The 71765-nt window shown below is 46.3% G+C and overlaps 1 protein-coding gene across 2 annotated transcripts; it reads right to left on the bottom strand.

The window, feature by feature from the left end:
- Positions 1–34796: 34796 nt before the first annotated feature.
- Positions 34797–67061, bottom strand: RASGEF1C (RasGEF domain family member 1C). Of its 2 annotated transcripts, XM_029217972.1 has the most exons (13): positions 66723–67061; positions 66429–66551; positions 65100–65237; positions 58065–58265; positions 56910–56984; positions 51740–51829; positions 49956–50058; positions 49361–49440; positions 49183–49278; positions 44022–44117; positions 41871–41994; positions 35319–35391; positions 34797–34821 (listed from the first exon to the last, which is right to left on the bottom strand). In XM_029217972.1, the coding sequence occupies exons 1-13, from the start codon at positions 67059–67061 to the stop codon at positions 34797–34799; spliced, it is 1563 nt and encodes a 520-aa protein (XP_029073805.1). The 2 variants fall into 2 exon arrangements, with proteins under 2 accessions (XP_029073805.1, XP_029073806.1); XM_029217973.1 differs by lacking the exon at positions 66429–66551 and having other exon boundaries at positions 66723–66770.
- Positions 67062–71765: the final 4704 nt, after the last annotated feature.

Here is a 71765-nt window from a genome sequence, read left to right as displayed (position 1 = left end):
TTGGCTTGTACATGGCCTTCATATATTTTCATGTGGTCTTCCCTTCATGTGTGTCTGTGTCCTAATCTAATCTTCTTATATGGACACCAGTCATATTGAATTGCAGTCCACCAATATGACCTCATTTTACCTTAATTGTTTCTATAAATGTCCTATCTCCAAATATAGTCACATTCTGAGTTACTTGGGGTTAGGACTTCAACATGTGAATTTGGGGACAGGGACATACAATTCAGTCCATAACAACTGCTATATTGGTTGGCAGCAGGATAGCTGGGTCAAAGGATAAATGTAATGTAATTTTGATAGCCATTACCAAATTGCTCTTCATGGGATGCTATAATGGACCAAATGTTTGTGTCCCCTTGAATGTCATGGTATTTTGAGATGGGGCTTTGGAGTAGTAGTTAGGGTTAGATAAGGTCTTGAGGGTGGGGCCCTGGTCTGATGTGATTAGCACCCTTTCATTTATTTATTTATTTTTTAAAAATAAATGTATTTATTTATTTTTGGCTGCATTGGGTCTTCACTGCTGTGTGCAGGCTTTCTCTACTTGTGTCGAGCAGGGGCTACTCTTCATTGTGGTGCATGGGCTTCTCATTGTGGTGGCTTCTCTTGTTGTGGAACACGGGCTCTAGGAGCATGGGCTTCAGTAGTTGTGGCATGCAGGCTCAGTAGTTGTGGCTTGTGGGCTCTAGAGCGCAAGATCAGTTGTTGTGGCACACAGGCTTAGTTGCTCTGCAGCATGTGGGATCTTCCCGGACCAGGGCTCAAACCCGTGTCCCCTGCTTTGACAGGGGGATTCCTAACCACTGTGCCACAAGGAAAGTCCCACAGCACCCTTTTAAGAAGGGACACCAGAGAGCTTTCTTTCTGTCTCTCTTTCCACATGTGCACAAAGAAGAGGTCATGTGAGCACATAGCGAGATGACAGGTATGTGCCGACAAGCCAAGAACAGAGCTCCCACCAGGAACTAAATCAAGTGGCACCTTGATCTTGGACTTCCCATCTTCCAGAACTGTAAGAAAATGAATTCTATTACTTAACCCACCCAGTCTATGGTATTTTGTTATGGAAGCCTGAGCAGACCCATTTTCCCACAAACTTGACAAGTTGTCAAGAGTGTGTTGTCAATATTATGTGTGAAAAAAAAAAAGCTGGTGTGATTTTAATTTGCAGTTCTTCTGTTATTGGTGAGAACATGCACTGTTTCATATATTTAAGGACCTCTCATTTCTTTGTGTGTGTGTGTGTGTGTGTGTGTGTGTATGTGTGTGTGTATGAATTGTTTGTTCATTCTTTACCTATCTTTCTATTAGGTTGTTTGGTTTTATTCTTTTCTATTTCTAGGAACTCTTTATTTGGCCAAGTAATAAGGGGATGGTATACCTTAGCAGCAAAATGTAAGAAGGCAGTCATCTAAGTGTTGGGTAAGAGTGACTTCTCTTACTTTCTTGCAAGTTTATATATGTATTTGTCAACTGTTGGGAGAGGTATGTTAAAGTCTCCCTCTACAACTTTGGATTTCTCTTTTCAGTTCTTTTAAGTTTTGTTTTATGTATTTGAAACTATGTTGTTGGGTCCATACAGATTTAGAATTGTGTTGTCTTACTCCTGATTTGAGTTATTTATCATTATATACTATGGTTTGAATGTTTGTATTCCCTCAAAATTCATGTGTTGAAATCCTAATACCCAAAGATGATGGCATTAAGAGGTGGGGCCTTTGAGAGGTATGTAGGTCAGGAGGGTGGAGCCCTCTGCCCCTTCCACTATGTGGGGACATAGTGAGAAGGTACCAATTATGAACCAGGAAGAGGGGTATCACCAGAAGGAGACCACACTGGTACCTTGATCTAGGACTTCCCAGCCTCCAGAACTGTAAGCAATAAATTTCTGCTGTTTACAAGCTACCTAGTCAATGATATTTTGTTATAGCTACCTGAATGGACCAAGACATTATATGATGTCTCTTTTTACCTTTACTAATTCTTCTTGCCTCTAATTCTCCTATATCTGACATTCGTATAGCCAGACCAAATTTCTTTTGGTTAATATTTGCCTAGTATATCTTTTCCCATCATTTAAATTCCAACCTTTTGGTGTCCTTATATTTAAGGTTTATTTCTTTTAAGTACTGTGCGGTTGATTTTTAAAAATCTAGTCTGACAATTGTGATCTTTTACTTGCAATATTTAGCTTGTTCCTATTTAATGTATAATTGTGTTGATATCTACTATCTTATTAATCTTTTCTCTTTGACCAATTTTACTTTTTCTCTTCTCTGTTGAATTCTTTGGACTAATCAAATCTTCTGGATTATTTCATTTTATAGTTAACTACACTTCTTTTGTTAGTCTTTTCATAGTTAACCTAAAGAGTGCAACAAACATTCTTGTTATGCTAACACATATATATGGAATCTAAAAAAAAACCAAAATGGTTCTGAAGAACCTAAGGGGCAGGACAGGAATAAAGATGCAGATGTAGAGAATGGGTTTGAGGACACAGGGAGGGGAAAGGGTAAGCTGGGACGAAGTGAGAGAGTGGCGTGGACATATATACACTACCAAATGTAAAATAGATAGCTAGTGGGAAGCAGCCACATAGCACAGGAAGATCAGCTCAGTGCTTTGTGACCACCTAGAGGGGTGGGATAGAGAGGGTGGGAGGGAGACGCAAGAGGGAGGAGATTTGGGGATATATGGATATGTATAGCTGAATCACTTTGTTATAATGCAGAAACTAACACACCATTGTAAAGCAATTATACTCCAATAAAGATGTTAAAAAAAAGAATGTAACAAATTATTACTTTTTACCATTTCTTAATACAAATTATTCCCTTTACCTTTTCCCTATTAATGTTAGGTGCTCAAAACAGTTCAATTCCATAGACTCTTCCTGAGTTTTGCATTACTTTGGTATGTGTTTATTTCTACATGTATTTTAACTCCCACATGATATTACTTTTATTGTTTTGTATTCATTTATTTTAACCCATATATTTACCCTTTCTGTGCTTTTCATTTCTTTTTTCAATTCTGTAATTCTCTCTGGGATTACTTTTCTTCTGTCTTAAGAACTTTATTGAGATTTTAGGTTTTATAATAAGTTTGCTAAGAATGAATTTCTCTTGGTTTTTTAATGCTTGAAAAGCCCTTATATCCCTCCATTTTTGATGGACATTTTCTTTGGCTATAAAATTTTAGTAATTATTTTGTTTCAGTATTTTAAAGATGTTTCATTGTATTCTGGTTTGTGTCATTTCTGATGAGAAGTCTGCCATCGATCTTATTTTTGCTTCTTTGAACGTAATGTACAGGCATACCATGGAGATATTGTAGGTTTGGTTCCAGACCACCACAGTAAGGTGAATATTGCAATAAGGTGAGTCACACAAATTTTTTTTGTTTCCTAGTGCATATGAAAGTTATGTTAGGGCTTCCCTGATGGCGCAGTGGTTAAGAATCCGCCTGCCAATGCAGGGGACACGCGTTCGAGCCCTGGTCTGGGAAGATCCCACATGCTGCGGAGCAACAAAGCCCGTGTGCCACAACTACTGAGCCTGTGCTCTAGAGCCCGTGAGCCACAACTACTGAAACTCACATGCCTAGAACCCGTGCTCCTCAACAAGAGAAGCCACCACAATGAGAAGCCTGCGCACCACAACGAAGAGTAGACCCCGCTCGCTGCACCTGGAGAAAGCCTGCACACAGCAACGAAGACCCAACACAGCCAAAGATAAATAAATAAAATAAATAAATTTTAAAAAAGGTTACGTTACTGTTGTCTGTTGTGTGACATAGCATTATGTCTAAAAAAACAATTGCCTTGTGACTGGTGTCTGAAGTCCAAGGAGCGGGTCATGAGAACCTCCAATCTATAGCTGGTGGTCAGAAGCACCTTGGCTTGTGACTGGCATCTGAAAAGTTGGTTGCGGGCAGTCTTGAAGGATTGAACTCTTAACCTGTGGAATCTGATGCTATCTCCTGGTATATAGTGTCAGAACTGAGTTGAATTGAATTCTTGGATACTCCTCTGGTGTACAATAATTACTTGGTTGTATGTGTGGGAAACTGCCCCCCTGCGCTGCATTGGAAGTGGCTTCAGAATATCTGTTTAGGTGCTTTTAAGATTTCCTCTTTTTTTCCTTTGGTTTTCAGCATTCTTACTATAATGTGCTTAAGTGTGGTTTTCTTTGTACTTATCTTTCTGGGGTTTGCAGTGCAACTTGAATCTGTGCTTTGATGTCTTTAATTAATTTTGGAAAATTCTCCTCAAATATTGCTTCTTCTCCATTTCTCTCTCCTCACTATATGGGGCCCCAATTTCCATGTTTTCTCTCTCACTCATGTGATCCACATGTCTCTAACACTGTTTTCTGTATTTTCTTTTATTTTTAAAAAAATCTCTGTGCTTCAATTTGGATATGTTCTATTTATAATAACTTGTCTCCATGATATTTGTCATCAACTACTTCCCACCCTGAATGCTAAGGCAATTTTCCCATCAAGAGGTAAAATCTATTCCGTTATTTTCCTTGTATCTAGGCTGGGCTTAGGATCCACTTAAACAACAGAATGCAGTGGAAGTAATATACTTGGACTTTTCAGGCTAAATCATAAGAAATCATTCACTTTCCATTTATCCTATTAGAATGCCAATTCTGGAGCAATCTGGTGACCATGTAGGAAACCTGATTACCCTGAGGCTGCCGTGCTGTGAGGCATCCTAAGCTAATCATACATACAGAACAACCACAGGTGCTCCAGTTGATAGTCTCCACTGAGCTCAACCTTATGGTTATCCCCCAGTGTGCTAGTCATACCAGTGAGTGTGAGATTACAGAAAATATATATTGGTCTCTGCCCCCAGTTCTTGGTACAGAGCTCCTGGTACCCTTATAATTTCCTAAGTGATTAAAACATTAGGAAACATCTCTTATTCTAATATTTGTTTTTGATCCCATCCCTGACACAGGACTCCTAAAACCCTTGTGAGTTTCTCTTTTTTAAAAAATAAATTTACTTATTTATTTATTTTCGGCTGCGTTGGATCTTCGTTGCTGCACGTGGGCTTCCTCTAGTTGCAGCGAGCGGGGACTACTCTTTGTGACAGTGCACGGGCTTCAGTAGTTGTGGCTTGCAGGCTCTAGGGTGCAGGCTCAGTAGTTGTAGCACACAGGCTTAGTTGCTCCGTGGCATGTGGGATCTTCTTAGATCAGGGCTCGAACCCATGTCCCTGCATTGGCAGGCAGATTCTTAACCACTGCGCTACCAGGGAAGTCCCAACCCTTCTGAGTTTCTAAGTGATAAAAGCACTATGATCATCTTTTGTTCTATTGAGGTAACTGTGAGTGAGCTCCTGGATGGCTCCTGGATGGGGCTTGTCACTAGCAAGACCAAGTTATGATGAGAAGTTTGAAACTTTCAGCCCCAATTCCCCACCCCATTCTCCAGAGAAGGGAGAAGGGCTAGAAACAGCTTTAATAATTGATCATGCCTATGTGAGGAAGCCTTCATAAAATCCCAGTAGTAGGAGGTTTGGAGAGCTTCTAGGTTGGTGAATACATACACACTGGGAAGGTGATGCACCCCAACTCCATGGGGACAGAAACTCCTGCACTTGGGACCCTCTCAGACCTTGCCCAATGTATCTCTTCATCTGGCTGTTTATCTGTACAAAAGTCATACCCTTTAATAAACTGGTAAATGTAAGTAAGTGTTTCCCTGAGTTCTGTGAGCTCTAGCAAATTAATTGAACCCAAGGAGGGGGTTGTTGGAACCTCTGATCTGTAACTGGTTGGTCAGAAGCAAAGGTGACAACCTGGTTTTATGACTGGCATCTGAAGTTGGGAGGACTGTCTTATGGGACTGGGCCCTTACCCTGTGGGACCTGACAGTAGCTATCTCCAGGTAGATAGTGTTAGAATTGAGTTAAATTTTAGAACACACAGCTGATGTCACAGAGAATTGCTTGTTGTGACCAGATGTGTCAGAAGTAAAATGCTCTGTGTGAGTTAATAAAGGAGACTCATAGGGAAGAAAGTCATAGTAAGGAAGAAAGGGGTTTTTCTCTACATAGGATGGGAAAATCTGGGGTTTTCCTTTACGGTGAGATTCTCTTGGACCAACCTATCTGTTAGTTAAATATCACCAAACAACCTCAGTTGATGTTACATGGAGCAGAAGAATCTGCAGCTAAACCCTCCTTGAATACATGACCAACAAAACTGTGAGATAAAATAAAATGATTGTGGAAGCCACCAAGTTTTGGGGTAATTTTTTATGCAGCAATAGCTAACTGGGACATATTTCAGTACTTGGCAGTGGGGTGCTGTCTTAATGGAAACCTGAAACATGGGGCATTGGCATAGGGACTGGTTGGTGGGTGGGCACTTAAGGAGCCTTGAGGAGACTGTTGATGAACACCTGAAGGACAGTGAAGAAAATGCTATTTGGAGGCGGGAGAAAAGGAGACTGGGACCCTTGTTATGTAGTTTGGCAACACTGTCACCTGTAGTATTGTGGAAAATAGAAACTGTACTTACTGAACCTGTGAACCTGGTTGGGGAGAATTCTGGGGAGATTTTAGAAAAGGCCAACTGCCCTTTTCTGACTGCCTGTAAGAAAATATGAGAAGAAATGAAGTAAAAAATTTGCAGTTCAACTTTGAAGCAGATCTTAGATAAAATAGTTAAAAGCCAGGACTACATAGGTTTGAAAAATAAAAATTTTCATCCCTAGTCTTTACCAGCAAAAGATTCTCAAAGTTAGGGCAAAGATCTGAAACACTAAGAAAGATTTAACAGTGTGCTCAGTAGGGTTCCTACGAATCCCTGCAAAACAAGTGGGCCTCTAAGAATTTTAAGAATGTATCTCCCAAACTCTTTCAACTAGATAAGCAGGCTTCCAAGAATCCTGAGGGCCTTGTCCCATAGCACCCTGATTCTCAGCCCAAGCTGTGAAAAAGGCTTATTCCGGAAAGAAATGAAGATGTGGCTTTTACCCAATGGAGTGGCTTACAATTGGATACACAGTAAGTGTACAACATTTTAAAAGGAATTACAAGACAATAAAGATTCATTGAAGCCTTTTGGACCCCCAACTTTCTGTGAGTAGGAAGCAAGTGAAAACACAGGGTATTTTTTTTTTTTTTTTTTTTAAAGAATGACTCAGAAGGCAAACCCAATGATTCTCATGGAGACTCATTCCCAGGGAGAAGAACCCAAGTCAGGGAATTGGCAACAAATTCCCAAGTGGAATTCAGAATTGTTATGGAGCAGGAACTGCTGTGTACCTTCCTTTTAAGAGAGTCTGTCTGGTCCAGTTTCGTTCACAATTTCTCTCCTTGGCCTGAGAGGAAAGACTCTCATTTAAAGTTCCACTGAAAGTGGATACAATGGGGCAGATTTCATATCCCAAAAGGAAGTGGGGTGCTGTTACCAAAAGAAGGATCAGGGATGCTAAGAGGTACAAAATTTCCATAATGATATAGAAATCTGTCCATGACATAAAGTTAAATGGAAAATAGCTAGTTTTAAAACAGCTTCTATGTTATGGTGCCATTTAATGTATGTGTGTGTCCCAAACGAAATGTCTGAAAATTGAAAAGAGCTAAATCTTCCATTGTTGGTAAAAATATGGGGAAGAACTTATTCTCATACATGGCTGGTTGAGAGAAATCTGGCAACATCAATTAAAATTTGAAAGATATAGTATTCAACCCAGCAATCTCACTCCTGGAAATTTATCTCACAGGAATAAAATCAGTGGTATGTAATTACTGTGTATAAGTATGGCTATTACAGCATTGATTTTTTGGGCGCAAAAAAATCCAAAAGCAAAATGAATACTCATCAATAAGAGAATGGCTGGAGAGGTGGAGTCAAGATGGCAGCCTGGGAAGATGCAGAGTTCGCATCTCCCACAACTACGGTGCTTGTCAGATGCTGGTGTGTGACCTCAATCCCCAAGGAGATGGAAGGAACCCCCAAGTGAACTGCTGGGGGTTGGGCTGAAGTTCCTGCAGTGGGAGCTCTGAGTCCAAACCACTGGACTAACAGAGAACCTCAGACCCCAGTGAATATTCATAGGAGTGAGGTCTCCCGGAGGTCCTCATCTCAGCACCAAGACCCAGCTCTACCCAACAGCCTAAAAACTCCAGTGTTGGAAGCCTCAGGCCAAACAACCATTAAGACAGAAACACAATCCCAACCATCAAAAAAAATAAAAAGAAAATGAGACGGCCAAAAAATATGTCACAGACGAAGAAGCAAGGCAAAAATCTACAAAACCAAATAAATGAAGAGGAAATAGGCAATCTACCTGAAAAAGAATTCAGAGTAATGATAGTAAAGATGATCCAGAATCTTGGAAATAGAATGGAGGCATGGATTGAGAAAATACAAGAAATTTTTAACAAAGATCTAGAAGAACTAAAGAACAAACAAACAGAGATGAACAACACAATAACTGAAATGAAAAATACATTAGAAGGTATCAAGCAGGATAACTGAGGCAGAAGGATGAATAAGTGAGCTGGAAGACAGAATGGTGGAAATAACTGCTGAGGAGCAGAATAAAGAAAAAAGAATGAAAAGAACTGAAGACAACCTCAGAGACCTCTGGGACAACACTAAATGCACCAGCATTTGAATTATAGGGGTCCCAGAAGAAGAAGAGAAAAAGAAAGGGTCTGAGAAAATATTTGAAGGATTATAGTAGATAACTTCCCTAACATGGGAAAGGAAATAGCCACCAAGTCCAGGAAGTACAGAGAGTCCCATACAGGATAAACCCTAGGAGAAACACACCAAGACACATATTAATCAAATTAACAAAAATTAAATTCAAAGAAAAAAGGTCAAAATCAGCAAGGGAAAAACAAAAAATAACATATAAAGGAATTCCCATAAGGTTATCAGCTGATTTTTCAGCAGAAACTCTGCAGGCCAGAAGGGAGTGGCAGGATATACTTAAAGTGATGAAAGAAAAAAACTTACAACCAAGATTATTCTACCCAGAAAGGATCTCATTCAGATTCAGTGGAGAAATCAAAAGCTTTTCAGACAAGCAAAAGCTAAGAGAATTCAGTACCACCAAACCAACTCTACAACAAATGCTAAAGGTACTTCTCTAGGCAGGAAAAACAAGAAAAGAAAAAGACCCACAAAACAAACCCAGAACAATTAAGAAAATGGTGATAGGAACATACATACTGATAATCACTTTGAATGTAAATGGATTAAATGCTCCAACCAAAAGACACAGACTGGCTGAATAGATACAAAAACAAGACCTGTATATATGCTGTCTACAAGAGACCCACTTCAGACCTAATGACACATACAGACTGAAAGTGAAGGGATGGAAAAAGATATTCCATGCAAATAGAAATCAAAAGAAACCTGGAGTAGCAATACTCGTATCAGATAAAATAAACTTTAAAATAAAGAATGTTACGAGAGACAAGGAAGGACACTACATAATGATCAAAGGATCAATCCAAGAAGATAAAACAATTATAAATATCTATGCACCCAACATAGCAGCACCTCAATACATAAGACAAATGTTAACAGCCATAAAAGAGGAAATCAACAGTAACACAGTATTAGTAGGGGACTTTAACACCCCACTTACACCAATGGACAGATCAGTCAAACAGAAAATAAATAAGGAAACACAAGCTTTAAATTACACAATAGACCAGATAGATTTAATTGATATTTATAGAACATTCCACCCAAAAGTGGCACAATACACTTTCTTTTCAAGTGCACACAGAACAGTCTCCAGAATAGATCACATCTTGGGTCAAAAATCAAGCCTTGGAAAATTTAAGAAGATTGAAATTGTATCAGGTATCTTTTCTGACCACAATGCTATGAGATTGGAAATCAATTACAGGAAAAAAACTGTAAAAAAACACAAATACATGGAGGCTAAACAGTGCACTAGTAAATAACAAAGAGATCACTGAAAAAATAAAAAAATACGCAGAAACAAACGCCAACAAAAACATGACAACCCAAAACCTTTGGGATGCAGCAAAAGCACTTCTAAGAGGGAAGTTTATAGCAATTCAATCTCACCTCAAGAAACAAGAAAAATCTCAAATAAACAATCTAACCCTACACCTAAAGCAACTAGAGAAAGAAGAACAATGAAAACCCAAAGTCAGTAGAAGGAAAGAAGTCATAAAGAACACGGCAGAAATAAATGAAATAGTAATGAAGAAAACAACAGCAAAGATCAATGAAACTAAAAGCTGGTTCTTTGAGAAAATAAACAAAATTTATAAACCCTTAGCCAGACTCATCAAGAAAAAAGGGAGAGGACACAAACCAATAAAATTAGAAATGAAAAAGGAGAAATGACAACTGACACCACAGAAATACAAAGGATCATAAGAGACTACTACAAACAACTATATGCCAATAAAATGCACAACCATGAAGAAATGGACAAATTCTCGGAAAAGTACAATTTAAGACTGAACCAGGAAGAATTAGAAAATATAAACAGACCTCTCACAAGTAATGAAATTGAAACTGTAATTAAAAATCTTCCAACAAACAAAAGTCCAGGACCAGATGGCTTCACAGGTGAATTCTATCAAATATTTAGAGAAGAGCTAAAACTGATCTTTCTCAAACTCTTCCAAAATATTGCAGAGGGAGGAACATTCCCAAATTCATTCTACAAAGCCACCATCACCCTGATACCAAAACCAGAAAAAGATATCACACAAAAAGAAAATTATAGACCAATATCACTGATGAACATGGATGCAAAAATCCTCAACAAAATGCCAGCAAACAGAATCCAACAACATATTAAAAGGATCATACACCATGATCAAGTGGGATTTATCCCAGGGATGCAAGGAATCTTCAATATATGCAAATCACTCAATGTGATACACCATATTAACAAATTAAGAAATAAAAACCATATGAAAAAGCTTTTGACAAAATTCAACACCCATTTATGATAAAAACTCTCCAGAAAATGGGCATAGAGGGAACCTACCTCAACGTAATAAAGGCCATATATGACAAACCCACAGCAAACATCATACTCAATGGTGAAAAACTGAAAACATTTCCACTAAGATCAGGAACAAGACAAGGATGTCCACTCTTGCCATTCTTATTCAACATAGTTTTGGAAGTCCTAGCCAAGGCAATCAGAAAAGAAAAAGAAATAAAAGGAATGCAAATTGGAAAAGAAGAAGTAAAACTGTCACTGTCTGCAGATGACATGATACTGTACATAGAAAATCCTAAAGATGCCACCAAAAAACTACTAGAACTAATCAATGAATTTGGTAAGATTGCAGGATACAAAGTTAATGCACAGAAATCTCTGGCATTCCTATACACTAACAATGAAAAATCAGAAAGAGAAATTAAGGAAACAATCCCATTTACCATCGCAACAAAAAGAATAAAATACCTATGAATAAATCTACCTAAGGAGGCAAAAGACCTGTATGCAGAAAACTATAAGACACTGATGAAAGAAATCAAAGATGACATAAACAGTTGGAGAAATATACCATGTTCTTGGATTGGAAGAATCAATACTGTGAAAATGACTATACTACCCAAAGCAATCTACAGATTCAGTGCAATCCCTATCAAACTACCAATGCCATTCTTCACAGAATTAAATTAAAAAATTTTACAATTCTTATGGAAACACAAAAGACCTCGAATAGCCAAAGCAATCTAGAGAGGGAAAAACTGAGCTGGAGGAATCAGGCTCCCTGACTTCAAACTATACTACAAAGCTACAGTAACCAAGACAGTATGGTACTGGCACAAAAACAGAAATATAGATCAATTGTACAGGATAGAAAGCCCAGAGATAAACCGACGCATATATAGTCACCTAATTTATGACAAAGGAGGCAAGAACATACAATGGAGAAAAGACAACCTCTTCAATAAGTGGTGCTGGGAGAACTGGACAGCTACATGTTACAGAATGAAATTAGAACACTCCCTAAGACCATACACAAAAATAAACTCCAAATGGATTAAAGACATAAATGTAAGACCAGACACTATAAAACTCTTAGAAGAAAACATAGGAAAAACACTCTTTGACATAAACCACAGCAAGATCCACCTCCTAGAGTAACGAAAATAAAAAGAAAAATAAACAAATGGGACCAAATTAAGCTTCAAAGCTGTTGTACAGCAAAGGAAACCATAAACAAGACAAAAAGACAACGCTCAGAATGGGAGAAAATATTTTCAAATGAAACAACGGACAAAGGATTAATCTCCAAAATATACAAAGAGCTCGTGGAGCTCAATATCATAAAAACAAACAACCCAATTAAAAAATGAGCAGAAGACTTAAATAGACATTTCACCAAAGAAGACATACAGATGGCCAAGAGGCACATGAAAAGATGCTCAACAACACAAATCATTAGAGAAATGCAAATCAAAACTACATTGAGGTATCACCTCACACCGGTCCGAATGGCCATTATCAAAAAATCTAGAAACAATAAATGCTGGAAAGGGTGTGGTGAAAAGGGTACCCTCCTGCACTGTTGGTGGGAATGTAAACTGATACAACCACTATGGAGAACAGTATGGAAGTTCCTTTAAAAACTAAAAATAGAACTACCATATGACCCAGCAATCCCACTACTGGGAGTATACCCTGAGAAAACCATAATTCAAAAAGAGACGTACCACAATGTTCATTGCTGCACTATTTACAATAACCAGGACATGGAAGCAACCTAAATGTCCATTGATAGATGAATGGATAAAGAAGATGTGGCACATATATACAATGGAATATTACTCAGCCATAAAAAGAAATGAAATTGAGTTATTTGTAGTGAGGTGGATGGACTTAGAGTCTGTCATACAGAGTGAAGTAAGTCAGAAAGAGAAAAACAAATACCGTATGCTAATGCATATATATGGAATCTAAAAAATAAAAATGGTACTGATGAACATAGTGGCAGGGAAGGAATAAAGACGTAGACATAGAGAATGGACTTGAGGTCACAGAGAGGGGAGGGGGAAGCTAGGGCAAAGTGAGAGTAACATCGACATATGTACACTACCAAATGTAAAATAGATAGCTAGTGGGAAGCAGCAGCATAGCACAGGGAGACCAGCTCGGTGCTTTGCAATGACCTAGAGGGGTGGGATAGGGAGGGTGGGAGGGAGGCTGAAGAGGGAGGGGATATGGAGATATATGTATGTATATGGCTGATTCACTTTGTTGTACAACAGAAACTAACACAGCATTGTGAAGCAATTATACTCCAATAAAGAGGCATTAAAAAAAAAGAGAATGGCTGAATCAATAATGGTGCATCTATATAGAGGGATATTATAAAGCCGTTAAAAATAATGAATTAAAGCTTTTCTGTGGACTGGGAGGGATTTCCAGGAGTATTGGTGGGTGAGAAAATCAAGATGCAGGAAAGCATCTGTAATAGAACCCAATTTTAAAAATGACCCAAACCCCTTGTGATTAAAATTATATAAAATATGGAAGGGTGCATATTAGGCTACCTCTGGAGCATGGAGATTGGGTGGAGGGGGAAGGAGAAGGGGAAAGGCCAAGCAAAAAAGAAAGTTGAAAAATCACACTGGAAATGTAATCCTAATTACATGAATGCATACACATAAACCTATTTATGTGGAGGCAGATATGTAAAGACAAATTTTAACCATTTCTGGAAATATATTTATTAAAAGGTTAACAGTGGTTATCACTGGAAAATAGACTTCTGTTTATATTTACTTTTCCTTTATGTTTTTAAGTATTATTAAATTTAAATTAATAATAATAATATAGTAAGTTATTATTAATTTGATTAGGGAAAATTATTTGAATTTGGAGCATCTCAGGCCATGTGGGCTGCTGTAACAAAAATACCATAGACTGGGTAGCTTATAAATAACAAATTTATTTCTCACATTTCTTGGTCCTGGAAGTCCAAGATCAAGGTGCCAGCAGATTGAGTGTCTTGTGAGAGCCTGCTTCCTAGATATCTTTTTGCTGTAACCTCATACGGTGAAAGGGGCAAGAGAGCTTCCTTGAGCTACTTTTATAAGGGCAGTAATCCTATTCATGTGGGCTTCAACATGTGCACTTGGAGAGGCACAAACATTCAATTTGTAGCATGGAGGAAAGAAAAGAAAAAAGGAAAGGAAGAAGGAAGGGAGGGAGGGAGGGAGGAAGGAAGGGAGGGAAGGAGGGATTCCCTCTGAGCCCAGGCTTCTCCTGGCAGAGAGCACATCAGTGAGGGAGCACACAGCCCTGAGCCCAGTAGGTCTCACAGTGCAGGACCAACTTCTCCTTTACCTGCAGTGGTTACACAGATGCCCCAGGCTCTGGTTCCTGGAATCAGAGGAAGCTGAGGGAGCAGATTTGCCTTCCTGTCCCCAGGAGCCAGGGTATGGGCATGCAGCCTCGTGGTGGCCCTCCTGGAGCCTGAGGTCAGCAGAGGTCCTTCATGGGACAGCAGTGCCGAGGAGTGCCCTGGGGCACGATGCCACTGTATGTCGCAGAGTTCAGAGACATGGCTTTGAGGCCCCAGAGTGGATGGTTCCCCATCAATTCCTGTCTCAGCTCTCCTTGGCTCCTTGGTTCCTGCCCAAGCCTGGCTCTCCCACCTTCCTCTTGGCCTTGTTAGCTGCCTGGTAGGCTTCCAATAAATCCCTTCTCTGCTGAGTCAAAAAGAGTTCGCTTCTGTTGTTTGCAGGCACCGCTGTTCATAATCAGCCCCGTGGAGAGATGGGGAGCTAGGCCTGTCAGTTCTGTGCATGGGGTCCCTGGGCCCACAGCCCCTCCCACCCTGCTTTCTCCCTTCTGAACTGTTACCCAGGCAAGGCTCACACAAATGTCACCTCCTTGGCAAAGCCTCCCCAACACCTGCCCTGGCCAAGAGGTTTACGACATTTTCTTGCCAAAGGCCTCGAGTCAGCATCCCCAGGTAGGGCAGGCTGGGGTGTATTGGAGATGTGACCCCCAGCTGGGTCCTCAGGAGCTGACACTGAGGGAGTGAGCTTTGCTTTCCTGGTGATGGCAGGGGTACGGGGGTTGGGTGAGCCTGGGACTGTTAGTTTCAGGTCCCACACCAGCAAAGCTGTGGTAATTTTTTTCTCTGGGGCCCTAGAGTCAAATACACTCACCCAATGACCACAAGCAAGGTCTGCAGACCACTGAAGCTGTTCCACACATTCTTCTTGCTCATGGAATTGGACCCCACTACTTGGGCGAGAGTCACTGTATTCCCTTCCTGGTGCTGTGGTACAAATCACCACAAACTTGGTGGCTTAAAATCACACACTTCTATCCTCTCACAGTTCTAGAGGTCAGAAGTCCTAAATCAGCCTCACTGGGCTAAAGTGAAGGTGGCGAGAGGGCTGGTTCCTTCTGGAGGCTTCAGGGGAGAATCCATTTCCCAGACTTTTTCACTTTCTAGTGGTCACCTGTGTTCCTGGGCTTATGGCCCCTTCCTCCGTCCTCAAAGCTCATCACTCCAATCTCTGCTTCCACCATCACATCACCTTCTTCTGCAGTCGAGTCTCCTTCTGTAAGTACACTTATAAGTATACTTGTGATTTCATTTAGGGCCCACTTGGATAATTCAGGATAATCTCCCATCTCAAGATCCTTAACTTAATCACATCTGCAGTCCCTTTTGCCATGCAAGGTAACAGTCACAGGTTCCCGGGATTAGGATTGGACATCTTTGGGAGCCATTATTCAGCCTCATGCAGTCACCCTGGCCTGATTATGCTTACAGTGCCTGTGCCTCCTTCTGGCCTTTTTCTCTTCAGAGGGGCCATTGTAAATACTTCCTCTTGAGTGTCTGCATGAGCAATGCTATGCTCTCACCACTTCTGCAAGCCCCAGTGAGCTTCCCAGTGGCCAGGGCAAAAGTTTCAATTCATTTTGTCATGCATGCCTATCTTTCCAGCTAGGGTTAGAGGCCACTGCTAAATGTCTTTGCCTGTCTCAGCACCTACACCATGCTCGGCATGGGATGGGCTTCCACAGCATCTGCTGGCCAGTCACAGAGGAAGAGGCTGTTCCCCTAGGCCCACATTGAGGCTACAGCCCACAACAAGTCCTCTGTCCTCTTGGAGGTCTGGATAGGAACCTCTGCCCTTCTCCCTGGTCCCTAACCAGAGTGCCCTCAATGCCTCCTTCACTGCTCAGCTGCTCCTCTGAGATTCGTAGGTGAGTTCCATTCTGGTGACAGAGGGGACATATGCCTTGCCTGGGAGCCAACCTGACTTACTCCCCCAGCTTGACCAATCCTGACTCCATCACTCAGAACCCACCTATGAGGAAGGGCCACCAGGCATATCTGACAGGTTCTGGAACCTTCTCTTTTGGGTGTAAAAAAGGAAAAAAAGAATAGTGTAATTTTCAAGTGAATGGGAAATTAAGCCCAGACCAGATGACAGAGGGCTGTGGATAGATTTCATTTGAATGGATGCCAGCCTCACAGCCTCCTCAGGGTCCTGAACACAACTGACTACAGCCCAGGCAAGCCACAGGAAGAGACGAGAAGGCCATTGGGATTGTACAGAATTGCTGTGGCCCAGAGCTGGCAGAGGTGCAGCAGCTTCTCAAGAGAAGCCTGAGACCCAGATTGGTATATACAATCTCCAGTTCTAAATGTTTGCTTCCAAGTAACTAAACTGCAGCCACCACGCAGGCCTGGCCCAAGGGGTCTGGACCAGAATGTGGGTCTCCGACTGTGCCTCTGCCTGGTTAGTGTCTTTGATACCACGCTCTGTGGTGCCCAGGCCACTGTTTTCTCAACATGGGGATTGTGGACCACCTGTGTCAGCATCACCTGGGGACCCAGGTTACCAGTGGGACTCCTGGGCCTGAGCCCTATGGGTAGTGCTTAGGACCCTGCACCTGCCACAAGTGCCACAGCAATAGTTCCTTTAAAACTTCTGGATTTGAGAACCCTGGCTAAAGTTCATCATGGAGCCCTGAGGAATCCAGACATCCAGAGCTGTTTAGCTCCAGTCAGTGTCATATTTGGGACTTATGTGACATATGAGTTCCTTTAAAAAACAATCCCACCTGCTAAATAAAGTTGCTATCAAGCTTTGCTGATGTGGGCAGTGGGAGCATGGAATCTAAGGCAGGCAGAGCAAGCTTGAGTATTTGAAAATGAGTCCAGCCATGCCACTTGTCTGCTCACACCCTCCAGCGGCTCCCCATACATTCATAGTCCAGTCCTTGGCCAGCTCATGGCCTCAGGCCCTGGATGCCTCCACCTCTCTGCTTTCATTCTCCACCATTGCGCTTGCCCCTTTGCTCAAATGTCACTTTCTCAGTAAGACTTCCTCTGATCTCCCTATATAATGTAGTCTTTCCCACCCCAAACTCTCTCCCTTCCAAACAATTTTTCTTCCTAGTCCACAGCTGCTTCCACATTCTGACATCACATTATAGGATGTTTTGTTCCCAGCTGTATCCTCAGAGAGCAGTGCCTAACACACAGTGGGTTCTAAATAACTACTTGTGGAACGAATGAATGAAGGACCACACTACAAGTTGTTTCCGCCTAAGGGCCTTGGCGTGGGCTGGTGCCTTTGTCGGGAAACTTCTTCCTCCTCAACACACAGTTGGCTCCTTCTTGTTACTCAGGTCCCATTAAGTGTCCTCACCTCAGAGAGGACTTCCCTGACTCTCTAATATCCTACCTCTCAGTCTTTATTTGTCATCCTGCTTTATTTAATTTTTCTTTAACTTGAGATATAATTAACATAATATAAAATTTCATGTAACATAAAACTCACCATTTAAAAGTATACAGTCAGTGCTTTTGAGTATATTCGCAAGATTGTGCAACCGCCATCACTGTCCAATTCCAATTCCATAACACCCATTACTCCAAAAGGAAACCCCATGCTCATTAGCATTCTCTCCTCATCCCCCTCCCCCAACCCTGCAACCACTAATCTACTTTCTCTATGGATTTGCCTATTTGGGGCATTTCACATAAATGGAATCATACAATCTGTGGCCTTTTGTGTTTGACTTTTTTCACTTAGGACATTATTTTCAGGGTTCACCCATGTTGTAGCATATATCAATACCTTAATCTTTTTTATGGCTGAATAATATTCCATTGCATAAAGTGACCACATTTTGTTCATCCATTCATCAGTTGATGGACCTTTGGGTTGTTTTCACTCTTTGGCTGTTATGAATAATGCTGCTATGAACATTCACGTACATGTTCTTGTGTGAATGTCTATTTTCATCTCTCTTGAAAATGAAAGTTCTTATCACTTAGAGCTCTTATCACTTTCTGAAATTATTACTGGGCCTACTATTTATTGACTGTATCTACCAGGGCCAGGGTTAGGGTACAGTGAGTGAATAAGCACTTATCTCAGGTACAAAATATAAGAAGCATGACCCAAACCTCAGTCATCAGCATAAATACTATTTTTATGCAATATTTTAAAAAATCAAAGATAGGATCCGTCAAAGTGCTGGAGCCTGAGGCAAAAGGGAAAATCAAATCCTGTCTCTATTTAAAATGTTGATCTTTTGTTCCCCATGGATTTTTTGCCTTAGTTTTGATTTTTTAAAATATTGCATTAAAATATTATTAATCTTGATGGTTGAATTTTGGGGCACTATTTTACATTTTGCATGGAGGAAAGTGCCTCCTTTGCCTTAGTCCCCTCAGGGTGTGAGTACCATGGGTGCTCCATCTCCAACACACACAGAAGGCTCTCAGGAAGCTCATGTCTGGCTGAAGGAAAGGATTGTCTGTGAGCAGGGGGTATACAGTCAACTTTGAATTTAGGGCAAGCTCTCAAGCTGTGAGGCCATGGCTCCCCTGATGCCCTTCAGAACCCAAGGTGAGAGGGACTGAGGCCAGTCCCCAGGGAGGGCTGCTTGATGGAGAGGAGGGAATAGATCCCAGGGCATTGTGAAGAAGAAATGGACACAGATCTGTGAGCAACTGATGCGGGGAGGTTGGCAGAGGAATTTTACCGTCCAGTTAGGCGTCTGATATCTGGCATTGAAGGTGCAGGAGGCCCAGCATGGCTTTGGGGACAGGTTGGCTGGGACTGCCTGCTCTACAGATGCATGCCTGAGCCGGGTTGGGGGTGCCAGAAGAAGGGCGCCTCCCTGGTAACCCCATGCAGCACTGGCACCAGCTTTGGTCTTTGTGAGACTCCAAGCAGACAACTCAACAGGGCTGCAACCCAGGTGCAGAATTTAACCAAAGGGGAGACAAAAAACTCCGTAAACAAGATAAATATTTTAATGCAGTAGTAAAAAAAATTAAATCAGGAAACTATTGTCTATATACTGGCCACCTGTTTTTGTTTTTTTAAATAAAGTTTTATTGGAAACTTGGCAAAAATTAGAGAATAAAAGCCCCTGGTGCTGGCCATAGCATCACAGAAGGGCACTCTCATGCCCTTCCTGGGGTGTCCTGGGTGTCCTGGGATGACAGTGGCTTTTAGCAGGGCTCTCTTTGACCGTTTCTTTCCCTCATGACTGAAAGGGCTGGGTATTGACACAACCCTTTTGGAAAGTAATTGGTCGATACTTACTAAAATTTAAAACCCACTTCTCCTTTGGAGCTATCATTGCATTAAAAAAAAATCCATTTAGGGACTTCCCTAGTGGTGCAGTAGATAAGACTCCATGCTCCCAGTGTGGGGGGCCTGGGTTCAATCCCTGATCAGGCAACTAGATCTCACATGCACGCTGCAACTAAGAGTTCACATGCCACAACTAAGGAGCCAGCGAGCCACAACTAAGAAGCCCTTCAGCCGCAACTGAGGAGCCCGCCTGCCGCAACTAAGGAGCCCACGAGCCACAACTATGACCTGGCACAACCAAGTAAATAAATAAATATTTTTAAAAATCCATTTAAGTTTTTATATCAGGTCCCTGTATTAAGTACTCCCATTTAGCATGATTTTAATTTCTCTTGTCTGGAATCTGATTGATTTATCTTCTACATCCCTGAGCAATCATTTTAGGGAGAGAGGAGAATTATACCAAGGAGTGGGATCACTGGTTTATAAGAAATATGCACACAATTATTCAAAATACTGCTAAAGCATTTGCCAGCATGACCAGCACACATAAACTCCCTCATCAGCAAATGAGAGGCCTCATCCCCTCACATTCTCATCAATATTTGATATTATCTACCTTCCTAACTTTTTTTTTTTTGGCTACGTTGGGTCTTCACTGTTGCGCGCTGGCTTTCTCTAGTTGCGGTGAGTGGGGGCTACTCTTCGTTGAGGTGCATGGGCTTCTCATTGTGGTGGCTTCTCTTGTTGTGGAGCACAGGCTCTAGGCACGTGGGCTTCAGTAGTTGTGGCATGCGGACTCAGTAGCTGTGGCTCGCGGGTTTAGTTGCTCTGCAGCATGTGGGAACTTCCTGGACCAGGGCTCAAACTCGTGTCCCATGCATTGGCTGCTGGATTCTTAACCACTGTGCCACCGGGGAAGTCCCTAGTTCCTAAATTTTGAAGTTTGGGCATAAAAGTGGTATTTCATCTTGGTTTTAACTTGTTATTTTCCTGATTCTTAGAGAGTTTTGTTTTTCTTTCTTTTTTGTATTTATTTTTCTTAATTGAAGTATAGTTGATTTACAATATTATATTAGTTTCAAGTGTAAAACATAGTGATTCAATATTTTTATAGATTATACTCCATTTAAAGTTATTATAAAAGAGTGGCTATATTCTCTGTGCTGTACGTTACATCCTTGTATCTTATTTATTATATACATAGTAGTTTGTATCTTAGTCCCCTTCTCCTATCTTGATCCTCCCCTCACTCCTCTTCCCATTGGTAACCACTAGTTTGTTCTCTGTATCTGTGAGTCTGTTTCTGTTTTGTTATATTCATTCATTTTATTTTTTGATTCCACATAATAAGTGAAAACATACAGTACTTGTCTTCTCTGTCTGACTTATTTCACTAAGCATAATACCCTCCAGGTCCATCTATGTTGTTGCAAGTGGCAAATTTTCATTCCTTTTTATGGCTGAGTAGTATTCCTTGTATGTATATACCACATCTTCCTTGTATGTATATACCACATCTTCTTTATCTATTCATCTGTTGATGAACACTTAGGTTGCTTCCCTACCTTGGCTACTGTGAATAATTCTGCAATATTAGGGTGCATTTATCTTTTTGAATTTGTGTTTTCATTTTCTTTGGATGTATACCCAGGAGTGGAATTGCTGGATCATATGGTAGCTCTATTTTTAGTTTTTTGAGGAACCTCCATACTGTCTTCCACAGTGACTATACAAATTTACATTTCCACCAATTGTGTACTTGGGTTCCCTTTTCTTCACATCCTTGCCAACATTTATTATTTGTTGTCTTTTTGATGATAGTCATTCTGACAGGTATGAAGTAATATCTCATTGCGGTTTTGATTTGCATTTCTCTGATGATTAGCGATGTTGAGCATCTTTTCATGTGCCTGTTGGTCATGTGTATGTCTACTTTGGAGAAATGTCTATTCAGATCTTCTGCCCATTTTGCAATCAGGTTGTTTGTTTTTTGATATGATGTTGAGTTGTATGAACTCTTTATATATTTTGGATATTAACCCCTTATCAGACATACCATTTACAAATATTTTCTCCCATTCAGTAGGTTGTCTTTTTGTTTTGTTGATGGTTACCTGTGCTGTACAAAAACTTTTAAGTTTAATTAGGTCCCCTTGTTGATTTTCCCAGAACCACTTATTGAAGGGGTTCTTTTCCTTATTTTATATTTTTGCCTCCTTTGTCATAGATTAAATTTCTCTATTCTGTTCCATTGATCTATGTGTCTGTTTTTGTGTCAGTAACATACTATTTTGATTACTGTAGCTTTGGAATATAGTCTGAAGTTAAGGCGCCTCATACCTCCAGCTTTATTCTTTTTTTCTCAAGATTGCTTTGGCTATTCTTGTTTTGTTTTTTCTTTTGTGGTTCCATACAAATTTTAGGCTTATTTGTTCTAGTTCTGTGAAAAAGGTCATGGATATTTTCATAGGGATTGCATTAAATCTGTAGATTGCTTTGGGTAGTATGGACATTTTAACAATATTACTTCTTCCAATCCATGAACATGGGGTATCTTTCTGTTTATTTGAAACATCTTCAGTTTCCTTCATCAATATATTATAGTTCTCAGAGTATAGATCTTTCACCTCCTTGGTTAAGTTTATTCCTAGGTATTTTATTCTTTTTGGTGTGGTTATAAATGGGATTGTTTTCTTGCTTTCTCTTTCTGATAGTTTGTTTTTAGTGCGTAGAAAAGCAATCGATTTCTGTATATAAATCTTGTATCTTGCAACGTTACTAAATTCGTTTATTAGTTCTAATAGTTTTTTGGTGGAGACTTTAGAGTTTCCTGTATATAGTATCATGTCATCTGCAAATAGTGAGTTTTACTACTTTCCTTCCAATTTGGATGCCTTTTATTTCTTTTACTTATTTGATTGCTGTGGCTAGGATTTCTAATATTATGTTAAATAGAAGTGGTGAAAGTGGGCATCATTTTTCTCTTCCTGAATTTAGAGGAAAATCTTTCACTTTTCACTACTGAGTATGATGTTAGCTGTGGTTTTGTCATAAATAGCCTTTAATATGTTGAGATATGTTCCCTTTATACAAACTTTTTGAGAGTTTTTCTCATAAATAGATATTGAATTTTGTCAAATGCTTTTTTTCTGCATCTATTGACATGATCATGTGATTTTATCCTTTGTTTGTTAATGTGGTGTATCACATTGATTGACATGCAGATATTGAACCACCCTTGCATCCCTGGAATAACTCCCACTTGATCATGGTGTATGATCCTTTTTCTATATTGTTGAAATCAGTTTGCTGATATTTTGTTGAGGATCTTTGTATCTATATTCATCAGAAATATTGGCCTGTAATTTTATTTTATTTTTTGTAGTGTCTGTCTGGTTTTGGTATCAGGGCAATGGTAGCCTTGTAGAATGAATTTGAGAGTGTTTCCTCCTCTTAAATTTTTTGGAATAGTTTGAGAAGGATTGGTATTAACTCCTCTTCATATGTTTGGGAGAATTCCCCTGTGAAGACATCTGGTCCTGGACTTTTGTTTGCTGGGAGTTTTTTGATTACTGATTTGATTTCTATACTAGTAATTGGTCTGTTCAGGTTATCTATTTCTTCCTGGTTCAGTTTTGGAAAATTTGTATGTTTCTAGAAATTTTTCCATTTCTCCTAAGTGGCCAATTTGTTGGCATATAACTGTTCATAGTATACTTTTATGATTGTATCTATGTATTATTGATTGTGATTTCTCCTCTTTTATTTCCTATTTTGTTTACTTGGTCCTCTTTCTTTTTTTCTTAATGAGCCAGGCTAAAGGCTTATCAATTTTATATTTTCCAAAAAATCAGCTTTTGGTTTTATTGATCTTTTCTACTGTTTTTTTCTTATTTGTATTTTATTTATTTCTGCTCTGATCTTTGTTATTTCCTTCCAGCTCTGGTCATCAGCATCCTACTCCCACACTGCCACCTCACAATCAGTCAGTCCCCAAGTTCTGTCAATCCACTTCCTTAGCACTGTCTGTTCCCATCACTTCTGCTCCATCCAATCATTCATCCACCCAGCCATGTTTCTCTCCTTCACTTCTTACCCTCTTTCTCAGTTCCTTGCTGACCTCCTTGTCCTCAGCTATACCTTCTTTTTCACCTAGCACACTGATCATAGGACAATATTTCTGGAAAAGAATGTGACCTTGTTAGGGACTGTGACCCTTGGATCTCAAGGACTTAAAGGGTAAAAGCCAAACAACTCTTTGTGCATTAGCCACCTACTTTGCTTTCCGTCCCCTACTCTTCTACCTGCCATTTAGTCACAATACTCTTCCCAGAGCTCAGCCTACTCTTTGAAAGATAGTCATGCTGGGTATAAGATTCTTGGTTGACACATTTTTTTCTTTCAGCACTTTGAATGCATCATCTCACTGCCTACCTTTGATTCTGATGATGTTCTCTTGTACATGATAGGCTGGGGTTTTTTTGCTGCTTCAAAGATTTTCAAACTTTTTTCTCCTTCTCTTTCAGAATTTTTATTATGATATGTCTGTATGTGGATGTCTTTGAGTTTATCCTAGTTGGAGTTTGCTGAGCTTCTTAAATGTATAGATTAATAATTTTCATCAAATTTGACAAATTTTTAGCTATTATTTTTCAAACAATTTTTTCTGTTCCTTTCTCTCTTTCCTCTCCTTCTATTCTTCCCATTATGCATATGTTGGTGAGATTAATAGAATCTCACATTTCTTTGAAGCCCTGTTTACTTTTTTTATTCTTTTTTTCTCTTTGATCTTCAAGTTGTATAATCTGAATCAATATATCTTCTAGTTTGCTATTTCTTTCTTCTGCCAGTTCAAATATACTCTTGAGCCCTTTTAGTAATTTTTTCACTTCAGTTATTATGCTTTTGACCCCAGATTTCCATTTTCTTCCTCTTTATAATTTTATATCTCTTTATTTGTATTCTCTGTTTGATGAGACATTGTCATCATATCAACCTTTATTTCTTTAAGCGCAGTTTCCTTTAGTTCTTTGAACATATTTACAATGGCTGCTTTGAAGTTTTTGTCTGTTACATCTGACATCTTGGTCCTCTCATAGGTAGTTTGTGTTGTCTGCTTTATTTTTTCCTTATGCATGGGCAGATGTTCCTGTTTCTTTTCACATCTTGTAAATTTTTGTTGGAAACCGGAAATTTTAGAAAATATATGTTAACAAATCTGGATACTGGTCTTCATCCCCGCCCCCCACCCCCAGCCTAGTTGTTGTTGTTTGCTTGTTTATTTGTTTGGTGACTTAGGTGGACTGTTCTAGTGAAGTAAATCTATTTTGCTGGCAGTGTGAAGCCTTTGATGTTGCTCCTCAGAGGGTGCAGTCTTGGGCATGTGCACAGTCACCCTGAGATGACGGTGGCTTTGGCAGGGTTCTTTTTGACTGTCTCTTTCCCTCATCTCTCTGTTATCTGTCTTTCTTTGTTGGTATCACACCCATCTGTTAAGCTCCACTAATTCTTGGATGATTTTTCTATTGCTTTTGACAATGTCCTGGGACATATACTGTTCCACAGTCTGGTCCAATTAAATGCAAGTCCCCTTTTCAGGGGTAGTTTTAAAGGTCAATTTTTGAGTTTTGTTCTGACCCCAGTTGGGTTCTTCATCACTGCCTTTTTCCATGGTTCTTTCTGGTAACCTAGCTGTTTTATGGTTTAGCTTATAGTTCTCACAAGCTACTAGTCTCCTACTAATTGCTTAATTGCAATTAAGCTAATTGCTTACAGAAATTTGTATTGTTTTTGAGAGTGCCCTTAGGCTTGAAATTTGCTACATTATGTTTCAAATAAAGTAATTTCCTCTGGGTAAAGCTTGGGAGTTCTCTGTTCTTATGGCCTCCCTATCCCTGGGCAAAGTCTCTGAGCCACTGCTCCATCATGGGTAATGGGGACAGTGACCCACTTTCTCAGAGTGATATCTTTGCTTTATGGGCAGAGCATTGTGTGGGGGCTGTAGCATCTGGTCTCCTTGGCTTGCCTCTCCCAGCGTGGAAACTTCACCTTACAAGTGAGCTGGGGTGAGGGTAATCAGGGCTCCGATATTCTCTGACTAAAGCACCTGGGATAGAGTTTCCACTCTATGAATAGGAGCTGGTGGAGGAAGGGAGTCTCTGACCTCTCAGGTGTACTAACTCAGGGTTTAACCTTTGCAACATGTAATTGGGGTGTGGGGATGAGAAATACTGGCACTGTGTTCCTCTTGGGGAGATATGGTAGCCCTTGACTGGAATCTGGGGGGAGAAGAAGCCCTATGTTCTTGGTTGCACCTGCCTAGAGTGGAGCATCTATCATGCTGAACTGAGAGTGAAGAGTAAGGAAGTGGGTTCAAACACCATAAACTTTCACTGTTCTTACTGAGTTTCAGTAGATTTTCTTAAATAAGTTTTTCTTCATTTACTCTATGCTCTTAAGACAATTTACAGAAATTAAAAAAAATCATTTTCACCACCTATGCTTGTTTTACTGGAGAGTGGGTCCCTGGAGCTCCTTACATGACCATTCTAGAAGTGGAACTCCTCCCACCTGCTCTTTGAGATTTCTGCCTCTGATGCTTGAAAGAGACTCTTCATCATCACTGCTCTGAGAAACTTTTCTGGCCCTGCCCTCCCCGTCCTCTGTCCCCAGGTGTTTCCTCCTCTGGTAGCCCCAAGTGTTTGGAATCGTATTACTTTGGAAGGAGATAACTTTTGAGAGATAAACCTATCTTTTGCTGTCCCTGCACTTCCCCATTTCCCTGCTCATTATTCTGGGTACACAAGCCCTCTCAGGTTTGGGAGCCTCATTCTACCTCCCACAGTGATTTACTGTAATTTTTTTGGTATAATCCTTGAATGGAATTTTATAATTTGGCTTTAGAAATTATTATTATTTTTGCGGTACGCCAGCCTCTCACTGCTGTGGCCTCTCCCGTTGCGGAGCACAGGCTCTGGAAGCGCAGGCTCAGCGGCCATGGCTCACGGGCCCAGCCGCTCCGCGGCATGTGGGACCTTCCTGGACCGGGGCACGAACCCGTGTCCCCTGCATTGGCAGGCGGACTCTCAGCCACCGCGCCACCAGGGAAGCCCCTAGAAATTATTTTTGAAATTAATTTAAAAAATCAAAGTACTGCTTGAAAATAATCTATAGTGTTAAAGGGCTTATAACAAAGGTCAGCTATCCCTTTTCTCCCCTTCCCTTCCTTTTTCCATTCCCCAAGAGCACTCTGGGGTAATGGTTAGGATGGTCACACCTGCCAGCCATCCCTCAGAGCAGGCTTTTCCAGGAGTTCCTGCCCTACTTGCTCCAGTCTGCCCTGTTTCCCCATGTCTTCCCTTGTTCTCTCCTTGCATTGTAGCCTATGATTGCTGGTGCTCATCACCTTTCTTATTTCCTTATTTGGAACACATATCTTGCAGCAGGAACATATCCTGATGTTATTAAGTGTTGGCAAGGATTTGGGGGGCCCCCTGAATCTTGTTGGTGGGGATATAGACTGGCAAATATTCTGGAAAGCAATATTCTGTGAAATTAAGAATGTATAGATCCTGTCCAGTAATCCCACGTGCATAGAAATCTCCCACAGCTAGAAGCTGGAAGTCTTCACTCTTCAGATTCTCAAATACACGCTCTCTCTGTGTGTGAAATTTTAATCAATTTAATTTTTGGATAGGTAATACATTGCATAGTTTAGAAGCAGAAAGTCTTTTTCTATCCACCCAGTCCACATCTCCCAAAGTTAACTATTATTAGATTTTTGTGTATTTTAAAACGTTTAAAAAATTTTAGAGACTTTGAATGTAATATAAGCAAATATAAATATATATTTCTTCCCATCCATTTTTACACAAATGCTAACATACTATACACGCTTTTTTATACCTGTATCATATAGTGGGTACCTTTTTATATCAGTAGGTAAAGAGCATCCTCATTACAGCTGCACAGTATTCTGTGGTAGGGCTGTGCAGTGATTGATTTAACAAGTTTCCTATTTATTGACACTTGGGCTGTTTCCAATCTTTTTCTGTCAAACAGTGCTGTGATGAATAGCTGTCTGCAGGCTTATTCATTTGGAGGTGTACAAGCATGATGGTAAGATAAATTGCAAGAGATGGAATAACTATGTCACAGCACACACATATTTGCAATTCTAGTGAAAACTGCCAAATTCACTTCCATAGGACTGTATCAATTACACTCCAAAGAGCAATGTGGGAGTGTCTGTTTCCCCATCTTTGCCCACACAATTTTGCAATTATTAGTCTGTCAATCTAAGAGGTGAAAACAGCATACCAATGTGGTCCTCTTTTGAGTGAGATTGAACATTTCTGCCATCCCTGAGCATCTCTTCATACATTTGAGTCATTTGCATTTCTTCTTCTATGAAACTGTTTTTATCTCCTGCCCATTTTTCTATGGGATAGTCAATCTTTCCATTTTCTTTTGAATCGTCTTCGGTCATACGTTTCCCCCACCCCAAATTTCCCCGGAACTCCTCCCTTTGAGGTTGCTGTTTACCTCTCTGCTGCCCAGTGTGAAGGTCAGCTCTTGGTTCTTGTCTTATTTGAATTTTCAGTAGCACGGGACACAGGTGATCATCCCTTCCTTCTTGAATCTCTCTTTATCAGCTTTTGTCTCTTCTTTGGTTTTCCTCTTAACTTCTAGAAACTCCTTCTCAATGTCCTTTGGTGGATCTGCTTTATTTCCCCAACCTCTAAACATTCGAATGCCCCAGGGCTCAGTTATCTTCTCTCTGTGCCCTGCTCTCTAGGTGTTTTATCTGTGCCCCTGGCTGTAAAGCAGCCTGCACAGGGAAGCCCCCCAGATTTATATACCCAGGCCAGATCTGCCCTCAGAACCCCAGAGTCATGTCATTCCAATTCATACCCGACACCTTCACTGGGTTGCCTAATAAACATCTCAAACTGAGCATGCTCCAAATCAAATTCCTGATTTTCCCCTTTAATCCTACTCCTCTCCCGGTTTCCCACAGCTCAGTAAATGGCAGTGCCATTCCTTTATTTGCTAAGGCCCCCAAACCTTGGAGTCAGTCTTGACCTTTCCCTTTCTCTCACATTCGACTCCATCAGCAAATACTCTGAAGGTTTTACCTTCAAAATATATCCCAAACCGGGTCATGTTTTGCTACCTCCACTGTTACACTCTGGCCCAGGTTACCTTCTTCTCTCGCCTGCGTCCTGTTAGCGCCTCCTAGCAGGTCTCCTTGCTAAGTGCCTGCGTGTGTGAGATCCAGTGATTAACTATAAAGACAGACCTAGACAGAGAGGTTGTATATATTAGTGTTAAGAGATCTTAATTTAAACCAAACTGTGCTCTACCCTGATGTATTTTATTTATGTTTTAATGCAAAAAGGCAAATAATTATTGAAGTAAATGAGATGTAACTGTCCACAAAAGCAGTAAGAGTAAGTAAATTGGCTGAAGAGCTTTCTGCATTGCTATGCTGCACTAATATTATTGCTGACTTAGCTCCTCACTGTCAGCCCATCCAGTGTGCATGCAGAGGCCAGGAGAATGCACCAGTCTCCCACTTGGGCTCCAAGAAGGAGTTTAGGCATGCCTCTTCAGCAGGTGGGGGCTCTCTAGGTTCTGGGCTGGGCTGGGGAGAAAAATCCACCTGCTGTCACAGGAACAGGAATAATGTAACCATTAGTTACTTCCTTATTATGCAAATACTGTGCTAATCAAATTTTTTTCCTTAGGATAAATTACAAAAGTAGAATTATTGGGTTAAAAGGTATCAAAGAAATCTTTTTAAAACGGACCGTGTTTTCTAAAACTCTTATATTAGTCTGGGTTCTCCAGAGAAACCAATAGGAGAGATAGATAGATGGTAGGTAGATAGATAGATAGATAGATAGATATAGATGATGGGTAGATGATAGATAGATGATAAGGAATTGGCTCATGTAATTATGGAGGCTGAGAGTCCCAAGATCTGCCATGTGCAATCTGGAGAGTCAGGACAGCCAATGGTGTAAATTCCAGTCCAAATGCAGAAGAACCGTGTCCCAGGTCAAAAATAGGCAGAGAGCGAGTGAATTCTCCGTTACTTCACCTTTTGTTCTATTCAGGCCTCCAGCTAATTTGGGTGAGGCCCCCTCACATTGGGGAGGACAATCTGATTTACTGAGTCCACTGATTCAAATGTTAATTTCATCCAGAAACACCCTCACAGACACACCAGAATAATGTTTGACAAAATATCTGGGTACCCTGTGGCCCAGTCAGGTTGACACATAAAAGTAACAACTACATCACCTCCTAAAACACTTTAGTGTCCCTCCTGCCCCAACCCAGAGCTCCAGGGTAAACTCCAGGCTCCTTGGTCTTCCCCAGGTGAGGGGGTTGTATTTCACCATATGGCCTCTGCAAGTCTTTCCTGCCATTGCTCTCTGCCCCCGACACACTGGATTCCTGTCTCCGCCGTCTCTCTGCTGATCTTTTCCCCAGCTTGCCCACTTCGTGGAGGTCTATTGGTGGGGGTTCTAGCTTATGCCTCAGGTCTGTTCATTCCCAGTTAATTTTCCTACTCTTCTGGTCTTGCCTGGAGTTCCAGCATTGGATATCTAAGGCAGTGTCAGGCTCTCTGCTCAGCCTGAGGGCAAGGGCCTGGTTGTGCTGAGAAGCATCTTGTGTGTGTATTTTAAGATCTCTCTGGATCTGTTCCCTGGCCCAGGGATCTAGGGCTCCCATCTGAGTCCTGAGAGTGAAAAATGGAGCCATTTTCACTGAAGACGCTGTGTACTGGGATGTGAACCTTACAGCATGGATGCCGGTGGCAAAGGGTAGCATGATGGGGAGCGTGGGGTGAGGCCTGCTGTCTTCTGCTGCTGGAGAAGAGGCACAGCTGTGCCCAGCAGAGCCCACAGAGGTGTGTGTGCAATAGGGGAGCGGGGAGGTTGTCTTGAGCATAAATGAGACAGTACATGCACCAGGGGGCACGAGGGGGCTCAGCAACCCTCCAAAGAGGAAGGGGCAAGAGTGGAGGAAAGATGTGTGTCATTGTGTCTGTGCTGGCAGGAAGACCCAGAGGCCATTTGGAGCCCCCCTTGGCTCCTCAGCACCCTGAGCAGCAGAGCCTTGCTGGACAATGGGCCCTGGTAGGCCCAGGCTCTGTCCCTGCAAGCTGGGTGTCCTTGGGCAATGGCTTTGCCTTTCTGAGCCTCCGTTTTGTCACTTGGCAAGGGGGATGGTGATAGCACCTATCTCGTGGGATGTGTCAGGCTGTATACAAAGTGCCAGATCTGAGGCTTAGCACCCATGATGGAAGCATTTCAGTTTTGGGGTGAAATGGAGCTTCCAGCTGAGGCACACCCTGACTGTGGCTCTTGACTGAGTTATCTGGCTTCCTGCTCCCTTGACTCATGGATGGGGTGGTCAAGAGTTAGAGACTGTGGAGGGCACTGCTTGGGCGTGCTGTGGGTGGGGTGCCCCTTCCTTGGGAACCTCATATGAGCCCTGCAGCGTGGGGGATGAAGTGCCCTGAGGTCTGATACCTGCCTGCGGTATCTGAAGGACGAGGGGCCACACTGGTGGCTGTCTGTCTCTGAGTTGTTAGGGTCTGTGGTGTTCTGGGACAACTTTGGATACACGTTTGAGAATCATCCTGGGGTTGTCTGGGGTCCTGCCCTGGAGGGCTGTCAGGTGGATAGACAGGCCTCCACAGAAGCCTGGCTGAGTTCCCGGGATAAGTCACTGGTCACTGGCCACAATGGAGACACCCGCCCCAAGAAACTAGGGTGGGTAGGGAAGCAATGTAGGGGGCAGGGGCTTCAGAGGACCCACAGATCGCCCATATGAGATGAATTGATTCTGAACCCCAGCCAGCCCCAGGGGTCTCTGAGGCAAACCCCAGACAGGGACATCTTCCTGTCCTAACTCCCCTGTTCCTTCCCTGGAGGGCTCAGAGAAAAAGTGCTAGACAAAAAAAGAGAGACCATAGCCATGGCCCTTCCCTGGCCTCCTGTGCACAGTGGGGCTGTTGGTCGTCCCGGAGCCCTGAGGCCCAAGTGCCTGCTGTGTGGCTCAGCTGGGCGGCCTCAAACCTGCTGTGTGGCAGGGATCTGTGTCACCTGGCACCAAACTGGGCCTCACGGGCCTCACACTTGGGCACCACCTGTGTGGCTGACACCTGCCCCCCAGGAATAGGCTCCAACTGCTGCATCCCCTGTGGGCCATCTGACCTGGCCATAGGGACTGAGGCCAGGACGGCAGGAGGACAAAAGGGCCTCTACAGGGAAGGGCCTGGAGTCCTGGATGTGACTAAGGAACCATCCAAATGGCTGTGAGCAGGGCACCATCCCTCTCTGGGCTCCGAGGCTGCACCTGGAGAAAGGGCACCAAGATCCCCACCTGCGGAGTTACTGAGAGAAGGCCCTCCTCCTAGCCTGGGCACCCGGGGCTTGGTACCAAGTGGATGCTCAGCGAGGCAGGGAGCAGGGCCCCTGGGATGAACCTAAGACACAAACACACTCAGCTTGAGTCCCCTTGGCCCTGTGATCTCTGTGGGGCTGGCCATGGGCTGCCTCCTTCCCTCCTTCCCTGGACTCTCTCCCAGCTGGGGATGAGCCCAGGCCTCACACCACCATCCTCACCTGACACCGATTCTGCACTGGGCCTCTGAGGGGCTTGCAGACTAGAGGGAGCAGATGTGGGTGAGGGGGCTGCATGTCAGGAACCTCTGCCCAGAAGGGGGAACTTACAGCTGAGTTTGCAGCTCCGACTAGATCAACAAGCTCAGGAACAGCATGCCAGGCAGCGGGAAGAGCAATTGCAAGGCCACAGAACTAGGAAATAGGAAATAGCCTCAAGCCTGGGGGTGGGCCTCTATCAGCAGTGACATGCTTGACTTGCCTCCCACCTAACCTCCAGAGTTTCAGCTGCGGGCCCTGTACTGCTTCTCCAACATCCTTTCTTCATGCTCCCCACAGCCTGGAGGAGGCTGCCGCAATCTCCCAGTATGAGATGGAGAGGACTGCGAGGGGTATGGCTGAGCTGAGGAATTTGGAATCTGGCCTTGGAGAGAGAGCTGGGATCCTGGGCCTGGGTGAGGGATTGCATGAGGCAGGGGGGACAGTGGCCAGCTGCCCCCAGCCCCTTGACCTCACCTGCTGCTTCCTGAAGCTCAGCATTCTGGGGTTTCCTCATAGGTCCCTGAACTGAGTTGCTCAGGAGCAGGGAGCTGGAGCCAGGTGACCAGCAAGGTCGGGGCCCATGGGTAGACTGGGAGCCCCCTCCAGAGTGTCCTGTCTCCCTGTGGCTGGGGAAGGACATAACCTCCTCTTTCCCGGGCAGGCCTCCCAGAGCTCCATGGGCATCAGCCCTGGACCGGCCATCACATGTCTCCAAGGCCACTAACCCCTTCTGTGCCACTTGCCCCTGCTCCTGACAGGCAGCACTCAGTGTGACCAGGATGCAGGGACAGTCCCTGCTGATGTTTGTAGGGGTTTTGTCTAATGTTGCCCCAGACACCAAGGGAGTGTGTTGGGTAGGGACGAGGGGATCAGGAGGTGCTTCTAGTCAGCTCCTGGAACCCCCCAGGACTCCTTGGGTTTGGCACCAGTGCCCCACCCACACCCCTGTGGGAGCTAGATATGGTGTGAGGCAGGGTGGGAGCCTGGGTTTGGCTGAAGCCCAGTTCCTGCTCTGCTACCCACTCCACTACTCACCCTCTCTAGGGTCTCAGATGGAAAGGGGTGGGCTGGTCTGGTGCAGATCAGATCCCATTCAACCCTAACGTGCAGCATTCCCATGCCTCTGTCAGGCTGCAGGGCCCTTCTGGGGCCTTGCTGAGGTCCTGGGTTCATCAGGCAGAATGCCTCGAGTTGGGGGAGGCACCTGGGGTGCTGGTTGCTCTGGCTTTGCCTGTCCCTCAGGTGGGACCCAAGGCCACACTGCCAGGACAGAGGTGTCAGGTCCTAGCTGAAGGGGGCCTAGACTCTGAGAGTCCTGACATGGTCAGGAGCTGGCCAGGATGCATCAGTGCACCTTCAACACATCACTCTGCCCTCAGGCCCTGACCAGGAATGGGGGTGTACATCACGCTCCCTGACTTCTTGGCTGGGTGACGTGGTCACTTGCCAAGTGGGGGCTCAGCAGCTCCACAGCCCCTCCACTTCCTGGCCCAGAAACTTGGCTCAGCGTGTGAAGGGCTGGGTGAGAGCCCCAGGGGAGGAGCTTCATGGTGGGCTGAGGGTCCTCCCTGGGTTCATCACTCCTTGCCCAAACAAGAGAGGTGTCTGGCCTCACACAAGGCTGTCAGTATCCATTCACCGGAGCTTACCTAGCATCTACTGCACACCAGCTCCTTTTAGCAGGACATGGGGTTTATGGAGTGGAAATAGCCACCAAGTCCCCCTCCTGAGCTGTGGTCACAGCATTCCTGGGCCTGAGCTGGGAAACTGCCCTGCATCCTGGCAGAAGCCCACGGGTGAGAGACATGAAGTGGATGTGGATACGCAGGGTATACCAATGTGTTTATACCAACTCTAAAATTTACAATGTACTGTACACACTGTCAAGTCTGTGACTCAAATTTGTCCTGCTGACCAGCATTATAGTGGTCACCAGAAAGCTATCCCGATACCAGCAGGATGCAGAAAGGGGGTGCACGGGGCTGCAGAAACCAGCCCATCTCAAGGGGCAGGGTCAGGTCCATCAGTAGAATGGCAGAGGCCACTGGTGGACTCTGGCCCTTCTCACGTCATGGTGATGTTTGCTGGAGATACAGAGGCTCCCAGGCCATCTGGAGATGGACCGGGTGTCTGTCTCCATGGCACGAGTCACCCACTGAGAGCAACACTGCAGTCACCCAACCCCTTGGGTCATCGCTGAGGACAGACAGACTGACCAACAATGTGAACATCACTGTCCTGAAGGTAGGGCCCCTGAGGCACGTGCCACCCCTGTGTTTGGAGGCTCTGGGCCCTTCCAGGGCTGAGGTTCCACAAAAGGTGGAGAAAGGTCTCCTGTGCTGTGTGGTCACTGTGATGGGCACCAGGCCACAGGGTCACGGTTTGCAAAGCAGCGAGGCACCAATGCCTCCTCCTCCCACTGGGCTGGCTGGGGCAGGGCGGCAGAAGGCTTCTGCTGGCTTCCTCTCCTCCTCCCCCCTCTCCTCCTCCTCCAGCTCAGTGCTTTTCACGTCTTCCCCAGAATAGAAGACCTGCAGATTTAAACATGCCGAGCGAGGGTGGTGAGAGCCTGCTGGCCCGGCCTGTGGTTATACTCCCGTCCAGCCCCCCACCCCACAGGGGCATGTGCAATCCTCTTGGCTCAGTCCTTAGAGCCCGCAGCTGCACATCATTTCCAACCTCCGCTTGGCTGTGTTAACAGGCCGAACAAGCAGGAGGTGGTGTGTGTCTCACTTTCTGGCATAAGAGTATGGACTGGGGTTCCAGGCCCTGGGGCACACATCTCAACTGCCCACGGGGCAGCCTCCAGTCGTGGGGGATCGTGGTTCCAGCCTCTTCTCCCTACCCTAGCGCTTAAGTTCCTCCTCCACCTCTAAGACCCTGGTCTGACCTGCCCCCTCCCCACGGAGGGGCTCCCAGGAGGCTGACAACCGAATGTAGATGAAGTCCCTCCACTCTGTCTTGGCCCCAAGCGCCCCACCTGCTCCCTCCACCTGCCTCCCACACTTGTCTTGGCACAGAGACTCACCTTAGAGATTTCCACCTCTCTTTTTCTGTTTGGTTCTCTGGACTCTCACTTTCATAAGAAGCCAAATAAAGACCTAGTCAGAAAATGAAGTGATATTATGCATTTATGAGCCATGACAATAACCTCTTCTACACCCAGACTGTCACCTGCTTTTTGTTTTTAAATTAAATTGTTGTTGGGAGGTAACTGTAAATTCACAAGCAATTGTAAGAAATAATACAGGGAGATCCGTGTATCTTTTACCCAGTTTCCCCCAATGGTAACCACTTGCTAGACTATAGGACAGGATCATCACCAGGATTTTGGCGCCGACACAGTCAAGATATAGAACATTCCATCACCACAAGGATCCCTCATGCTACCCTTTTATAGCCACACACACTTCCCTCCCATCCCCACACCTCTCTTAACCCCTGGCCACTACTAATCTGTTCCCTGTGTCTATGTTTTGTCATTTCAAGAATGTGATATAAATGGAATCACACAGTATGTAACCTTTTGGGATTGACTCTTTTCACACTGTAATTCTCTAGAGATTCATCCATGCCGTAGTGTGTATCAGTGTGGTTCATTCCATTTTGTTGCTGAATAGTATTCCATACCATACTTTGTCTAACCATTCACCCACTGAAGGACATCTGTATGGTTTCCAGTGTTTGGCTGTGACAAATTAAGCTTCTGTAAACAATGGTGTATGAGTTTTTGTGCAAACTTGTAAATTCATTTCTCTGGAATAAATATATGCCCAAGAGTGTAATTGCTGAGTCACATAGTAGTTGCATACTTAGTTTTATAAGAAACTCTTTGTCTGGTTCTACATCCTGAAGATTTTCTCTTGCTTTTTTTTTTTTCTAAAAGTTTTATAGTTTTATATTTTACATTCAAGCCTGTGATCCATTTTGATTTAATTTTTGCATAAAGTGTGAGACTTAGGTTGAAGTTCATTTTTTGCCCTATGGATGTCCAAATGCACCTGCACCATTTGTTGCAAAGACTATCTTTCCTCCACTGAATTGCTTTTGCACCTTTGTCAAGAATCACTGTGGGTCTCTTTATGGGTCCTCTATTCTGTTACATTGATCTATGTGTCTGTCCTGCAAACACCACACTGTCTTGAATACTGTAGCTATTCAAGCTATATTGGCCTTAATATCGGGTAGAGTGATTCCTCCTGTTTCATTCTTCTTTTTCAAAATTGTTTCAGCTATTTTAGTTCCTTTGCATTTTCATATAAACTTTAGAATAATCTTGTCTGTATCTATAAAAAATCTTCCTGGAATTGCATTAAATCTGTCCTGAAATTTGGAAAGGAGAACTGATATCTTTGCTATGTTGGAGTCTTCCAATTTATGAATTCATGTCTCTCCATTTATTTAGATCTTCTTTGATTTCTTTCATCAGCATTGTGTAGTTTTTAGCATACAAATTCTATACATGTTGTGTTAGATTTATACCTAAGCACTTCTTTTTTGATTGATTGTAAATGATATTGTATATTTAATTTCAGTGAACTCATATTCATTGTGAGTACATGGAAATAAAATGATTTTTGCTTGTTTATTTTGTATTCTGTGATGCTTGCTGAACTCATTTTGTTCTAGGAGTTTTTATGGATTGCTTGGGATTTTTTACATCTTCTGCAAATAGGGGCAGTGTTAATTCCTTTCTGATATGTATGTCTTTTATTCCTTTTCTTGCCTTATTGCACTGACTAGGTCTTCCACCAATGTTGAATAAGAGTTGTGAGAGTAGACATCCTTGAGTTGTTACCAATCTTAGTGGGAAAGCATTCCATCTTTCACCATTAAATATGATGTTAGCTGAAGGGTTTTTGTAGATGCAATTTATCAAGTTGGTAAATTCCCTTCTATTCTTATTTTTCTGAGAGTTTTTACCATGCACGGGTGTTGAAATTTGTCAAATGCTTTTTCTCCACTGATTGACACAATCTAGTTTTTTTTTGTTCTTTGGCCTGTTAATATGGTGGATTATATTGGCTGATTTTCAAATATTGAATAGCCTTACATTTCTGGAGTAAGGCCACTCAGTCATGATATATGATTATCTTTATATTTTGCTGAATTATACTTGCTAATATTATACTTGCTAACATTTTCTTAAGGATTTTTTGCATCTATATTCATGAGGGATTATCTGGGTAGAGTGTATTATCTGTACTGTCTTTGTCCAGTTTTGATATCATGATAATGATATCATAAAATAAACTGGGAAGTTCCCTCCTCTTCTTTTTTCTGAAGGAGATTGTGCAGAGTTGGTGTTACTTCATTAAATATTTGGTAGAATTCTCTAGTGTAACTATCTGGGCTCAGACATTTCATTTTGGCATGTTTTTAAATGAAAAGTTCAATTTCCCTATTAGCTATAGGGCTATTCAAATTATCTATTTTATGTTGAGTTGTGGCAGTTTGTGTTTTTTGAAGAATTGGTCCATTTCATCTAAATTGTTAAATTTACATGCATAGGGTTGTTCATAGTATTTTCTTACAAGTCTTTTGATGTTGGCAGAGTCTGTAGTGATACCCTGTTTCATTCCCGATACTGGTAGTTTCTGTCTTCTCTCTCTTTTTCTTTGTCAAGAAGTTCTTTGCTAGAGGATGGAAATTTTATTGTGCTTTTCAAAGAACCAGCTCTTCAATTAACTTTTAAAAATTGTTCTGTTTTCTGTTTCATTGATTTCTGCTCTCTTGTGCTCTTATTTCCTTCCTTCTGCTGACTTTTGGTTTATTTTGCTCCTCTTTTTCTAGGTTCTGGGAGTGGGAACTTAGATGATTGATTTGAGGTGTTTCCTTTTTTTCTAATGTATGCATTACATGCTGTAAAATTCCCTCTCATCCCTGCTTTAGCTGCACCCTGCAAATTTTGATAGCATTTTCATTTAGTTCAATTTTTAAAAAAATTTCCTTGAGACTTCTTAACTCATGGATTATTTAGAATTGTGTTGTTTAGATTATAAGTGTTTGGACATTTTCCAGTTATCTTATGTTATTGATTTCTAGCTTGATTCCACTGTGATCACATGCTGTGAACACATGCTGTATGATTTCAATTACTTTAATTTGTTGCACTTAGGATATGGTCTGTCTTGGTATATGTTCGTGGGCAAATGAAAAAAATGTGTATTCTGCTGTAGTTGTACGGAATGTTCTATAAATGTCTATTAGATCCTATTGTTTGATGGTATTGGTGAGTTCTGCTATGTCTTTGCTGATTTTCTGTCTAGTTGTTATATTAATTGTTAAGAGAGGGTGTTGAAATCTCCAAACTATAATTGTGGATCTATTTATTTCTCCATTCAGTTCTATTGGGTTTTGCTTCATAAATATTGCAACTCTGCTGTTTGGTAGATACACATTTAGGATTGCTATATCTTCTTGGGAGACTGACAATTTTGTCATTACATAATGTCCCTCTCTGCCTCTGGAAATTTTCTTTCCTCTGAAGTATACTTTATCTGATATTATTATTGCCATTTCTGCTTTCTTTTGATTAATGTGTCCCCATCCTTTTACTTTTTAACCTGTCTACATCATTATATTTGAAATGAGTTTCATGTAGGCAGCATATAGTTGGGTCACATTTTTAATTTATTCTGCCAGCCTCTGTCTTTTACTTGTTGTATTTGGACCACTTACATTCAATATAAGTATTGATATGTTAGAGCTTAAGTCTGCCTATTTATTTATTATTTTCTATTTGTTCTGTGTTTTGTTTTTCTTCTCTTTCTGTGGGTTACCTGAACAGTTTTTAGAATTCCATTTTGACTTATCTACAGTAAATTCCTAAAGGATATTTTCACTGGATATAGAATTATGGGTTGGCAGTTGTTTTCTTTCAGCACTTGAAAAATGTGCCACTGCCTCTGGCTATGGTTTCTGATGGGGAACCTGATGTCATTTGAATTGTTTTTCTCCTATAGGTAAAGTATCATTTCTCTCTCAGTGCTTTCAAGATTTGTTTCTTTTTCTTTAGTTGCCAGAAGTTTGACTATGATGAGTCTTGGTATGGGTTTCTTTGGGTTTATCCTGTTTGGGATTCACTCAGCAACTTGAATCTGTAGGTTTATGTCTTTTCCACATTTGGGAAATTTCCAGGCATTACTTCTTCAAGTACTCTTCAACCATACCCAATTTGTCCTCTCTTTCCCAGGCTCTGATGACATGAGTGTTAGATCTTTTGTTATAGTCCCACTGGTCCCTGGGGCTCTGGTACAGTCTATATTTTTCTCTGTTGTTCAGATTGTAAAATTTCTATTGTTTTATCTTCCAGCTCACTGATTCTTTCCTCTGTCTTCTCCATTATGCTGTTGAACCTATCCGTTCAGTTTTTATTTTAGTTATTGCACTTTTCAGTTCTAAAATTTCCATTTGGTTCTTCCTTATATCTCCTGTTTCTCTGCTGAGATTTTCTGTATTTTCACTTGTTTCAGGGAGCCTGAGACTGACTGGATTGCCAGCATGCCCTGTCAGGGGAGGTCTGATGGAGCTGAGGGCAGGGCCAGGCTTTTGTCAGAGGCTTTTACCATCCCATTTGGGGCCCAATACATCTTAGGTCCCTTCTCTTGAATTTCTCAGCTCTTTTGGGGAGGTAGAGGGAAGGATAGGAAGAAGAGAAGGTCAAAAGGGAAGGTGCTTCTCTCTAAGGGTATTCCAGAAGGGCCGGGATTTTATTTGCAAATTCATAGCTGTCTGTCTGACTGGCACACAGCAGACTCTCTAGAAGTATTGTTGACTGAAGGAGTGAATGAAATGCCCCCACCCCACCTCTGCCCTTCCTGCCTCTAGACTCTCCCCACCTCTCTCCTAATGTGCCTTTGACAAATTTTATTGCCCAAGTTCCACTGGGTAATGACAACAGTCATTATAATAACTAGTGTAGTAGGTTGAATAATGGGTCCCAGAGATATTTAGGTCCTAATCCCCTGAATATGCCCTTTTGGGACTTCGCAGATGTGATTTAGTTAAGGATCTGGAGATGAGGAGATTATCTGGGTGGGCCCTAAATGCAATCACAGGTGTCCTTATAAGAGAGAAAGGGGGAGACGGCTCCAGAAGGCAACATGATGATGGAAGCAGAGGCTGGAGTAATGTACTTTGAAGATGGAAGAAGGGGCTATAAGCCAAGGAATTCAGGCAGCCATTAGAAGTCATAAAAGGCCAAGAAGTGGATTCTCCCACCACAGCCTCCAGAAATAACCAGCTTTGCCAACACCTCTATTTTAGCCCAGTGGAACTGATTTCAGACTTGCTAACTTCTGTAATCATAAGAGGCTAAATTTATGTTGTTCTGAGGCACCAAATTTGTGGTGATTTGCCACAGCACCAGTAAGAAACTAATACAACTAGTATTGATTGAGTGCAGTCCTGTGGGCTTTGCTTGTGTCATGTCAATTAATTCTCACCATGGCCGTGGGAAGTAGTTTCTCTCGTTACCTCATTACCTACCCTTTATAGATGCAGTAGGTGAGGCTTAGAGAGGGTGAGAAAGCTGCCCAGGGTAACACAGCTTCTGGGGTGGGAGCAGCCAGGCTGGTTTATCCATCAGGCTGCTGAGCTTCTCATGTATGTGGGGTAGGGGAGACTCCAGATACGGATGAGACCCCCCCAAAATTACTGGCTCCAAAATATAAAAAATAAAATGGCAAAATTGAAAGTATTAACAATTCAGAAGCAAGTCATTAAAAAGTCCTTCCCCCTAATTTTTTATTTTTAGCAGAAAATGTTTTCCTGGGCATGGGTGTGGGTGCCTGTGTAAAATGCCTGCCATGACAAGGAGCCAGGCCTCCTGTGTGCTGAGCAGGGTTCTCCCAGGGTGGTACCAGGGCATCCTGCATCCAGAGAGCAGCTAACCATGGGGCCACTCTGCTCCCCACAGGGCCCATCAACTCAGCCAGATGACTGTTTGCTTCTCCAGCACTTTCTCTTCTGGAGGAGGGAGATCCAAGAGTATGCTCATTTAGCAAATTCATAAGCAAATCTGTTGTGTCTGACAAATGATCGGATGGAAATACTGGCTATTTAAGGGGACAGACATCAACAGTGCTCTGGAGAAAGGATGCCTCGTTTCATGCTGGTGTGTATTACACATGAACACACACACATACACAGGTACACACTCACACACACAAACATGCGCATGCACACACCAGTTGTGGAAAGACCCATGGTCAGCCTAGTACTTTGCCACCCCTACATGAGCCCTGGAAGGGCTGTTTTTATCATCATGCCCACTTTTCTGATGAGGAAATTAGGGTCAGACATCGTTCAGATTTACAATGTCCAATGGCATCCAAACTGTGCCTGGGGGAAGCCTGGCCTTGGGAGCCCAACCTGCAGCTCCTCGGGCCCTGTCCTGTGCTCTGGGGGTAGCAACTATTCAGTTGGGGGATGCAGACTTCCCTGCTTCCTTGCAGACCTAGCACACATGGGCGTGGTGCATCCCTGCTCAGAGCAGGGGCCCTGAATGGTGATGTGACCAAGAGACCACCCACGAGTTCTGTGGCTGGGGGTCAGGGAGGCCATGGGGCCACCTTACCATCCTCGCTGAAGATGGGAGCAGTGTGCAGGTAGTGGGTGATGCTGGGGTCTTGCTCGAAGGGACACTCCACTTGTTTCCATGTGATGAACTCTCCTACTTGCTTGGCCAGCTCCAGAAATTTCTGCCAGGGACACAGAGACACAAAATGATGCACCCTGAGTGCCTGGAGGTCACCTGTGACAGTGGGGCCGGCCCTGGCCCAGTGTCTCTCATCATCCCCAGTGAGGCCTGCCTCTAGGGTGGGCAAGGTGGGACACGGGGCAGAAAAATGATGGAATCACCCATCAGGAAATCTGGACGTTTGTCACATCTCTTCATTCTCTCTGAAGAATTTGCTATGCCCAGCACCTAGGGTTCACCTGTCCCCCTTGTCATGGCGAGAGAGCAGCCTTGGGCTATGCCATCAGCAGGCAGTGCATTTAGCTAGAGGTGACTATTACTTTAGTTTCATTCTGTTTATTTTTGTGGTTATCTCAACTAATGGCAAGAGATATATCCCTACTTACAGCAACTTTGTTTACATAGAGAATGAGGCAAATACATTTAAATAAATGTATTTAAGTAAAATTTAATTCATTTAAGTAGAATTTTAATTGAGTAAAATTTAAGTACATTTATTTAAGATTTTAAAAACTGCTAACTTAAAGCAGGATTTTAAATACAAAGCTGTGACTGGGTGAGAACCCCACTCTGTGGCATTCTTTGATCAGCCTTGGTGTCTGCCCCCAGTCCCCACTGCCCATGCCCCAGTATCTGGGGCCACATGAGTACCTGTCTTCTTGCCCCTCACTGCTCCCCCGCCCATCCTTCCGCCCAGGCCTTGATTCTGAGGACCAATTCAAGAAAGGCAAGAGACAGAGTGTGCGTTGGGACCAACTGGAGAGTGAGCTCCCAGGCCCCCTTGGCCCCTGCAGTCTCTCCCAAGCCCAGCCTCTTCCATGTCGCCTCCAGCCTGGACTGCCCCCTGGGATGCAGAGCCCAGGCATCCTGCTGGACTGGGCTTCCTCCAGCTATGCCGGCCCCTAGGGGTAACCAGACCTGTGGGCAGCATGTGAAGGTCTGCTGGGGTGTCCATGTGAAGCCCCACAGCAGAAGCAGCTCCAGGCCAAAGGGCCCAGGCATTCATTGTGGGCCCTGTCAGCAGGAGACACGTGCAGAGCCTTTGGCGGGCCATGTGGCATGTCCACTCCTCCTAGCCACTCTGTGTGGTCATGGTGGCAGCCCTGTTTCACAGAAGGAGAGACTGAGACTTGGACAGAGTGAGGGGCTGGCCCAGGACTGGTGTCCCTTGGAGCTGGAGGCTGAGTGGGGCAAGCAGTAGGGTAGGGCTGGCCCTCTCGCAGGAGAAGAGCCCCTTCTTTCCTGTGGATTGGGGGGGTACCACTGCTCATGGCATGCTCTGTCTGACTCAGTGACCATCTGCTGTCACCATCCTGTGCCCTTGGGGCTCCTGGGCCCCATTCCTCCCCCTCCCCATGCCTAGCCCACCAGCCACTTCGAGACGTACATGCTGGGTAAGCTTGTATGTGGGGTTGAGACATGGAGTGGATCAGCCTGGCCTTGCTTCTAAAGAGCTTGGGGACTTGGGTGCTGTGACTGAGGGATAATAGCCCGCTATAGAAGGGGCCTCTCTCCTCCTGTGAGGTCAAGGGGAACTTCCTGGAAGAGGGAACATTTGAGCTGACAGTGATGAGTGTCTGCAGAGGAAGAGGAAGTCTTTCTCTCCTTCCCACTCTGCCTGACACTTCCTCCTGTTGCTAAGGGCTCCTCCTTCGGAAGGCCTCTCCTGACCGTGAACTGTGCCCCTGTGCAGCTCCTGTCACAGCACCATGTCAATTGTCACTGTGGGTCTGCAGGGCTGTCTTTCTTGCCAGCCTGGGGCTCCTTAAGGACTGAAAATGATGCTACTTCACCTGTGCTAGACACGAGGCCTGCACAGAGTGGGGGTCAATGCCTTCATGAGCCTCAGTCTCTTCCTATGGAAGATGTGGGGAGACCCCAATAATCCCACTCTGATGTTGGCTGCAAACTGCTGCACTCTGCCTCGGAGTCCTCCTTTAATCCAACCATTCAGGGCCAGAACTCCTGCTCTGGGAGCTTTTATCAGCCTGCTTAGGTGGCAGGCCCTCCAAGGCCCCTGGACCCTACCTCAAAGTTGACGTGTCCATTGGGGAGGCGGTTGGCACAGCCTTCGTTTAGGAAGTAGATGTCTTTGATGAGCAGGCTGAAGAAGGGGATGACAATCTGGAAGGGAGAGGGTGCAGATCAGCCCTCAGCTGGCCTCCCCACAGTGGCTGCATAGGAGAGAGGCAGCCTTGCCAGCAGCCACCTGCCCCAGGGACCTCAGATACAACACCAGGATGCAGAAGGTGGGAGAGACTTCCCACCTGGGCAAGGCTGGCCAGCCTCAGGGCTTCATGGGCCACAGGCTACGTAGTACGTACCATGGGGAGCAATGTGGAAACCACAAAGAAAGGAGGCACAAACTAGGGCCAGACCATTTCTTTCCAGGTCCCACCAGACCCCAGTGCAGTGCTGATTGAGCTCCTACTGTATACAATGCCATTCCCCTTCCTGTTGGGGCTGGGTGAAAGATGCATAGTTTCAGTGGCCTTTGAACGTTTCTCCCATCGTCTGTTGGGAAAGGCCAATGGGAGCTTCTCCCCACAGTCCAGGGGTCCACAGACTTAGGTCTCCTGACTCATGTGCCCCAGGAGGAATGGAGTGTGCCGAGCACACTTAAATATAAAATAAAAATTTTAGAAAAGAATAAATATACTGAAATAGAAAAATATTTTTTTAACGTTTTGGTTTTATGAATCAAAAAATATGCTAATGGAATGTGAATTATCTGCTGTGAAATTCTGTGGCCTCTTTTAAAAATATACATTTAACAATTTGCCATTCTATGTCTTTCTTGATGCGAAAGATCTGATGCTGCTGCACTATGGTAAGGCTGAAAGCATCCCTACTCTGGTTCCTGAAGGGACAGGCTTATGTGCTCAGCCTGAGAAGGATGGGGTCTCTGTGTTTCACTGTCAGATGCCTTGTTTCTCCCTCCTTGTTCCATACCTGCTAACCCCTAGAGAAAGGAGTCCAACTGGTGACAGCTCAGACTACTCTTGGGGAACCAGCTGGGTCTACCTTGTGTGTGGGTTAAACTGTGTCCCTCAAAAAGTTATGTTCAAGGACTTCCCTGGTGGTGCAGTGGTTAAGAATCCGCCTGCCAATGCAGGGGACACAGGTTCGATCCCTGGTCCGGGAAGATCCCACATGACACAGAGCAACAAAGCCCGTGTGCCAAAACTACTGAGCCTATGCTCTAGAGTCTGCAAGCCACAACTGCTGAAGCCTACTGAAGCCAACTGCTACAACTACTGAAGCCCACGGGCCTAGAGCCCGTGCTCCACCACAAGAGAAGCCCGTGCACCACAACGAAGAGTAGCCCCCACTCGCCACAACTAGAGGAAGCCCGTGTGCAGCAACGAAGACCCAATGCAGCCAAAAATAGAAAGAAAAAAAAAGTTATGTTCATGTCCTAAACCCCCCAGTGCCTATGAATGGGAACTTATTTGGAGATAGGGTCTTTGCTATGGATGGAATCAAATGGAGATGAGGTCACATGGATTAGGTGGGCTGGTATTTTTATAAAAAGAGGGAAATTTGGACACACACTGGGAAGGTAGTCATGTGACAACAGAGACAGAGATGGGAATGATGCGGCCACTAGCCAAGGAGTGCCTATGGCCATCAGAAGCTGGAAGAGGCAAAGAAGAATCCTCCCCTAGAGTCTTTGGAGGGAGCATGGCCCTTCCAACCTTGATTTTGGCCTCTGGCCTCCAGAACTGTAAGAGAATACATTTCTGCTGTTCTAAGCTACCTAGTTTATGTGCTTTGTTATGTCAGCCCAGGAAACTAACACATCTGCTCTGCCCTTAGGCTCCAGAGCTGGGCACATGTGGCCAGGCCAGCTAGTGCCGGCTTCCAGCCCATCACCCTTAGGCCCGGGCACCAGGCCCTGACACTTCTGGCTCAGGGACTGCCTAGGTCATTCCCCAACCAAGCTGACAAGGGCTTTGATGTGAGGACCTAGGCACTGACCACTCGGCACAGCATAGAAGCATGGATGGCTCAGCTGGGCGGGGCAGATGGGGAAACCAAGGTCCATAGAGTGGCAGGGCCTGGCACCAGGTCATCCAGCTAGTGATCACCAGGGCCAGGACCAGAGCCAGGTTTAGCAGGGTTTTTCCACAACTGAGGGGTTTCCTGGGATGCAGGACTTGTGATACTAAACCTGGGGCAGTCCTAGGCAAACTGGGATGAACTGGTCACCCTAGATTTATGTCACTTCCACAAACATTTGCTCATGTCTTCTCTATGCTAGGTGCCAGGGCTTGGGGGACAGTGAGAGTGTGTCACACACATTCATTCCTGATCCCAGTATAGTGGGAGACAGTCAAGGGAACAACCTACAAAACAAGGAAGCCTCATCTTGGCTTCCCCCACGCTGGCTTTAGTCCCTTGCTGTGCTCTCAAAGAGTGTCTCCACTTACGCCCTTGTCACCGGGGCATTGGTGGTGGGCCTGAGTCCTTCAGTGTGCTGAGGTATATACACATGAGATCATGTTTCATCCTCATCACTGTCCTGTGAAATAGGGCTTTTATGACCCCACCTCACAGATGAGGAAGCTGAGACTCAGGCAGGTTAAGTAACTCATAGAAGCTCACACAACAGTAAGTAGTGGATGCAGGACTAGGACTCTGCTCCAGAGCCCCTGTCCTGTCTTCTTCCTCACTGTGCCAAGAGGGAGGGTGGTCTCAATCCATCTCCCACCACCCACACTGGTGCTGAGTCCCTGGTCCAGTTCTTGTGCATGATGGCTGAATTGAGTTGGAATGGGGAGACCCACTGAGACGGGCAGGGGTGGGGATTAAGGGCTGTGGGACTCTGGGGACAGAGACGGCTCCTCATGGGCCTGGTGCAGGTTTCCTGGTGGCAGGGCCATTGAAGTGGTCCTCTGGGTGGCAGCATTTCCCATGTGTGAGAATTTTTCACCACTTCTGTCTGTCCACATGACTGTAAACCTGGGCCATTGTTTTCTGGACCTGAGCATTTCCCTCAGAGCCCAGCTCAACCTGGAGGGCACCCAGAGAAGCCTGTGTGGAGGGTGCTTTGTCACAGAGACTAGGGGAGAGTGAGGGGCAGACAGGAGCCAGCCATAGGCAGGAAGAAAACACAAAGTGACCTCCTGGCCTCAAAGTTTCAGCTGGGGGCACTGGGAGACTGCGAGAGCATCTGCAAGCTTCTTTCCCTCCTTCCCTACTTCATTTCCTCCCTCTTTCCTTCCCTCCCACCCTCCCTCCCTCTTTTCTTCCTTCCAACCTCCAGCCTTCCATTCTTCTATCTTTCCTTCCTCCCTTCCTTGCACACTTCCATCCATCTATCTATCCTTCCTTCCATCCATTCTTCCATCCATCCATCTATCCGTCCATCTGTCCTCCAACCTTCCATCCATTCATGAAGGAGCTTCTGTGGGTCTAGCCCATGGTCCATAACTCCCTGGAAGTTAGAGGAGAATGCAGTGAAACTAAGTGCACAGCTCTGTCAGTCTCCCACCTATAGCCCCAGACCTAAATGCACAGCGTCCCAGCACCCCAGAGCTAGAAGGGGTGCAGGGAGCAGGAGCACAAAGTCCCAGTTTGTTCACTCTGCTCTCAGGGTAGAAGGAAAACAGTGCAGAGCACCAGTGCTGTGACTGACACCTCAGTCCAAAGGCTGCAGCCTCCTCTAGGCATCCCACCCACAGTCCAACTCCTGGGCCAGAAACCAGTACCCCTGTGACTGCCACATGGTACCTGTGCCCCGAGGACGGAAGGTAGGAAAGACTGGGAGACTTAGAGTCTGATTCCTGGCTCTGCCGCCTACTTACTGAGTGACTTGGCTAGTGAGGGCTCCTCTCTGAGAATCAGTCTTCTAATGCAGAAAGTGGCAATGCTGAAGTCTACCCCATGGAATAGTTGTCAGAATTAAATTGGGAGATGGTGGTCAAGTGGCCCTCATGCGGTGGGTGCTCAGTGAAGCGAGAGTGCCCCTGCTGCCCTGGTTTTCCAGCTTCCTGGCTCCCGGGGGACAGGCTCACCTGCCCTGGGACTTGAGGACATGCCTTGCTGAGTGCTGCACCCCTGCACCAGGCTCCCCGGGACCCAGCATTGCTGAAGTGCTGACAGCCTGAACAGGAAGGGCCAGCTGGACTGGACATGGCCAACAGTGTGGCCTGGGTCTGCGCATGATCTGTGCTCTGCGGGGAGGAGGCTGGGAAGGCCTGGTGGGTTGCACGAGCATGCATATCTCAGCCTGCTCCCCAAACCCGACCACATATGCATCCAATACAATCACAGAGTCACTTCGAATTTCAAGAACAGCAACTGGTTCTATTATCCCGTAAGCTGGAAGCAACTTCCACAAACTATGGTGGGGCCCTGATTCCACCAATGTTCCTGCAAGAGACCAGACTGAAAAGGCACAGCAAGTTTTGCTGTTTTCTCCCCATGGAGATGAACGACTCTAATCATCAAGCTGGTGACAGGTTTTAAGCTGGCGGATCATGGCAATCCCAGGGCCTGGGATGGTTTCTTGTATCAGAGGCCACTAGGAGAATTTGGAGGAGAAACAAAATTGATCAGGATGACCAAATGCCCTCCAAATGCAAATGTATAAGAACAAGATCTGTGAAAATGCAATTCTGTGGCAAGAAGCCACAGAATTTTGGTTTAGTCATTTCCAAAAACATAAATGTGATCTGAGGCCACATCAATGAAGGTATTGCCTTTAGGATAAGGAGGTGTAAGACCCTATGTACTTGGAACCACAATTTGATCTGAAACAGAGGGACCCTGACAAATGGAGCTGTTCAGAGAACAAAGGGACCCAAGAGGGGAGGGAACTGGAGACCACAGCATGGCAGGGCAGGCAGGCGGGGCCTGGGGCTCAGAAGAACTGGTGGCTGGAAGAGGGAATGGCCTTATTCTGTGTGGCCCTCTGGAGAGGACAGCCCCAGGTGGCTGGCACAACCCCACAAGGCAGCACTTGCTACCAGTTAGAGCTGCTGGGGGGTGGGTTGATCTATTTGGGGAGGTGGTGAGTTCCCTATACTGGAGGCATGCGAACAAGGTGACACGACTCTCTTATTATAGATGCTGCAGAAGGGCAGGGGATTGGACCAGATGACCTTCAAGTCACCACCCCACCTGGGCCTAGCTGGTCTGGAGCAGGGAGGGGCTCTGAGGGCTGGGCAAGCCTCTGACCTACCTTCTCTCGGCTGCTGTGGGCGGTCAGGGAGCGGTGGGCTGCCCCACGCAGGGCTGTTCTATAGTTGCAGAAATTCCCTGTTGGGTCCATCTGGTGCTGGAAGGAGATAGGGAGGCATTTGGGCAACTGTGTCCTGGGGATGGCTGGTGGCACCCAGCAGCCCAGCAGCCTTGCTTACCTCGAGGATGAAAAACTTGGCTGTCTTCACTTTGGCCCAGGTCTTCTTCAGTCTTGAGACAGGGCTCATGTTCATGCCAGCTGAAAGAGGGAAGGCTGAGCTGGGGGCAGGGCCAGGCTGGGAGGACTGTTCTGAGCTGCACAGTCCCTCTGTGAGGCCCCCCGCTGGCCTAGCCCCTCAGGCTGCACCCTGACCAGGGCTGATGTTTGTGGGGCCTCAGCCTGCCAGATGGAGGGTGGGTGGGTGCTAATGGACACTGTGTACAGGTAGGCCTGGCTTCTGTATGTGCAGGGCCCCTGTCCCAGTCCCTGTCCCACACTGGCCCTATACTGTGACCAGGGGCCTGCTTTGGGCCCCTGCTTTCCCTGGTTCTGGGGACACACTGCCAAGCTCTCATCAAGCACCCTGAAAGTCCTGGGCTTGCCTCAAAAGGGGCACCTCCCCAGGACCTTTGGGGTGGGGTGGGGGGAACATGGGCCCAGCCTGCACCCACCCCCTGCTCAGGTGGCTTGCACCCCACCTGCCTGGGTGTGCCCACTCCACCCTCTCTGGGAGCACTTGCACCGGGGGCTCCAGGCCTGGCCGGCCCACTCACAGATGATGGCCATTAAGGAGTTGAAGTTGCCGATGTTGAAGCACTCACGGGCTACGTCGATGAAGAACTCAATCACCTGGGCCCTCTGTTTCTTCTTGGACGGCTGGGGACAGGGCATATGAGCCTCAGTGATGAGGTGTCCCCACCCTGCCCTGACCACACACCCTGCTTACCTGTCCTATCCCTCATTAATCTTCTTTAAGCCCATTTCACAGCTGAGATGCTTGATGCCAAAGCAGTTTGTAGCCCAGGGACTGAGGCTCTCAGTGCACCCCGGGTGGAGCTAGCACAGAGCTCATTGCCATGGAGGGCCGGATGGGGGCTGGCGGGACTCCTGTTGCCACACAGGAGCCACCTGCAGCATGGGAGGTGCTGGGGGCCCCCACATGTCCTCCTGCCCTCTCAGGCCTAGCTCCAGCACCCCTACACCTAGAAGCAGAAAACATGACTCCCTCACCTCTCTTCCCAGCACCAAACTTCTCCACTTCACACGGGGTGCGGGGGCCCCACGGTGACCCTGAGGCCCTGTCCCGTAGCAGCCCCACCAATGCTTTCTGTCGACTGACTGTGATTTCAACCCCAGCTCGAGTCGAGTGCGTGAGAATTTGATCTCTCTGATGGGTCAGAACCAAACTGTGTCCTCTCCCAGGCTGAAGCGCTGCCTGACTCTGGGGTGGGCTCTGTCCAGGCTTCACTCAGGCAAACCCCCGTCTTAGCTGCCAGGCCAGTGATGCGGTGTCAGAAGCAGGCAAGGCCCAAGGAACCCTACAGTGTTCTTTCCACGTAGGTTGCCCTCCTCCCATAATTGCAGAAGTGGTCCTTACTGCTGCCAAGAAGCTTGCTGTGGTGTCTGAGGAGCTGTGCATCCAAAATCCCTTCCGAGAGCTGCCCGCCTGAGGTCCTGCCCTTTCATGGGACAGCCCACACGGGGATGGTGATGGTGACCGAGCAAGGTGGGGGATCAGGGCCAACTACTAGGGTGGATGTGGGCACTCTGACAGGAAGCACTGTCTCAGGCTGAGGTATCACAGATGAGCTTCTCCTTTCTCGGTCACAGACCCCTCATAAACACCTTATGCCCCAAGCTCTGTCTCAGTGTCTGCTTCCAGAGAGCCCACCCTGGCACATATGCTGCCTCCAATCTTCCCCTGAGATGGGGGACCTTGGGCTTCACCTGACAGTGGGAGAATGGGCTTGGGAGAGGGTTCCACTGCCATAAGGAAGGGAAGAAGGTGGGCAGGGTCTGGCTTGGCGGGGCTGAGACCCGGTGGCGAGCATGTCCAGCTCAGTGTTGCCTGGTCTTCCTGCTTTCCAGGAGAAGCCAGAGACCTGGACTTTAAAGTGCAATCTCCCACTTCTTAAAGGTTAGATTATTTCTACCTCTAAGTCCTGAGTGAGCCAAATGGAATTTGTCTGCAGGCCAGACCAGTCCGCCCCAGGAACAGGTGGAAGAAGCAGAGCCCGCCCCTCTCTCCCTCAGCAAGCATCTCTCTGACACCCTCTGTGACTGGCAGGTGGATCCACGCCAGGCAGGATCCACCGGCACGCCAGGATCCACCGCATCACTGGCCTGGCAGCTAAGACGGGGGTTTGCCAGGCTCTACCCAGAGGGGAGATATCACTACAGGCAAGCTGGGTGACACCCGGTGTCCCAGAGCATGCCCAGCCTGGCCCTGGGCTTGGAGACAGGCTCATGATGCTCTTCTGGTTCCCTCCCAAGAAGGCTCCTCTCAAGCCCTGGCCACCTTTGGCCATGCCAGGTCAGGCCTTGGCTTCCTACGCACCATGCAGATCTCAGTAGCCACGAGGTAGCACAATCTGTTGAACCATTTCACGTAAGCTTCCAGGTTGTTAGTCTTGTCACTGAAACAAGGCTAGGAAAGACACAAGGACCATGCTCAGGCTTTTTGTCAATAACTTTTTGAACACGAATAACTTTTTGAAGTCAGCCATGATCATTATAGACAATCTGGGAAATGTCGCAACCTCAAAACCATCCACAAATATCTCAAAACCATCCAAAAATACATGATTTGACATGTATCCTTCTAGTCTTTTCTTCTATATGATATCATATATATCTATATGATATATATACCATATACCCACACACACAATTAATCCTCATTATTCACAGATTTTGTGTTTGCGAATCTGTCTACTTCCTAAAATTTCATTTGTAACCCCCCCAAATAACACTCATGTCACTTCTTGGTCATTTGTGGACATGTGCAGAGTGGCAGAACATTTGAGTCACCCAATGCACCTGTGTGTTCACAGCTGAGGTTGAGCTGATGCCCTGACTTCTGTTTTCAGCTCCCACACTGTAAACAAGTGTCCTTTTTGTAGTCTATTTAGTGTCTTTTTTTTTTTTTTTGTGGCACTTTTGTGCTTTTTCTTGGTGATTTCACTGTTTAAAGTGGTCCCAAGCACAGCGCTGCCATGCTATCTTGTATTCCTAAGCACATGAAGGTTGTGACGTGCCCTAAGGAAAAAAATATGTGTTAGATAAGCTTCATTCAGACGTGAGTCACAGTGCTGTTGGCCATGAGTTCAATGTTATTGAATCAACAACATATATTAAATAAGGTCTCATTAAACAGAAACACACATAAATCAAGGTTATATATTGACTGGTTGATGAAAATGTTGTGATGAAAGGCTTGCAAGGAGCCTAACCCTATGTTTTCCCCAGGAGTAATGGCTCAGTATTTGCTAATTCAGTGTTCACAACGACTATAGGATATAAAGATGGTGAATAATGAGGACCAACCATATGTATTTATGTATGTATGTGGGTATGTATGTTTCTATCTCTATCTCTATATTCTATATATATTCCCACATTTTTCTACATGAACCCTTTCATGTGCTATAAAATATTCTTTGGAAACATAATTTTAAAGATTGATGTAGACTATTCCACTGTATAAATGTACTACAATTCCAGAGAATCCAAAGGAAGTAAAGGAAGAAGGAAAAAAAGAAGCACAAGAGGTAAAGAAGACAAGGTACAACAGAAGACAGTAAAAACAAATGCATCTAGAGCAGTAATTACCCTGATATAGACCAGTCACTGTAATTTTAAAAATCCAGCCTTCTGCTATTTTCAAGAGGTACACCCCAAACCCAAGGATATAAGTAAAAAAATTGAAAAATACACGTGATAAATATTTATGTGATATTTATCATCACATAGCTATATTAGTATTAGACAAAATAGACTTTAAGGCAAAAAAGGACTCCAAGGCAAGAAGCATTAAGAGAGTTTAAAGGGTAACTGCATAAAGATAAAAGTTTTGATTTATTGAGAATATGTCATGAGTCTAAATTTGTCTGCACCTAATAGCATAGCTTCAAAATATGGAGGCAAAAATAATCCAGAGAGGTAAATTCCTTATAAGGAGGAAATTAAGAATACTTGTTCGTTAAAAGACACAATAATGAGAACGAAAAGCAAAGCAACCAACTAGGAGAAGAAAATTTGCAGTACATCTAACTGACAAGGGATAATCAACTAGTACACATTTTAAAAACTCACACAAAACTCTTAAAAATCCTTAAGAAAAAGACAAATCACCAATAGAAAACCGAACAAAAATCAGGGGCAGGCATTTCATAGACGAGAAAACAAGAATGTCCAAAACACATGAAAAGATGCTCCATTTAACAGTTTGACAAAAATTAAAAAGCCTGACAATTTCAAGCATCAGTGAGGCTGTGGAGCAAGAATAACTCCCTGCTGGCAGTGTAAGTGGATACAGCCTCACCTGGCATCACCTGGTAAGGTTAATCATATACCCACCCTGTGACAGACACAGTGACTCCCTTCGTAGGTATATATTAGAGCAACATCTCAAAGTGTTGTCCATGGACTCCTGGGGGTCCCTGAGACCGTTTCAGGGGGTCCACAAGGGCAAACCTAATTTCATATTCATAGATTATTGCCCTTCACCATGTTGACATTTGTACCAATGCATAATAGAATGATGGGTAAAATTGCTGCCACCTTAGCCTGAATCGAGACAGAGTCACCAAATGACACCAGTGGCCATTGTGGTCTTCACTACCACACACTCACAGTAAAAGAAAAAAAGTGAGTGTGACCAAGAATGTCCTTGAGGACACAAAACTTTTCAGTTTTATTAAATCTCAACCCTTGAGTACATGTCTTTTTCATGTTCTATGTGACAAAATGGGAGTGCAGTTGTCCCTCGGTATCTTTGGGGTGGGAATGGTTCCACCTCCCCCCTCAGATACCAAAATCAGAGGATGCTCAAGTTCCATATGTAAAATGGCGTAGTATTTGCATAAACCTGTGCACATCCTCCCGTGTACTTTAAATCATCTCTAGATTACTTATAATACCTAATACAATGTAAATACTATGTAAATAGTTGCTTGGGTGAGCAGTAAATTCAAGTTTTGCTATTTAGAACTTTCTGGAGTTTTAATTTTTTCTAATATTTTTGATCTGAGGCTGGTGGAATCTGCAGTTGCAGAACCTACAGGTACGAAGGGAGGACTGTAGACATAGGCACTTCTGCTGCACACAGAGTTTTGATGGTGGTCTTGCGGAAAAGCACTGGTGTGACTGACTTGTGAGCTGAACTTTACTCATGGAGCACTATTTTTACCTGAAAGAAGGACTGACCCATTATGGTTACTCAGACTTCAGTATTTGGTTGATATTTCCTTGAAAATCAACAAAATGAGCCTGTAACTTCAAGGAAAACAACTGATAGTATTCGTTGCCAAGGATAAAATTCAAGTTTTCAAGAGAAAATTGGGAACTTATAAAACATGTATCTGCCTGTGGAGCTTGACAGCTTCCCAATACTTAAGAACTTTTTGGGTGATATCAGTAGTGAATATATATAATTTCATGAATGAATATCATTTTAAAATATCATATAATGAAACATGCCAACATTCAGAAGGTCTGCTTGATTCAGTGAACCCATATTTTCCAAATGGACAATATATGTCACAAAATCCTGCATGGGCAAAAAGATCCATTCAAGATGCAAGATGGACCAATGAATTTTAAAGTGATAGAGTTTATTTTCAGATTCCAAATTGCAGTTGATCTTAAAACATTACCCCTTGTTGAGTTTTAGTGTACTATCAAAGAAGAATATTCACAATTATCTGAAAAGGCTGTAATGTATGCCTCTCTTTTCCAACTACATATTTGTGTGAGGATGGATTTTAAACCCAAACAATGTTAGGTCAAGAGATTGAATGCAGAAGTAGATTAAGAGAATTCAACTGCCTTCTATTGTCAGTCATTAAAGAGATTTGTAAAAATACTGTAAAACAATATCACTCTTATTAATTTTTTTTATTTTGGAAAATAGAGTTATTTTTCATAAAACTTACATTAACATATAATGAGTTATGATTTTTGAATAAATAAATATTTAAAAAAGTTATTGGCTTTAATGGCTAATAGAATAAATACCGGTAGATAGTATTAGTACATAATCAAAAGTTCTTTGGGGTCCTCCATAATTTTTAAGAGTGAAAAAGGCATCTTGAGACCAAAACATTTGAGAACTGGTGCCCTAGAAAAAATGTACCCACATACATTAGAAATGTGTAAGAATGTTCATAGCAGCAATATCTACAATAGCCAAGAGTCCGGAAACAACACAAAAATGTTCATCTACAGTAGAGTGGGTAAAGAAATGTCACGTGCAATCTTGATGTATTTCACAATAAAAAATAATACTTGGAAAGGGCCAAACCCCCAAACAAAACAAAACAGAACAACAAACAACTCAATAAGAGTAGCAAAGTCTCCTTTCCACTCTTCTCCCAGCTCCATGCTGGGCTCCCCAGAGTAACCAGTATTCCTAGAGATTGTCCACACGCATGTGCAAGGGGATATGTATCATGCACCCTCCTATCTGTTGTTGTTACACAGATGGTCACATACTCTTTGCCACTGCTCTTCACTTTACTCTCTTTTCTCAACAATGGACCTTTGGTGATTATTCCATTCTTACAGTCGCCTTTATTCTAATAGTTGCATAGCATTCTATGTATGGATGTATTATAATGTTTAATCAAGTCCCTGTGGATGGTAAGGTAGTTTGCTTCCAGCCTTTGGTCATAAAGCACAGAAAGATATCCCAAATATCTTTGTGCATACATCTTTGTGTACATGTGTGTGTATATCTGCAGGGTAAATTGTTAGGTGTGGAAAGTTGGGGTCCAGAGTGTATATTTCAAGTGTTGATGCTATTGCCATGCTGCTCTCCAAAGTGGCTGTGCCAATTTTACCCCTTACCAGCCGTGTATGAGACGGTCCCTTTCCCTGCACATACACACCCATAATGTTTAACCTTTGCTTATCCGAGAGGTGAAATGCAATTGCATATTCAGTTTTCTCTTCTTTTATTAGGTGCCAGGGCAGAAGACAGGATATTTCCAGTTCTGGTTCGGATTTAACTCCTTGATAAGCACCAGGCTAACTGCTGGTTGGGCTCTGAGAGAGAGGGGCAGGCTCTGAAATTCCACCTTCAGAGGGAAGAGCATGCCCTTAACTTCCCTGGGCAGCTGGCACCAGCCCGCGTCACCCCGGGTGGCCGCTAGAGGGCATCAGCGCCCACCGCAAAGCACCGGGAGGGCACATGGGGTCTTGGAGCGGGCCCGTGGGAACCTCTACCCTCTAACCCACCCAGGGCTTCTGCTCCTCGACCGCCACTCCGCCCTCGCTGGGTGGGTGACCCGGCCAGGCTCATCCCGCCCTCCCAGGCTTCCCCAGGACTCAGGGCTGCTGGGGTGTGATGGCCTTGGGCTAGGGGCATGGGTGGAGTGGGCACGACCCCTCCAAGCCCATCTGCCCTTGGTCCCTCCGAAGCTTGCTCAGCTGATGCTCCGGGGATACCCCAGAGGGACCGGTGAGTAGGGGTCACTGCTGGGACAGTCCGTCCAAGGGCCTTCTACCTTTGTGCTGGCCAGAGGGTCCTTGTTCACAAAAGCCTGGACAAATTCCTCAGGTCCAATGTGTTGTAGCCGTTCCTGCACCAGAGACAGAAAAGGAGTTGGGAAAATGGGAAATGTATGGGGAAGGGATGCTCCCTGGGGGCCTGGCATGGGCCCAGCTGCCCTTCTCACCGGGCCTCTACAGCCCTGTTCTGGGTTGTCACAGAGCTTAGCACCATCTTGAAGGGGGCAGCCCCTCCTTTCCCATGCTCAGGGGCAGCTGTATTTCATGGGGGCAGGGGTCAATGTCTCCATAGGGAGTGCTTGTAGGGTGTGATACCTAGGAAACCAGGTTCGAAATCGGGTAATTGAAATGACCTGCTCCCTCCAGGGTAGGCCTGGTGGCTAAGAGCATGGGGTCTGGGTCAGAATTGAATCCTGGCTCTGTCCCTTCTGCTGTGTGACTTCTGGCAAGTCACTTAAACACTCTGGCTTTAGCTTCCTCAACCGTGAAAAGACAATAATAATAGCACCTATCTGGTAAGGTGGTGGGAAGATGAGATAGTGCACGTAACTCTTGAATATAATGCCTGGAAACCAGTAAGGGTGCCATAAATGATGGAGGTTTAAAAGAAAAGAACCCTACTCCCCAGCTTCCCTTCTCTCTGGGGCAGGCCCCTTTGGCCTCTGCATCTACAAGGAGCCCAATATACTGGAGGTTAGGCCAGGGCATCCCTTTCACACACAGGAAGGCCTGTCTGCGCTTCTCTGGAAAGCTGGGGTGGGTACAGTGTGACTGTGTGAGTCCTGGATGGGGGAAACCGAGGCCCGGGTGGGGAAGGCCTTGGATGTGGGAGGATCACACATCAGGTGGTGTCAGAGCCAGGATCTGAACCTAGTTCCTCTGTCCCAGGCCTGGACTCTCAGGCAGGCCAGAGGTCAAAGTTGGGCAGGGCTGGTACCTCCAGCCTTCCTGTTCCTCGCCCCAGGTGTGGTGAGAGACTGCTCCAGAGTCAGGGTCCTCTGGAGATGCCTGGGTGGCCCTGATGTGATGGGCTCAGGCCCTGGGTTAGGCTGAGACCAGGTGGGGTACAAGACGGGGAGTTGGGGGGTGGCCGGCTATTTTCAGTGTCCCAGGCCCTGGGTCTGAGTGGAGGGCGGCGTGGGCCTGCTCACCAGCTCTATGTGGGTCAGCTGCTGAGCCAGTGTGTAGGGGTCACTGCAGATGCTGAGGAGCTCCCTGTGGATAGAGGCTGGAGGCTTGTTCCTGTAGGAGATGGGCTTGTCAGCGCCCAGCAGGCTTTCCGGCCCCTGGCCCAGAGCCGCCAGCTTCTGGTGCAGAGCCTGCAGGAGCTGATGCATCCTCTTTCGGTATGCCTGGAGGAGGGTAGAGAGAGGGTGCTCAGGCCTGGAAACCTGTCTCCGCATATCTAATAGCTGAGGCAGGCAGGCTCCCCAGCTGTCAGGGATGGGCTGCTCCTAGGTGTGCCTGCACCTCCCCCACCCTGAAATAGGACCCAATCCAGGGCAGGCTGGGTTTGGGGCCTACAGTCAAGGCTGGCTGGGGAGAAGGCTGCAGGATCACCAGTGGCAGCCAAGAAGAGCACACATTAGGGAGAGTGGCTGGGTGCAAGCCCCCCCAGCTGTCTGGGGAGAGGGGCAGCATGGGGTAGGGACTGCCAGGGGGTGGAGGGATAGAGGAGGGAGATGTGGAATGGGCCCTGCCCTGGGTGCTAGTCTTTTGCTTGGCTTCAATGGGGGTCCCCTCCTGTCTTCCAGGCCTAGCTTAGAGAGGCTTTCCCTGACCAGCCTTGCTGTTCATCCTCTGCCCCTGGCACTCTGTCTCCAGCTCACCCTGTGTGACTTCCTTATGGGACCCCTGCAGGAGATGATTGGGGTTGTTTACTCCCCTGCAGAATGACAGCTCGGCAGGGGCAGGGAAGTCTGCGTTAACCTCTCTGTGTCATAGCTCTGGGCATGCAGTGGACACTTGATAAGCATTTACTGTACCGACAAAGCCCCTCACCATGCAGCTCAGATGCTGGGCTTGGTGCAGGGACCACCCTCCCACCCCATGGGGAAACTGATTATTGCCCCTCAGAGACCCCTATTTCCAAGGAAGGTGCATCAGACTAGCTGGGTTTACTGAGCAAGTGGTCCACACATTCCCAAAGGTTTGGTCAGTAGCCCACAGAACAGGCCCCCGACTGGTCAGCAAATGGCTCCCCCAGAGGTGGATTCAACCCCCTTGAGCCAGGAGCTGGCCTGGAAGTGGCAGTGGGCATCCAGGGCCTGGACTCCTGCCAACAACAAGGTGTCAGGAAGACAGGTTCCCAGCAGGGCCTGGTCCCAGAGGCCTCAGAAGAAGGTTGTGGATAGTCAGTACTGCCAGGTAATTTCAGATAGAAAAAGTGCACATTCTTCATGCACACAAACCCAGAGGCATTTTGCAGGTGGGGCGTAGGGTGTAGGGCTTGCCTGGGGGACCTCAGTGTTTTCTCAAGTCTCTGATGGGGCTCAAAGGAGCACTGAGGTCCAGCATTGTTGGTGCCCAGAGCTCTGGTGATGGAGGTGGCATCCCAGCCCCTTATGAAAGTGCTTCTCTGTGGAGTGGCCAGGGCAGCTGTGGTAGAGCCTTCAGGACACAGGAAACCCGAACCCAAGCCCAAACCCTAACACTAACCCTAACTCCCAGAGCCGTGGGGGGCAGACCCAGAAGGCACCCATGGGTTAGCTGGGCAGTGTGTGGGTAAACTGAGGTCCAAGTCTTCCCTTTGTCGCCAGTGGAAGGAACAACCCGTCTCAGCTTTGCTGTATCCAAAAGTGTGGTCAGCACACATGCTGCCTCCCAGGTCTTCATTTGAGTGCCAGGAAGATGGTGAGTTAGGTCCAGTCAGAGCCAGCCCCGGTGACACAGTCACTGGTGATTCCCGACACCTCCACCAGCCCGCCACCTCTCTCTGCTACCCAGCCCAGAGGTGGCTACACTGGCTGTTGAGATCCCGCATTTCCCACTCAACCCTCCACCATCCCATCTGCCTCCTCTCCTGTCACCAGACTAACTCTCACTGGCACCAAGGACCTCCTGTCATGAAAGCCAGGGGCTGTTTCTCAGGCAGCATCTGCCTCAGCTCCCCAGTTTCTCCTGCCTTGGGCTGTTTGTAGGCTTGTCTGTCTGCACTGTGATTGCATGCTGGGTTCCGCCTGCCTCTGTCTATTCCTCTCTTCACCATCCTCTGTACTTCATTCCTGGGTTTTCTGGTTCATGTGCAGAGTGTCGTTTAGTATTCGTGTGCAGACAACCTTCTCCTCTGATCTCCAGAGCCATGTGGGCAACGGGCCACCTGGACCTGGTGCATGCAAGAAGTCATGCTCTCCTCCCCAGGGCTGCCTCTTCCACCTGCATCCCTGTCCGCTGAACGGAGCACTGGCATCAGGCACCTGGACGTGGAGCCATCCTCAAACCACCTTCTCCCTCAGGCCCTCCAGGCCATCACCAACCCTCTTGATTTTGCTTTCTTCCATTTCCGTGCTTGTCGTCCACCACAGTGTATGTGGTCCAGGCCATAGTCATTTCCCTGGTGGCTGCAGTGGCCTCCTCAGTGGACCCCATGCATTCACGCCAACCTCTCTCCATTCCACCCTGTAGCAAGAGTGTTCTGTTCAAAATGCACATTTGACCACTGCACACTTCTTCCCTAAATTGCAAATTGCTTTTGCAAAGACAGAAAACCTGACATGGCTGGGAGGCCCTGAGGTCAGCTCTGGGCATGCTCAATGGCCTCCATGTAGCCCTTGCTCCTCTTTTCTGTGCTCCAGACCCAGACCACTCCCCGATCCCTTTGACCCCTTGTCCCTACTGCCCCATGACCCAGGCAGGACCTGTACAGCCTTCTCCCTCCAAGCTCCATGCCCTTCCTTCACAGCCCTTGTCCAAGCCTCTCACTGGAGTACCAGCTCCATGAAGGCAACACTGGGTCACTCTAAAGGCTGGTCCCCAGCATGAAAAGGAGGGGCCCACACATATTTGCTGATTAGATAAAACTGGCCTTCACCTGCTTCTAGACAGTCAGCCTCTCCAAGGCAGACTTCAGAGCTCTACTAAAGTCAAGGATGCAGTGCATCTGTGGCTACAGTTTGATAGAACCAGGCACTGGCCCTATTTTTAAAAATATGCAGACAATTTAGCAGGACTTGTTTCTATTGAACCAATATTCACTCCAAACAATTGCCATTGCTTGCATGCTAATTCATTTAAAAATTTTCCTCTAGTGTTAACCTCAAGCTTATCTGTTGCTTTTTTCCTGAATCTTCTGTTCCCCCTCTGAATGTGGGGAAGGTATTTGACCTTCTCTTTGACCTCCTCTCATTCTCTCACTGATTTCTACACCTTGTGGATGCCGTCTGGGAGATCTCAGTGAATCCGGGCAGGCCCAGGGACCTACCGCTGAGAACGCCAGTGTGTTCCTTGTCACTGTCAGGAGCCCACATTCGAGCGCCAGGGTGCACCCAGCATGGCTCAGCTCTCCCCCAGTGGCTCGCCCGTGAGCTGGGAGGATGGGGACTGGACTGTTTTCTCTGTCATTCTCACAGAGCTGCCTGCTGCATGCACGGAGCCGAGTGTGAGTGTAGAGGTCGCCATCCAAGCGTGGCCTGGGTGGTGGCCATGGCTCTCCAGGTGCCTCCAAGTTCTCTTGGACCAAGCGTTTCATGATTAGGATCCATTTCCATCCAGACAAGTACGGGCCCTTGTTTTCTGAAGTTCCTGAAAGCTCCCACCTGAGCCAGCCCGCGGCTGATGTCCAATGGGCTTAGCCCACCTGCACAGGCAGGAGTTCTGCACCCACTGCCAGCTCATTCTCTGTCAGCTGTCCACCACCTTTGCCCTTGGCGGGAGCTAGCAGACAGCCATGTGAGTGGGAGAGCAAGGCCAGAGCGAGGAAGGCTGCCCGTACAGTCAGCTTCCTCTGGCCAGCCCAGTGGGTGTGGTCAAGGCACTGCTGTCCTCCTGTCCTGTCTCCCTCACCAGGGCTGTGACCCTCTAGGCCTTCCTGTGATCCCCCAGTCTCCCTCAGCCTCGGCATTGGTCTTCCTGAGCTGTAACTGCTGAGCCCAACCTACCAGGATGGGAGCCGAGGGTGGACTGGAGCAGCACAGAACCCACAGTCATAGAGAATGGCCTTCCCAGAGCCGCTCCAGCCCCTTGTTCCTGGTTACTGAGAGGTGGTGGGGAGCACAGTGAGGACCTGAGGCTTCCAGGAAATGGCAGGGGGGCAGGAAGAAAGAGAAAGGTGTCACCTTTCACAGCTACTTTGATGGGGAAGCCCCACTCCTTCCTGGCCCTGTACCACCTCCTCCACGTTCCTGAGCAGCATTGTTCTCCTCACAGCCCTTTGAGGGAGGGCTTATCATCTTCCCTCTTACAGAAATTAATTTAAGTTCCAGAGAGGTTAAGTAACTTGCCCAAAGACACGCAGTTCTGAAAACACTTGTGTTCATCTCATTGTATTATGCACAACACTTTATATCATCCTATCTTGATCCTATCTCTGTGTAAGAAATCTTTTACAAGATGATTCTGAAATGTTTTTGGAGCAAAAGATATAATGCCTATGATTTAAAAACATAATTTGGAGGGAGGGGAAGTGTGTGAGGGGATAGAAGAAACAAGTTTGGCAAAATGTTGATAATTGTTGAAGCTAGGCTATGAGCACACAGGAGTTCATGGTTACTATTATCTATGTTTGTATATGTTTGAAATGTTCCATAACAAAAGTTTCAAAAAAGTTAAAAATAATCCCCATGTGCCTGAACTTTGGAAAGAATTTGTTCCTCATCATAGCTCACATTTACCAAATGCTGAAGTACGAGCACACGTGACTTCAGGGCCTTTGCTGCAGACCTGTGTGGTGGGAGCAGTTATCGTCTCTGTTTGACTGATGAAGAAACTGAAGTTCAGAGAGGGGAAGCACCTTGCCCAAAGTCACATAGCTGTGGTTTCTGAGCTGGGATCTGAGCTCAGAAGGTCTGACCCTGACCTCATGTTCTGAGTGCTGTGGGCCCTGCCTCATCAGTTAGGTTCAGGGCTCACCAGCTCCTTTCCCAGCTGAGACTGTGCCTGTGCTGGGAGGGGAGCAGCCTGCAGTCCACCTGCAGCATCCAGGGGAGGGAAACCAGCACCTACAGGACATCCCCTTGGAGCAGGTGCTTTCTGGGGAAGGGCAACTTGGGGATTACAAAGACACATGGGGCACCCGTGGCCTGAGCCTGGGCGGGTGGCATGGAGACTAGGGAATCCCAGGTCCAGTTCTCACCACTCAGCACACCTAATTGGATTCCAAGGGAAGGAATGAGAAATGCCCCGAATGAGTTATTTCTGCTTTGAAAATCCACACCTGGTGGATGGCTGCTTTCTATAGCCCATTCATAGGTCTTGGCTGTATATTATTTTCATCTACTGGGTAGTTAGAAAAGATTTCCCGGCACAGTCTTGACAGATTTTTTGAGGGCTCAGTGAGGAGGCACTGCTTCTCAAGGAAACAAGCCCAGGACTTACACCCATCCCACGCCACCGTGGCCAGAATGGCAGGGTCTGCCTCTGAAATTGCTCTGCCAATGGCAGAGGCAGGCCTGATAAGGGCAGATAACCCATCTTGTCAATGGCTTAGACCTCACCTGCTTGAAGGCCTACTGTGGCGGGGGAGAGAGATAAAGCAGAGGACTGGGCTCTCATCTCACTACATACCCTCTGCTCCATCCATCCATCCATCCATCCATCCATCTACCGTCCCTGCAACCATCTATTTCCCACCCATCTGTTACTGCCCACCTCCCCTTTTATACAGTCACCCACCCACAGATCCATCAATTCACTTATCTATCCTTCCTCCCTCCAGTCTAACATTTGCCCTCATCCATCCATTCATACATGCATCCACCATTCATCCATCCATCCATCACCATCAATCCACCATCCATCCATTCATACATACATCCACCGTCCATCCGCTCACCCACCCATCCATCCATCCACCATCCGTCCATCCATCCATCCATCCATCCATCCACCCACCCACCTTCCCATCCATGTTCTCACCCACCCACCCATACCCACACACAACCATCTACCTACCCATTCACTCACCCTCCCATCCATCTAGTCATCCATCTACCCACTCATCTAGCTATCATTTCTACCTTTCTCCTCCACTTCTTTCCATCAATCTCTCCACATCCACTTAGCCCATAAATCTCCCTGCCTACCCAACTTCCCAAACATCTTTCTTTCCCCCTCGACTCATCCATCAAAGTAGCCAACTATGTACCAAGCCGGTCAGTCAGCATCTACCCTTCCTGCTTCATCCTCCTGATCCATCCAATCATTGAGCCTTCCCTGAGTCTCCTTTCTGCTGCAACCTAAGCCAAGTTTTATAATCCCCAGATGGATCGGGGATGCAAAGGAGGAGGAGGAGATGACCCTCATCTCACCGAGCTCTCATAACAACTAACTTGCTGGCTATGTGAAATGACATCAGGGCAGGGCATCCCTTTCTGAGCCTCAGTTAGGCCTTGGACTTTACAGCTACCTGGTGCCCAGCCTGCCTTGGCAGTTCTCCTTTGGCTCTGGCTGGCTCTGTGTTCAGACCCACTGTGGGGCATGTCACTAGCTGTCAGCTTGCCGCATTCAGTCTCCTCCCAAGGCAAGCAACATGCACTCCCCCTCAGTGTTCTCACCCTAATCCTGGGAGGTAGGGAGTAGGGAGTTTTGTTCCTCTTTCACCTTTAAGTGCTTTCCCCAGAGTAATGCAGCTGGGAGAGCAGGGCAGGGTGTGGGGCGCAGAGGCACCAGATGCCCAATACACTGGCTGCCTCCCAAGCTACTGGGGAAGAGGGTTCTGCCAGTCCAGCCTAATGGGTCATTGACCTATGGCCCGACCACGCAGCCACAAGAGCCCTTCACTTGCCATCTGATGCCACTGATAAGAGCAGGACAGGAGAAAGGTCAAGAGACCAGGCCTGGAACCAGAGGCCTGCTCTCCCTGCCAGCTCTGCAGTGCCTGATTCTCTGATGGGGCAGAAAGGGGCTGATTTTAGAGGGGCTGCAGTGTGCTGGTGGGGAGATGAGGACCCTGAGGCCATCCCAGGAACAGGCTCAGATCTGGGGTGTGAGGGTGTAGACAAGGTGAAGAGAATCCCGCTTGGCTCGCCCACCTCGTCACAGGGGGCGATGCGGCCCACCACATCCTTCAGGTGACTGATGGTCGACTCCTCCTGGAAGTCCCGAGGGAACGTCTCTGTCCACTCGGCCAACAACTGGAGCAGTTTGGGGCCAAACTTCCGGACCTGGGCCTGCAAGGCAATCCGAGGGTCGTCTGCATTTGGTGAGGGTTGCTTGGGAGGTGGGGGTCATAGCAGCCACTGTCTCAGCCACTCACTGCGCGTCTGGGCTGTCCGAGGGGCAGCAGCAATGGCCGAGGCGGGGTGGGCCTCGTGCCTACTTTGTGCCAGGAGACAGAGACGGGACATGAGGATGGGGGCTGACCACAGCAGAGCAGAGGGGGACAGACACACGTTTGGAATGGGGGTCATCTCTTGTTTGTAACTGCCAGTCGTCCCATCTCCCTTTCTGTGGTGACAGCATCTGTTTTCCTGTGGGGTCTCCCTCTCCATCCTTCCCAGCTGATCCTGACCCAGGGCTCCAGGAGTGTGCCCAGATCAGTGCTGGCCAATCAGGGCATGGCACACCCCCATCATGCACTGTGATTGGCTCACAGAGGGGCATGTGGCCTAAGCTAAGCCAATGAGATCGGGGCTTTTATTTATCAGGATCCTCTTTCCACAGGATTGGGAAGGGTAGACCATGACCCTGGAGCTGCGGAGGCCATCAGTCACTGTACAGAGAACCTGCCTGAGCAAGAGTGAGGCTGGCCAGAGGTAAACAAAGCAAGGGGTCTTAGGGAGAAAGACCACGTTTTAATGGTGTTTTAGTCCCTGGAGCCAATGGTAGCTTGAGACTTTGCAGTTATATGAGCCAGTAAGGTCCCTTTGCCTTAGGCCAGTTGAAACTGGGTTTCTATCACTGGACAGCGGAACCCTACTGACACATGTATAAATAGACAGTTGTAGCCCATGGGATATGGCGAGGGACAGAGGAAAGGATACGGGGAACCGAGGGAAGGCTGAGCCAACAGTGGACCTGCAGAAGAAAGGGTGGAACAGAGGGTGCTGGGGGCAGGGAGACCAGCAGGCACGGCAGGGCCATCCCAGGCCACAGATGGGGATCTACTCATGGGGCTCTGCGGGCCCAGGTTTGGGCTGTGTGAGCTCAAGGCTCCCCTAGGGCATTGGAAAACAGCACTGGGGTTAAAGGTTCTGACTCTGTCCCTTCTGGCTCTGGGCTTCAGACACGTCAGAAACCCCTGTGGGCTCCTTGTCAGGAGAACGGGAGCAATTGCTGCCTCTCCAAGATGTTGATTCACAAGTGCATGTCAGGGGAGACCCAGTACACTCGGAGGCCCCTGGCCCTGCCCTGCCTCTCACCTTGTCCAGCACTGGCTTGTCCAGCTGCTGCTGCTCGATGCACAAGTGGCAGACCCGGGCCAGGAGCTCCTGGGGCTCGATGAAGAGGCGGGAGCTCAGCAGGAAGGTAAAGATGTAGGCTTTCTGGGGGGATACGGGAGAAAGGCAGCATGTGCTCACAAGGGCATGGAAGGACGTGCCTCCCAGCCTACTCCACCCCCAGGCCCAGCCAGCCCCAGCTCTGCTGTCTCCCCCATGCCTGGTGGAAGAGAGCCCAGTCTGCTACCCCTCCTCCCCACTGGGTGGATCACCCACCTCAGGGTAGTAGTCAGCTTTGGGCACCAGCTGCTCGATCAGGGTGTCCAGGGAGGCTGAGGATGGAGCTCCATCCAGGAGGGGCTGCCCGGCCTGCTCACCATCCGTGGGCTCAGGGTGGGGTGGGCCGAGGCTGCCTGGAGTGACCATGTCGGAGGTGCTCAGTGTCCGGGGCATGCCTACCTGCAATGGCAAGGGGCATTTGGACCTGCTGGTCCCCCAGGATCCTGGCTGGGCAGGCCCTGCCTCCCATAGGCTCTTCTGTGCCCACCTGAGCCCAGTGATCACCTCCTGGGAGGGCTGCCAGGGAGGGATCCCCCCACCCCATAGCCACTGCATCCCCAGGAATCATCTCTTTTCCATTATCATTCCTAGACATTTAGGGACTGACTGTTTCCAGTATCCACTCCTACTCGCAGTGAAGGTTGTTTTTGACCAGGCTTAGACAATCAACGTATTTGCCCTGCTGCTGGCCACAAGAATGAGTCAGGGGTGGACCTGATCCAAACTAGAGGGCTCAGATGCAATCCTAGAACTTCTGTGGCACTTGAAAGCTCTTTCCCCTGGGTCCCTGAGCAGTGGAATGGCACGGCTGGGACCATCCTGTCCCTCAAGGAGCCAGGAAAGTGAGCACATTCCTGAGTTCAGTGGGTGAGGCCCTGGATCCTGCTGTGCCCGAAGCTGCTCTGTGGACTGCTCCATTACATGAGTCTGTTTGAGTTTCTCTCAGGTGCAGCCAAATGACTGTCCAGGCTCTTTGTGATTAGGACCCACTGACCTGTCCAGCTATTCCCCCCTTGCAGGAAGGCTCTCCCACCATCTTCAATCCTCCATCCCTCTGCACGTGGCTGAAGTGACTCCCCCTAGGTGGGACCTTCCCTGTTTCCCTGCAGCAACCCCTCAAGGCTGGGCCTGACTTCCGGTGGGCATCAGCAGATTCTCCCTGTCAGCATTGTGGAGTGCTTGGGGTGCTGCTGGTGCCTGGTATAGAGAAAGGTCTCCAGCCAGACCTCCTCCAGGTGGGGCCACAGCACACATGTCTTCTGACCCAGCACTGAGTCAAGGTCCTGGCCTGCAGCAGGCACCTGTCCACGAGTGTGCACTGGACAGTGCTTCCTCCCTCGGGCTCTGCACATATGCCTGTTGGCCAGTGTTCCTGAACGAAGCCTTTGGGGCACTTGTGGCAGCGAGTCCTGGCCAAGCCTGTGACTGTTTAACCATCTCCCATACGTTTAACCAGCTCCTATACGTACCCATCTCTCCATACATTCAAGTAGCCCCCGCAGCTTTAACTGTGGAGTCCTGCAGGATCACCACAGGGACCTTACAGGGAGCAGCCTCCCCACTGCCCCTCTCACCTCACCCCTGCTTCCCCCATGGCAGACCCTGGCCCCAGCCTGTTTCTGACTTCTCCTGCCCCCTGGTGACCTGGCCCTGAAAGTAAAGACAGAGGGACTTGGAGAGTCCAAGCTGATGTTGGGGATCAGAAGCAGCCCCGCAGAGGGCCGTCCCTAGGGCGTGCAGGGACTGGGTTACGGTGCAGGGAGGGTGCGGGAACCAGTCTGAACAGCGGCCTGGACAGCCCCAGCCCTAGGGACAGCCACAGCTTTATTTCACCTTTCCAGCAAAGTTGTAAGTGTTCAATTTTCAGTTGATGAAACTAAAATTTCACAAAATTGTCTCCTGTCCATCCCAGTGGGAAAGCTGCTGCACATGAGGGCACATGGGGGCTGCCCTGCAGGGAATGGTGGTTAACTCTGGGGTGAGCGCTGCCTCTGCCGCACACCCAGAGCCCAGAACCAGAGCCCAGTTCCACTAGACAGAAAGCTCTTGAGGCCAGAAAGGTCCGCTCTCTCCTGCCAGACACCTGGCACCTCCTCCCTGTAGCCTGTCCCAGATCCCAGTTTTCTCAAAGATGAGCCAGTAGTGGAGGTGGAGGCGATTCTGGAAACCTCTCTGTAGCTCAGGGTGGTCCGTCAGACAATGTGAGAGGGGCTGCAGAGGGGCCTTTCTGGGGAAGCCAGGATGCCACAACTTCAAGAGGTGAGCTGGGAAGCATCCAGAGCACCTCAGGTCTGGCCTGGTACTGGGAGCCGGGTGTGGGGGGCCGGACACACGAGGAAGGGGGGAGGGCTTGGACCCAGCTCTGTTCCGAAGCAGCAAGTTTACACTGGAGGTCAGGGGTTGCGTGGAGCTGGGGGCCAGAACCATTATGACTCACAGGGATGCCCAGAGAGCAGATGGGTGGTTGATGTTGCCCTCCCACCTCCAAGCACCCATCCTGTTGCCAGCTGGGCTCTGGCCTGATTATCAGTGGATGGATGGGCTTGGCCCCCTGCTGCAGTCTCTGGTGTCTCCTGCTGTTGCTGATGGTCATTCATGCGTGCATGCATGGAGTGGCTGCATACGGACAGGACCTCTCAGAGCTGGCAAGGGGTTGGGGAGGCAGACATAAGCAAGCCAAGGCATGCAGAGAGACTGTACCACTGAGGCTCTGAAGGGTGTGCCCAGGCAAGGGGAGAGGGGATGATGACTTCCTGCATCTGGGTATTCCTTTGAGATAGGGTGGGTGTGGTCAGAGCCACGGTAGTGCCCTGACATTCCTCCCACCCCTCCCCGAAGGTGCGCTGGCACAGACGTCATCCTCCTCCCTTGAGCAGGGGCTCCAGCCTACTGGGAACACAGACGGGCTGCGGAAGTGGCCCCCATTCACCCTTTCCCATAGTAACTGCTTTTATTAATTTCTTACCTATTTTTCTGTCCTTCTGTATACAAGGACAAGAAAATATAAATATATATATTCCCCCCTTTCTTTATTACACAAAAAGTAGTGTATTGCACACACTCTCCTGTGCTCTTTTCACTAACAGTACATTTTGGAAATCTTCCCATGGCAGGACAGAGCATGTTCATGCTTTTTATTTTTTAACTGTCCCATAGTAATCCATTGTTTGGATGTCCAACGGTAATTTTTTTTTAACATCTTTATTGGAGTATAATTGCTTTACAATGGTGTGTTAGTTTCTGCTTTATAACAAAGTGAATAAGCTATACATATCCATATATCCCCATATCTCCTTCCTCTTGCATCTCCCTCCCACCCTCCCTATCCCACCCCTCTAGGTGGTCACAAAGCACGGAGCTGATCTCCCTGTGCTATGCGGCTGCTTCCCACTAGCTATCGGGGTAATTTTTAAAAGCCAACTCAACTGTCCATCAACAGATGAATGGATAACAAAATGTGATGGATACACACGATGGGCTATTATTCAGCCTTAAAAAGGAAGGACATTCTGACATGTGCTACCACGTGAGTGAAACTTGAGGACTGTAATGCTGAGTGAAATAAGCCAGACACAAAAGGACCAATCTGTATGATTCCTCTTACATGCAGCTCCTGGAGTAGTCAAGTTCATAGAGACAGACAGTAGAAGGCGGCTCCCAGGGCAGGAGGTGCATGGGGAGTTACTTTTATTCAGAGAGCTTCAGTGCTGCAAGATAAAAAGAATTCTGGAGATGGATGCTGGTGGTGGCTGCACAACAATGTGAATGTATTTAATGCAATTGAACTGCACACTTAAAAATGGTTAAGATCGTAAATTTCATGTTATGTGTATTTTACCACAATTTTAAAAGAAGCCAGTGATGCTGGGAAAATTGTTTATTGTCACAATTTCCCTTGAGAATCCTTGGAATCACCAGTAGTTCCCCAATGTGTGCTTCTAAGCACACAGCCTGCATGGTGTACATGAGCAGCAGCTGGGAGTACAGGGCCGGCACAGAGGTCCCGAGCGGGCTGGCGGGCTACTCCGTCTGTGCCCCATCTAAAGAGCTGTTTCAAGTTATCTCTCTTTGCTTTGCCTGGGGGCCTGGGACTCCGTGTGTGTGTGTGTGTGTGTGTGTGTCTGTGTGTGTGTGTGTATAGACAAGTGCATGGTATGACTCCAGTAGGTGTCTGCTTTATGCCCACTAAATGAACAAGACAACAAAACAACCAGTGCTGTCTGGCATGTTGGAACAGCCCTTTAAACACTGCTGGGCAGGGCTATACACTGTCACAGCCCCTTTGAATTGGACAAGATTTGACTCGATGTGCAAAGAGCCTTATGTTTGAGAGTGTTCTTTCACCTTAATCAAATCCTTGGAAATTTATCCCAAGAAAATCATCTAAAGAGGAAAAGTTTTGGAAAGGAGTTTGGTTTGGTGTTAATTATAAGCAGTGAACAAAATGCAGAACGCCACAGATGATGAACAGAAGGAGAACATACCCATTAGTGGAGTTTCTGTTGCCGTTGAAATGACAATTATGAGGACTCAGTGATAACACAGAAATGGTTATGATGTAACAAAGTGAAAATGGGAGGAGAGAAAACTGCACATATGACACGATACAAGCAATATTATTCCAATGAATAAAATTACAATGGGACACTGAAAAAATGCTTCATTGGTGTTCATGCCCCCTTTGCCCCGATGTATGCTATTGTCTTGGTGCTATCCATTCAAGCTGAATGAAGGTCGAGCTCAGTCATCAAACATAGCTGAGAAGACGAAAGGCCCCCAGAACACCTGAACACATCCCAGGGCTATGGCGGGTGGTGGGATCGCGGGCATGCTCACCCCGTGACCCTCTGAGGGGACGCAACCAACAGTGGCCCAGCCATGGTTTGAATGCAAAGTCCACTTTCTGATGTGTCCAGGTGAGGGCCCCTTTACCCCAGGACTAACCACACACCACACCTTCGAACACGCTGCACCTGCTTGCCTGGCATGCCTCCTGACCCCTGTGACCCCTGGGCCTCCCCAATCCCCCAGACTTCACACTGGCCTTGGTCTCCTGGCATTGTGTTCTCTCCAGGAGGAGGCTGGCTCGCCCACTGCTGCACTCTAGGGCCCGGCTCCCTGACACACATGCACAGTGGGTGCTCGGTCAAGATACGTGGCATTCAAGTGATTCAGTGGTGCAGGTGAGAGGCAGTGAAGCCTGAAATTGAACAGTGCAAAAAGGGATGATGAGGTGTGGCCAACACACCAGGCATTCAA

This window comes from Monodon monoceros, unplaced genomic scaffold (genome assembly GCF_005190385.1).
Source record: "Monodon monoceros isolate NGI ecotype Baffin Bay Population unplaced genomic scaffold, NGI_Narwhal_1 Super_Scaffold_12, whole genome shotgun sequence".
Classification (NCBI taxonomy): domain Eukaryota; kingdom Metazoa; phylum Chordata; class Mammalia; order Artiodactyla; family Monodontidae; genus Monodon; species Monodon monoceros.
The sequence above is the reverse complement of the archived record's forward strand: the minus strand, read 5'-3'. Positions and strand labels throughout refer to the sequence as shown.

Excerpts from the sequence above, each read along its gene's own strand:
- RASGEF1C (XM_029217972.1), bottom strand. The coding sequence starts at position 67,061 with ATGCAGTGGCTATGGGGTGGGGGGATCCCTCCCTGGCAGCCCTCCCAG. Across the intron at positions 56,985-58,064 it reads AGCTGACCCACATAGAGCTG|GAACGGCTACAACACATTGG; the intron begins GTGAGCAGGCCC and ends TCTCTGGTGCAG. Across the intron at positions 50,059-51,739 it reads TGGCTACTGAGATCTGCATG|CCGTCCAAGAAGAAACAGAG; the intron begins GTGCGTAGGAAG and ends CCCTGTCCCCAG.